At 40.8% G+C, this 72,089-nt stretch overlaps 1 protein-coding gene across 1 annotated transcript; it reads left to right on the top strand.

The window, feature by feature from the left end:
* The first annotated feature begins 25,041 nt into the window (after positions 1 to 25,041).
* LOC117485435 (fibroblast growth factor 4B-like) lies at positions 25,042 to 41,171 on the top strand. The gene is made up of 6 exons (XM_034133994.1): positions 25,042 to 25,088; positions 25,227 to 25,320; positions 25,441 to 25,471; positions 26,865 to 27,014; positions 27,921 to 28,024; positions 40,995 to 41,171. The coding sequence occupies exons 1-6, from the start codon at positions 25,042 to 25,044 to the stop codon at positions 41,169 to 41,171; spliced, it is 603 nt and encodes a 200-aa protein (XP_033989885.1).
* The last annotated feature ends 30,918 nt before the right edge of the window (positions 41,172 to 72,089 follow it).

Genomic DNA, 72,089 nt, shown 5'->3' with positions numbered 1-72,089 from the left:
GGCAAACGAATTTTAACATCATGCAATAACACTAAGACGACATTCGTTGCATTGAACTGATCTTTTTAATAAGTTGTACTTACAATTTAGTGAGAAACATGGGCTTGTCTGAGGATCTTTGTCATTCTGACAGGGAGGCAAACTGCAGTTATTACACTTCGCGTTTTGAAATATGTGTAACTCTGTTCATATAAAACCCACACTGCTCAAACTTCGTAACTTTTCCTAAAATTGGTATATTTATTTATTTTGGGGCGTGGGGAATGAAGAGAAAAAAATATATGAGCATTTTATGAGCATGGGATTTTGACCCCTCATATAAACAAATGCATAATGCTGCACTATACTTTGCAGCCACAAGCCGTTGCCAAGCAACGCTTATTGTTTAGGTCCTTTGACATGCAGGCAGTCATATAATTAACTAGAACTAGCTAGATCTGATAGATTTGGACATAAACGCGAGTGGAGTATAACCGGACGCGAGAGAGAGATCAGAGATCAGATCAGCTGCTGCTGACGGAGAACACGCAGCTCTTCCGGATCACAGCTCCACCCGCTGTGACAGACCGTTTAGCGGAGCAAAATACACTAAGAGTTAGACCTAACACACTTAGCTAGTTTATCTACTCTGGAACTAGCTAAACTAGTTATAAATATGTGTATTCTTTACTGTTGGGTTACTTATTACAGGTTCAGTGAGCTGCACGAGACTGACCGGCTGTCCGGAGACGAGAGAGAGGAAAAGAGAGCACCCCGTTTATTTTTCCCATTTTATTATTTTTCATTAACATAAAATAAATCTCACGTACCCCCTGCAGTACTCCAACGTACCCCTAGGGGTCCGCGTACCCCCATTTGAGAACCACTGGTCTAAACCAGTGCTAAAGTGTGGTCCGTGAGCGCCCCCTAGTGGTCCGTGAGTATATTGGTAACATCTCACATTTGAAATAAATAAATAAATGTACGTTTTCCGCACTCTCGCGGGAATATCTCTGCAATGGAGCGAGCTTAAGTTTAACTTTCGATTGCATAATATAGCCCAGCGCAACACCTTCGTCACACATGTTGCCACCTGTTTGTACAATTTTCAGGCGATTTGTAATCTGTTCTAGAAAAACAATGTGTTTTGGGATATTTGTGGAGTTAGGTGGTCCGCAAGTGTTTTTTTATTGGTTAAGTGGTCCTTGGTATGAAAAAGTTTGAGAAACACTGGTCTAAACTAACACTTTTGTTAACCCCCCAGTGGTATTGATGACGATTCTGTGGAGAAGGTGGAGGAGCTGGTGCTGGCAGCAGGGGAGCTGCCAGCAATCACACAGGCCCTGCGGGACCTCAGCCAGTATGCCCAGGCCAATAAGGTCAGCACGGTGGCCCTGACGAGTGACCAGGTGTCCACCGTCAAGTCGACATTTAAGTGCCTTATATGCCGAGGTTAGTAGCTTGCATACTAATTCTGTACAAACTAGCCATATTCTAAAGTTTTTCTAATTTAAGTCATTGCATTATACTCTTCAAACTGGTCAGTCATGTTAGTGGGTTCATCATTATAAACACACTGAACTGTCAATCTTTGTTCAAAGCCACAAGGATTATTTTAGATTCTAGTGCAGATACCTGGGATTCAGAAAATAACAAATATATACATGCTGAATTACAGGGAGATGTGTATAAATTACATGTAGTTATTTTCTATTTGATGTAATCTTGCAGCCTTAAAACAATGGCATCTTGACTTGAAACTTGTACTCAATATAAGTGTGATGTGGCTGCAATGATGCTGCAACTAGCAGATACACAATATGGATGTTACGGCCCGTCCACACAGCAGCGTTAAAAAAATCTTCCAACGCTTCTGCCCATTCACTTTGAATGGGGTGACGTCACTTTGCCTCACTTTTCGCCGAACTGCATTGTGGGAAGCAGAGCGGAGATTTCCAGGCATCTCAGGATTCAAAAGTTGAGCAATGTTCAACTTTTGAAGCTGAGGTGGAAGCGTCAGCCAATCAAATCCCGTTTATGCAAATCTGACAGTACAAGCGCTAGCCAATCAAACCACGTGTATGCTGGGAGAGACATACCGCAGGTCATTTCCTCATATTCCAAAAAATGGAGGAGAAATGAATTATAGCGGTAGGGAATCACCCGGTGCTTTATGACCAGTCCCTATTTACCTACCGGGATACAAACCGGAGGAGCCAGGCATGGAGGGAGGTGGCAGAGACAGTGGTAGGTTTTCGCCTGTTTGGGGAGTTTATATCCAGTTTACTTCAGGCTTTTTTGCTTCGTATGTCGGGTCGGGAGATTCATGTGATTGGTTGTTGGTCGCGTTGCTCGCAAAAAATCCCCAAGCTTCAGATACGCCCACCTCCAAGATTTTTTTAACGCTGCTGTGTGGACGCTCCGTTAAGAGTTTTACTCGCTACAGGGTGTACTTTGAGGGTTTGTGACTCTGCAGACCGTTTACATGCATAAAAACCTTCATAACACACAAGGGGACGGGTAATAACCGGAAAAGCATGACATGGGCCCTTTAATACTCGGCATATGTTACAAACAAAATAAAACATCTTCATGGTGAACTAAATAACATATTTCAATAGCTCGGAAATGTCTGATGAGCATCTGTGTTGTTCCTAAATAAAATCCTTGTAATCTTTTTCAAATCTAAATATAACAATGAACTATTCCTGTTTGTGGTAAAGGCACACACTAACGTTATGTAATATAATTTCATTATGGATTCAAAACAACTAAAGTCATGGTACTGTCAGTGAAAGATTTCCTGGGTATTGAAGTAAACAGATATGGTTCTAAACTGTATTGAAGTAAACATGTATTATTTTGAATTGTATTTTAGTGAACATGTATTGTTTGAACTGTTTTAAGTAATCACATATATAGATATTGTATTCTCACTTACAACTCACTGACCCAGAGATCCTGTTACACACACATGCACCTCCTCCCACCAGCACACACACACATATTCTTTTCAAGGTTCTTTCTGGGCGTCATTATATCTGTGCACAATGTTTAATTGTCTGAGAAAGAATAGTTTATGTGAAATATTCCATGGGAAAGTAAGGGAGTGAAAATCGGTGCAGAGATAAGATTGACTCTGCCGTTGTGAACTTCTGAACCATCAGAAGAAAACATACTTTTTCTCAGAACTCTGATTCGCTGTATTGGACCCGACCAGAAGTGAATCCGACCAGTAAAAACACCTGGGGGAGTGAGCAGCTCACACAGCTCCTCCCCACGGACTCTCTGATTCGCTTCGGAGTAAAATGGGAAGGAAGAAGTCAACACATCTCCGCCCCAAAATATGAATATGAATACTGTTGTGTTTGCATGTAAAATGCTTCCTGTTGCTGACTGGCTGGTCCCGATACCTGTATCGCACAGCAGTAGAACCTGAAGTCCGGAGTACTCTGTAAAACCTGTATACGTGTTTTGTTTCTTACCAGTAAACTCAGATTATTGTTATAACCTTTAATTCCGGTGTTTTCAATTCCTTTCTTTATTAAATAGAATCAGCCTCATCTAACGAACGGCGCGTAGCGGAGGGGGGGGCTTTCAGCCACCACCTAGGTGTTTTGCTACAACAGTATATCTGTCCTGTAAGGTACGTCATTCTCTGCTTGGCTCGTGTGCAGAAATCCCATCAATTGCACCTGGCAATACTGCTTCTACCCGTCTATTATCAAGCTGAAAAATGAATGCAGAATTCCAACGTACTGTCATCAAATGTCTTTCTATTATGAATTTAAATTGCCCTTGTGTTCATTTATATCCCCATAATGACTTAAACAATAAAGTCTATGGCTTTTACTTCTAATTCTTTACCAGACAAGATGTTGTCTAAATTAAATTCTGTGTCATTACATTACTATGTTTTAGCATAACTTAACTGTAATATGTTCTTTCTACATATCAAACCTCAGTTACTCTAATATCTGTCAAAATATTACAAAATTGTTTCATTATCACAGGTCAACTTATTTAGTATTCCATTCTGGAATTACATCTCTCACAGTAGCCCCTTGGCCACTGCTTCTGCATCTGTGTTACCTGTTCAAAATGCAATCAATATTTAGAAGCATGTCAACATTCATCAAACAGTATCTTATCCCCAGATATGGAGCAGGTTCATTCTAAAACTATCATTCAATGCTCAGTTTGAACATCTAGGGTTGGGGCGGAAGGTTTCTTTCAATCCCTAAAAGAAAAATTTAAATTGTGAATTTGACAGCCATGTTGACGTTATACATTATACACACTCCCCCCTTTTTACACATGAACTCATGTGTAATAAAATCCTGAAATGGGGAGGGGAGGAAAGAAAACTTTCAGTTACATTTTGGTTAGGGACATAGCGAACATTATTTACAATTTTACATCCTTTATTATTATCTTTCCACAGTAAACACCTCAGTGAAAATAAGTGTTTCTCTCCATTTTTCAGTCCTAAAAGAAACAGAATCTTCAGATTATAGTTTGAGTTTTTCATTTGCAAAACGCCAACGTAAAATATCATCAAGTAGATTAGAAACGGGTCCCATGTGCGGTTTCCCATTTTTGTGGAATTATAGGAAACCTCTCGTTTCCCTTGGAGCTCCAAAATAATATGTTAGTCCAAAAACATGCTTGGTTAGTTATTGTTTTAGAATCATGCAGTTACACTGATCACATCCCGACATTCATTCACACTGTCTGGTTGTCAAGTCAGGTTTGATCCGGTACACCCCAGAGTCAGTCATTGACAATGCTTCTGTCGCACTGTCAGTCAGGGTCAAAGGTCATTTGGTCATGTGTCGTGCTCTGCAGAGTCTTTTCAAAGATATTTCAGCATAGGCGGGTACCCTTTATCTACAAAAATATATCATATGCGGAGTGCCATTCCTTATTCATTCACGATTTCAACTATGATTTTCAAGATGGTTCTAACTTATCATTGGGACTTCTGCCTCCCACATGTCCTGAAACTTGGTACAAAATGCACTTCCTTATAGTACTACTACTGCAGTTTATTTACACCTAATTAGTATTAAAATGTCTAAAAGATCTATTTCAGAAACTTGTGTACATGACTATTATCTTGAGTCAAAACATTATTAGGATCTGTGTAGCTCTGCTATGTATTTCATAACTCCTTATACTAATTTAACCCCTTTTCTGGTCTACTTAAAAAACAATGTTAACCCCCCTAGCAGTGTGTGGAACCTTGGGTGTCCGAACATGCAGCAATTACTCCCTCCTTCATCAAGGATTTAAAACAGAAGTCATTTAATATTTGCATCTTAAAGGTAGGGTAGGTAAGTTTGAGAAACCGGCTCGAGATACACTTTTTGTTATATTCCATGGAATGCTCTTAACATCCCGATAGCAATGAATATCTTAAGTGCTTTGACCAAAAATCCATAAAAAAATGTCATCTGTGGAAGCCGTAGTACTGTAAAAAGCACGACCAATAATTTTAGCCGGCCCGGCTAAAATAACTGGATGGCCTACCTGCCTGTCAGCCTTCCATCTGTGCACAAACTTATCTCGTGCCCTCATTGGTCATGTGCGCGTTCGTGTGTGTTGGAGGAGGGGCTCTGTAAGGAAGTGGCAGATTTTCTCCGGTTGTGTATTTTCAAATTCTAGCGATCTCGAGCCGGTTTCTCCAAAATTACCTACCCCACCTTTAAAGCCCTCCTATGGTAATAACTATGCCACAATGGTGAAATCAATACTTTAGATTGGAATACTATATTTGGCTTGGTCCTAGCTCTCCCTTTAACATTATCCATACAAATAAAGATTTGTCTGAACTTATAAAGTGGTTCCTAAAACTATCCCTTTAATCTGTAGATCAATATTGTAACAAATTAAATCACCACTTTATTCACACATGAATAAGAATCTCTTAACGAACAATTTGTTAACATGATGAAAAGATTGAAGAATATAGTTCTACTCTGTACTCCAAAACACCCACTGCTTAAAGTGTAGTGAATGTTTCCATCATGTCTCCCCCTTTATCCCTCAGTGTGTTTTAGGATGATTCTCATTTTACTTTAATAGTTTCCTCTTTACTACTATTTTAATTTACCAATTGATTAATTCATGGTTAATAAATCTTTTTGTCTTTACGCATGTATCAAGTCAATTCAAGTTCTTTAAATGTGGTCTCTTTTATGTGCGTTTTGTGAATAAGTGTGTTTATGTGTAAACTCACTCATTCCCGTTTTCCTTTTCTCCTCCCCTGGTTTTCTCAAGCCGTGACCCCGGCCTCCTCACTTCTAATCGACCATGCCAACTCCTCTGATTCCGTCTTCTCTTCAGTCCATCAGCTCTTGAATCCATCAGCTGTAACTCTTTTAGGCAGCCTTTGGCCCAGTTACGTCTGCAGCCCACATCATGCCACTGTTCTTGTACTGCTTTGCATTTCATCTCCTCCTTTACAGTCTCTTCGCTGTTTTTATGGAGGGCGGATTCTGCTCTCATGTCCCACACTCTGCTCTTGTGCCAAATCTCGTGGCTCAGCTTGGAACTTCATGTCCTGTCTGAGGGACTGATGAGAGTATCTCTCTCTACGTCAGCATGCAGTTTGGTTCTGGATGCCACAGGTGGAGATAGTTCTGGCCGCAGTTCTGGTTGCAGTTTTGTTGTTGTTTCAGCTCTGGTTCTCTGTCTGTTCGATGGAGAAGGAGGAGTCTCCTGTTGGGTTAGGTATTTTGTCAGCTTGGAGGGTCGGGTCGTAGCCTTTCAGACGCAGAGGGGGAGTCCAGGTCTCGGGACGCATTACCTATAGGAAGCCTAGCACACTGAGGTTAAATAAATCCAACCCTTTCCACTCTGTCTTTTCTAATCATACTATCTGTCTTAGTTGTTAAATGCCATCTAAACAACACAATTAATGTCTACTAATGTTATTACAAAAACTCCTTCTAAAAATTATTTCAACCATTGTTACATATTTACCCAACATAACTCTTTCAAGAAACCATTTTCTCCTATAAATTGAAATACTTACATGTTTCAAGCATCACATATTCCACACACTACGAAAGAACATCTCCATATTTTCTCCAATATTTTAAATCCCACTGTTACTTAGAACAATAGTAAAAAACCTGCAGAGCACACTAATCAGATCACAGTAATGTACATTTACTCAAGAGTAGGCCTATGTCTACTTTCCATTATACTTATTACTTTTGGTGAACATTTGTTTATATTATCTAACTTCCTTGTCTATGACATGCAAATAGTTTGAGTGTAAAAATGTGTTTTTTCTCTATGTATTTACACTCTACGGATTCTTGAGTTTACTCATCTCCTGGTGCTGTCGTTCCTAAAAATGTTCAATTCCTTATTGTTTTGTACCAGTTTTTCAAAATCAGTTCTAACTGCCGTGCCGTTTCAGGAAATGTGGCGGTACGGCTACACAATGTGTAAGAGGGTGCCAACATGTTCCTTTTTTAACTCTGATCCGGAGTGCATCTGCAGTGCGTTCTACAACTTCCCATGGTCCACTCCATACAGGTTGCAACGAGTTCATCTTGTGGATTTTTACATTCACCCAATCACCTGATCCAACAGAAATATTCATCATGGACCTGGCATATGCTTCCGCCTCAATTTTCCTAATATCTAACACTGGTTCTCCTCTGTATTGTGAGGGGCTACATTGTGGTGGATATTGCTGAGTGGGGCAATCTCTGGCCAAATGTCTACAATCACCACATATGAAGCAGCCATCATCCCTTCTTCCTCTTGATCGTTGCTTTCCTCTCCATTGTCCCTTTTGTTGTATGGGAGGGTATACCTGTGCTTGCGGCTGTACTTGGGTAGGAGGATACACAGGTGTTTGCTGTTGAAGATACTGTGGTGCTTGTGGCTGTACTTGGGTAGGAAGATACACAGGTGTTTGCTGTTGAAGATACTGTGGTGCTTGTGGCTGTACTTGGGTAGGAAGATACACAGGTGTTTGCTGTTGAAGATACTGTGGTGCTTGTGGCTGTACTTGGGTAGGAAGATACACAGGTGTTTGCTGTTGAAGATACTGTGGTGCTTGTGGCTGTACTTGGGTAGGAAGATACACAGGTGTTTGCTGTTGAAGATACTGTGGTGCTTGTGGCTGTACTTGGGTAGGAAGATACACAGGTGTTTGCTGTTGAAGATACTGTGGTGCTTGTGGCTGTACTTGGGTAGGAGGATACACAGGTGTTTGCTGTTGAAGATACTGTGGTGCTTGCGGCTGTACTTGGGTAGGAAGATACACAGGTGTTTGCTGTTGAAGATACTGTGGTGCTTGTGGCTGTACTTGGGTAGGAGGATACGCAGGTGTTTGCTGTTGAAGATACTGTGGTGCTTGTGGCTGTACTTGGGTAGGAAGATACACAGGTGTTTGCTGTTGCTGGAATTGTGTGGGACATTCATTGGACCAATGTGACGTCTGACCACATGTGTAGCAGCCACCATTCTGGAAACCTCTTCCTCCACTTTGTTGGTTCTGCATTTGATTAGCTTCGGCATCTTTCTCAGCTACTTGTATCTTCAAAAGTCTTAGTTTTAGTGCTTTCATCTCTTCGTTATTTTCCCTCTGTGTTGCCTGGTATTTCATGTCGTGGTGAATGAGCTGTAGTCTCCATTCTTCTGGGAGTTTAGCTTCTAATCCCATCTCGGCTTCCAGGCATGCCTGCACTGATCGGGGAAGGGCTTTAATGACCGCGTTCTTCCACAACATTACGACAGCCGGAGAAACGTCATGTCGTTCTCCAGTGCTGTCCTCCCACACATCTCTTCAGGAAGGTATGCATGTCCTCCCCCGGTTCTTTTCTCAGGCTGTTGAGAGCATGTAAACTGCGTGTTGTTGGGTAGATGTGACAAATAGCAACCCAATAGCTCGACCTGATATTGTTGAATGAAGTGTCATCTGGAGAGTTGGTGCATTTGGCCTTGAAATCTACTGCTCTTGCCTCTAGTCTTCCGTCTATCCGTCTTAGCAGTGCCCTCATGTCTCCCAAGCACAGGTGGTCTTGGACAGTGTACTTCTCCAGATCTTTCACCCACTTCTGACCTCCTTGGGTGAGTGGAGGTAGCTTTGCCACTAATGATTCCATGTCCCTGTGAGCCCATGGTTGGTAGTCAAATCCTTCTCTTCCAGCCGCTATCAATGGCATGGAGGTATGTGCACTGGTCTTGGTTCTTCCAGCTTTGGGGCATGTCCCAGGGTATTGTTGCTCGTTTTCGTCGCTACTATTGTTCTCTGAGGGAGATGCAAAACTGCGTTGTTGCTGTGACTGTTCTTGGTATGGGGAGTGTCTACTGGTTACAAACTGTGTACTGCCGTCGTCATCTTCATCTCCCTGTCCTTTGGAATAGTCTTTGTCAGGAGAGTAATTTGTTCGGCGAGTTGTTTGAGATTCTCCCCATTTTTTGTTCTTTGTTGTTTTCTTTCTTCCTTTTCTCTGTCTTGACTATGTTTGCTTTGTCTTTCTGCCATCATTTCTTGGAATCTTTCATCTTCTTGTCGTCTTTGGAAATCATCTTCTGTCCTTTTTCTTTCTGCGGAATGTGTTGTTTCAGGAGAGCAACCAGTTTGGTAATTTTTCTCTTCTTGCTCTTTTTCCCATCTTTTCCTTTCTTCTTGTTCTTATCTTTGTCTTTCTTCCTCTCTTCTTTTGAGTTCTTCCATTCCTCTGCCGAGTTCTGCTTCCATTCTTCTGATGAGCTCCTCCTCCAGCTGGAATGACATGGGTGTTTGTAACCTATGTGATCTGTCTTGCTGAACTTGGTTGTTCTCTGATATGTCGGGAGGAGACACTTTGGTCAGGCTTGGATACTGCTTTGGAGTTTGGATAACTGGAGCCTCTTCTGTTATTTCTGCTGTGTCTTCATTTACTGGCAGATCTTCTGCTGCTACCATATGTAAGCTGTTTGTCAATCCTTGGCTGGCATTTTCCAGATAGAGTACCAGTCTTGTAACTCCATCTTTTCTTTTTTCAGCTCTGTTCATAGCGATTTTTTCAGGTCCATACCAAGAGGGTGGTCCAGCTTCTTGCTGTTGTAGGTATTCAGCATTCTCATATTCAACTACAGCTTTTCTATGGGCTTCCGTTGGTCCAGGTTGATCATCTGCTGGAATTAATCCTCTCGTTTGCCACTGCTTGAACAGTTCCTCTATTTGGTTCCGTGTTTTCTGTCTTTTACTGGGAGCTGTCCCAACATCTGACCAGATGTTTACCCTTTCCTTGATATCTGCAGTTGAGCCTGGCACTGCGAGTGCTCTTAACTTGGTGTCTTTTGGCGACATGTTTCTTAAGTACTTGGATAATATTATGAAGTTTATCAAAGAAGAATTACTAATCCACTGAATAGTACCTTTGTATTCTTTATAAAAGTATCCTATGTCATCTGAACTCAACTTTAGAATCTGGTAATTTCTTCTTTTTTTTTTTTAAAGTTTTTAAGTTTTTAATACAAAATTAATAAAGTAAATTAGAAATTATGCAAATTTTAAAATCAGACATTTTAAAAATAAAAACTACAATACTTCAATTCAGAGAAACCACATGTAATCTTCATCTGTGTGTGGTGAAGAATGTATTAACTGTAATACTTATTATGTCTGCTAGGGGAGCTATTTTATTTTTTAACTCCTTTCAAATGTATCAACGAGTACTTCCGGTTCATAAACCTACTTCCGGTTTATTTTCCCAAATAATAAAGTTCAAATTACTTTCTTTGAAAAGCATGAAAAACAAAAACAACTTAATCTACTCTCAATGTTCAGCTACACCATCCCTGTGTATTTAATCAGTAGTTACCGGTTGTATCTTTACTCAAACTATTTCACCACCTAGTAATGCCAACTGGCTAGCTAACTAGCTTAGCAGTATAGCATTAACCTCATGTGACTGGGGGAAGGGGAGGGGAACAATGGGAACCCTCAACATGCACAGATAAAAAAAACCACACTGCTTGAAGAACTAACTTAAATACAAAACAACACAATCTTCATTTATCTTAGCTCTAAATTCTATAGATGCTGACCTTAAAAGCTGATCTTATACCAATCTTGTACACAATCTTTCCGGGTTAGAACATCACGCAAAAATATACTTTATTAAACCAGACTACGCCGGTTTAACACATCAAGCATATTGACTAACATGAATGGACCCAGTCCAGTGCAAAACAGATCATGGCTCGTACCTCCCCAGAGATCTTACCACTATTTGGAGCCAGTCCAATGTAAACCAGATAACCTCTAGTGCAGGGGTCGGCAACCCCTGGCTACGGCAACCCCTGGCTACGGTGCCGCGTGCCAATGCTGGCACGCGGCACCGTAGCCAGTGGCACACTAGGAATAAGTCGAATAAGTGTGCAAAATATTTAAATTGTATTTTCGGATCCTGAACGAGACCGCCGCCAGAGCGCGTCTCCCCGTTACCTGCAGAAGGAAGCCATGCACGCAACGCAGCCCCGCTCTCTTTAACTCCAGGTGACTTTCTGCCGCTTTCCTCCGTGGTGCAGTGCTGATCGTTTCACCACGGAAGAAAGCACTTCACAAATTGCAGTACCCATAAGGAGCTTTACAAATGTCGCAGTTTTTGCGTGGCTGTGTGTGTCTTTAGTTGAAAGCCCAGTGGCGATCTGCTCATCTCTCATTGAAATAATATGCTACAAAGGGGCGGACTGGCCATCTGTGTGTTGAACTTTCCTGTCGGCTCCCAGACCGTAGTCGAGGAGGGCAGAAGCAACGAGCTTCAGGTTCAATAACCCACTTTAGCTTAAATGACTGGAGAGGCGAGCTCTTCTTGAGAGGCCGTTGCATTTATTTAGCTGTTCTTCTGTTTCACAAAATACATCACAGACCTCTGTTTTTCTGCTGCCTCGTTTCACTTCCAGAAACATACTCACACGCACACGCCACACCCCTCTCTCTCTCTCTTAAAGGGACAGCGATCTCATCTCACTCTGCATGACCCTAATATCATAACATGTGTGTTCTGGAGAATCACAGAACGGACGATCGTCCTTATTATTATGCCGTTTAAACCAATTATTTAAATGTGTTTGTTAAATTCGGTATCATGTAAGTTGCGCTGACAGGTCCACACACTGCTTCCCCGCAGCGAGGCCCCCCCGCCCTCCTGTTGATAGATCACGAGCGTCAAGCTCCTCAACATCCTCAACATCCTCAACACCGCCCCCCCCCCCCCCCCCGTTGCGATCGTTGGCACGCTGATAATTTTTTTTTTTTTAAATGGCACTTCATATCAAAAAGGTTGCCGACCCCTGCTCTAGTGCCTTCCCAAAGGTCTTTAACACTATATAATATTCACATTAATCGGGCGGCGCCGAAGAAACACTATAAACAAAACCGCACCACTCACAATCACACCACAGATCAATCTACTACTCACCACCAACGCTTGCACCTAATGTAAGTTATTTAACTATACAGTTTTTGAATTAAACAGGTAACCGTCTCACCTTTGATTTAGGCTCAGCCAAAAAATCCTTTGTCTGCCGCCTGTTGTGATGCTAGTTAGCTGCAGCCTTCCCCTCTCCCAGCTCTCTCCAGTCTCAGAGTCCCTTCGTGATTGCCAAAATGTTAGTTGTTCTTGAACCCCGAGAGCAGGAGAGACTGAAAAGAGTCAAGGCAAGCTTATAAAAGTTAACAGCATTTAATTACACAAAAGATGCGGTGGTATACAAATGAAATGTGCGCGTTGGTGGCTCCCCCCTGCCAGCTGTTTGGTCCCGTCCGCGCTGGGTCAGCTGGGGGCAAGGAAAGAGACAGATCCTTCTTGTGGCTCCCGGGTAACAACCGTAGTCTTCTCCTATTAGCCGGCGTTGACGGGGGCGTGTCCAATGCAAATTTCTGCTGCTGAATTACATCACTCTGATGTCTGTGGTTATTTAAACATTCCCTAATAAACCTCATTCCAGCGTCAATAAATGAGTGTTAAACCCAGGGTGTTTAGTGTACAACATCACGTTATTTCACCTTCAATTCACGGTTTGAACACGTAGCATTTCGCCACATGCTAATGCTAACCGGAAATGACGAAATTCACCAGCGGAAAACCGGAAGTCACGTGTGAATCTCCGGTTTTTAGAATAAAACAGATTTAAATTAAATACAGTGTATTTAATTCAAATTACGCCATATCAACATTGATTTTAATTTCTAACATATGCAAGTATGACAGCCACAATAGGCATTTTTCCAAGCTTTGTATATACAGTGCCAAAAGTATTAGTAAGTAAGTAACTTTTTTTCCAACACAGCATTTACATTGTTAGCAGTTATGTGTTGGTGTACTTCTAAAGGTAATTAGTTATTTGCTCACTGTCAATTTATTGCCATTTATTTCAGATATATTTATTTATTTCAATTTAATAGCTAACCTTAGAGTGGCGTAAAGTTGGCGGGACGTTGAAGTCGTGCGACCCTGCTGTACTCGTCTGTAGTTCCTTTATAGCATAACGTTAGCATTTTGCTTCTGGCCATTAGATTTATGATTCGAAAATTATAAAAGTAGGGTAGATATGTAGAGATTATCCGGCTGAACAAAACGTGCATTTATCAAACAGGTTCGTTTTCCACAGATCTTAATTCGAGCTATTTTCCAAAATCCTATGGAGAAATCCCATTGACTCTGAGACGAGGGAACCAATAGTTGTAAAATGCTAACTCACTTCCGGGTTGTAGGACTCATCACTGCACTATTACATTACATTACATTGCATTTAGCTGACGCTTTTATCCAAAGCGACTTACAATAAGTGCATTCGACCAGGAAGATACAAACTTGAAGAAAACAGAATCATATAAGTACATTAGGTTTCATAGAGCCAAAACATTTCAAGTGCTACTCAACTGGCTTTAGATAAGCCAGTCCTTTATTAGTATATAAGTGCTTTGTTAGCAATTCTTTGTTAGTAATTCTATCGCTCGAAGTGGAGTCGAAAGAGATGAGTTTTCAGTCTGCGCCGGAAGATGTGTAAGCTTTCTGCTGTCCTGATTTCAATGGGGAGCTCATTCCACCATTTTGGAGCCAGGATAGCAAACCGACGTTGTTTTTGCAGATGGGAACTTGGGTCCCCCTCGCAGTGCTGGTGCAGCGAGCCGTTTGGCTGATGCAGAGCGGAGTGCGCGTGCTGGGGTGTACAGTTTAACCATGTCTTGGATGTAGGAAGGGCCAGATCCATTCACAGCATGGTACGCAAGTACCATTGTCTTGAAGTGGATTCTAGCAGTTACCGGAAGCCAGTGAAGTGAGCGGAGGAGCGGCGTGGTGTGGGAAATGTTTGGAAGGTTGAAGACCAGACGAGCCGCTGCATTCTGGATGAGCTGGAGAGGTCGGATGGCACATGCAGGTAGACCAGCCAGGAGGGAGTTGCAGTAGTCTAGGCGTGAGATGACGAGAGCCTGGGCCAGAACCTGCGTCGTTTTCTGGGTCAGGAGGGTACGTATCTGTTGGGTTCAGAATTCCAGAAAAGACAGACAACTTCTAAGTTTAACTATTCATTGTAAAGAGAACAAAAGATATATATCACTTGGTCACGTCTTGGAAATCACAGTTAGCAAAGCTATAATCTGTAACCACCAAATCCGTAAAGAGCCTCGAACCTCGTGCGACAATACATTTTATTACACAGGGCGTTGCCCGTACATTTTTGATTTGTCAAGACTAGCTGAAGAGATACCGCGGTTTAGACTTGGTCTAATGTTGCTTCCTAGCTTTGCGGGGGAGCGCGGCTCCCATACAGAGTCAAGGCTGGTGCGATGTGCTGTGCTGTTCTGACTACCTCTTTGTGTTCTCTCAGTCTCTGCACTCGACCTTGCTACTTTCAATATTGCAAGCTAAACACTTTCTCATGTAACTTTTCCCTCCGTTCCTGTCCACCCCATCAAAACTTGGGGGGGGGGGGGTGATTGGGTCCATTTATTCCAAAGTCACAGCCACATAAATGAGCACAATAAGCTGATAATGTAATAATAAGAATCAGTCTTTCTAATGTTATATAAAAATAGACTCCACATATCCTCCTGATGTTGTAAAGCGTGTATCTGCAGCAGCGGGTTGTAGCAGCGATGTTTGCAGTGAAGGACAGTTTGTTATCTAGGGTCACACCCAGATTCCTTGCAGTCTGAGTCGGGGAAACAGTAGAGGTGCCGATATTGATTGTTAGGTCAAGAGTGGGACAATCTTTTCCCGGAAGGAAAAGCAGTTCAGTCTTGTCAAGGTTGAGCTTGAGGTGGTGAGCAGACATCCACTGAGAGATGTCAGCTAGACAAGCAGAGATGCGTGCGACGACCTGGGTCTCTGAGCGGGGAAAGGACAGAATTAATTGGGTGTCGTCAGCGTAGCAGTGGTATGAAAAACCATGCGGGCTAATGACAGATCCGAGCGAGTTTGTGTACAAGGAGAAGAGGAGGGGACTGAGGACAGAGCCCTCAGGGACCCCTGTAGTTAATTGACAAGGGTCGGACTCGGACCCTCTCCAAGTTACCCTGTAGGTACGGTCTTTGAGGTATGAGGTGAGGAGGGAAAGTGCAGAGCCTGAAACACCAAATAGAGAGGCGAAGTCCCGCCCATCTACTTCCGACCCATGGGACCTTATTTCGGAAAAAATATGTATTCAAGTCAATGGGGAGAGAAAGATTATCTATGGATCCCGTTTGAATTGTGCCACGAATTACACATATAATGTTTGTCAATCTTAACAAATAATTTCCATGTAAAAAAACTGTTGAAATATAAGACTATGAAAAATATGCAACTAGAAAGACTACAAATCCCAGAATCCCGGTCCCGCATGCTGGCTCTTACGGAACCGACTAACTCCCCTTGTGTGTATGTACAGCTCTCAACATGCCCAGACTTGGAGTGATTTTCACCTCTTTTAATACTTTTCGCCTCATTCTGAAAGAAAGAGGTGAAATGTGCCAACGTGACGGCCGTCTTGGTGTGTGGTGCGAGACGGGAGATGTAGTTCATTGAGTGGTTTCACACGAAAAAAAAGTGTTACTTCACAGTTTTACGACACATTTTTATTTTTTTGACTTGCGAAATTATCTTTTAAATTGACAAACATCATATGTGTAATTCGTGGCTCAATTCAAACGGGATCGAAAGATAATCTTTCTCTCTCCATTGACTTCAATACATACTTTTTCCGAAATAAGGTCCCATGGACCTCCCCCGGAAAGGGAGGGACTTCGCCTCTCTATTCTTGGAGAGTGCGAAGGAGGATCTCATGATTCACCGTGTCGAATGCAGCAGACAGGTCCAAAAGGATGATGACAGAGGAGAGGGAGGCTGTATCTCCGGTCAAGTGAAGCTAATATGTGTTTAGCTAGCTCGTGCTTCAAAAAAATATGTAACTACAACTGATTTACTTGCAATAAACATTAAAATATTGGAGGCATGCGGTGCAGCACCTTACCTGCTTGGCGAAGTCAGACAGAGAGGAAGTTGTAGCCGATGTCCGGTGCGTTCATGGTCATCGGATAGTAATCGGTAGCATGGTGTTTACTTACTACGCGATCGCACAACGTAACGTACAGTAATTCCACAACCACATAAATGGATTAACTTCGATTTAGCTGAGGCAACAAAAATAAATAAATGAATGAATCTACTGGTATCATCATTTGAACCAAAAGTGGTGCATTTTGCACTATTTTTTATTTAACTTTTTCTAATTTTCTTATTATGTCCTATTTATATTATGTTGCACTGTTGGAGGAGCTCGGGATCTAAGATTTTAAATGCCAAAATTACACTGTAGCTAGCATCTGATAACAAAAACCCTTGAACCTTAGTGGTGTTTATTTTTCACGGAGTTCAGTTGCTAAGCGATAACACAACGTCACGTCCGGTATTTCCACAACAACACAAATCGATTAACATCGATTTAATACATTAATGTAGCCTTTGTTTCTGCTAAAAGAGGTGTCGACCAGCTAGGGCCACAAGAAAATCGGCGAAATCGAGTGTGACGATTAAAAAATAAATTAAAAATATCTAATTTTGACCGACCAATAGTCGCGGTAGAGCATTTGCTTGGCACTTCCGGGTATTTCTCCACTGGTTGGGCCATGTTAACAATACCGTGTAACTGTCACGTTTGAAGGGACGAAACCGTGACATCTTCACGTCTCCCAGCATGGTAAATCGTCACATGTTCACGTCTTGCCGTGATACCGGGTTGGTGTCATTATATGCCGATGATCTTTTACTCTACATTTCTGACCCTATAAACTCTCTTCCCCATGCACTTGCAATTTTTCAAGATGTTGGTAGTATCTCAGGTTATAAATTAAATGTAAACAAAAGTGAACTACTCACCATAAACTCTAAAGCCAGAGGAATTTCATTTGAAACATTTCAATTTAAGGTAAACACTGATCACATGACATATCTGGGCATCAAGGTTACTAATCTGTATAGAAAGTTATTTGAGGAAAATGTTACCCCCCTTCTTGAACGTAATAAGAACGATTTTCAGAGATGGGGCAATCTCCCATTATCACTAATTGGACGCATTAATGTAGTGAAAATGAACACCTTACCTAAATTCTTATATTTGTTTCAATGTATTCCAACTTGTATACCAAAAAAGTGTTTTAATACTCTGGACAAATGCATTTCTGCATTTATTTGTAATAATAAAACCCCTAGGATTCGTAAAGGTTTCCTTCAAAGAAAAAAACAATCAGGAGGGCTAGCCCTACCCAATTTCCAATTATATTATTGGGCGGCGAATGTACGGAATATGCTCAATTGCTCCTTCTACAGAGACACCAGCTTGGCTTCTTATTGAATCGGCCTTCTGCGGTAAAACTCCACTGCCGGCTTTGTTTGGATCAGCTCTTCCATTGGAATTGGATTCTGCTTTTAAGATCTGGATTAATGGGGGAATACATTGTTTTGAAGATCTGTATATAAACAAAGTATTTGCCTCATTTAGTCAGTTGACAGAAAAATGTAGTATTCCACCCAGCCATCTTTTCAGATATTTCCAAATTCGAAATTTCACACGTAGCAAATACCCGCAGTTTCCAAATCGACCAGCAGAAACAACCTTAGATAGGATTGTTGAAATAAATGTGCAGAATAGAGGAGTAATTAGGGTGTTGTATAATGTACTTTCCTCCCTGCATTCTCCCTCTCTCTCGACAATCAGATCTCAGTGGGAAGATGATCTAGCATTTGAAATACAGATACAAATTGTCAATCCACCCTTCAAAGAGTTCACTCTTCCTCAATTTGTGCCAGACATGGCCTTCTCCATTTCAACGTATTACATCGCCTTCATTTATCAAAGGAAAAGCTAGCAAAGATGTATCCAGGGGTAGATCCCTTATGTAGGTCAGTAACAGGGTCCCTCATTCATACTTTCTGGACATGTCCAAATCTTGATAATTATTGGACGTCTATATTTGATACATTTTCTAAGATCTTTAGAGTAAATGTGACCTTCTCCTCTTACTGCTATTTTTGGAGTCGTCCCGGACGACATTGTCCTTCCCAGACATTATTCAAACACTGTTGCTTTTGCTTCACTAATTGCTATAGGCAACTTATACTTATGAGGTGGAAGCAGGAGGCGTCTCCCACTCATGTCCAGTGGGTGACAGAACTTATGAAGTTTCTACACATGGAGAAAATAAAGTGTACTTTGGGTGGCTCCACTTGTACATTTTATAGGACATGGCAACCATTTTTAACGTATATGGAAAGTTTGAAACTGTCTACTCTTCCCTAACTGATTCTTCATTTTTATTTTTATTTTTTTAACTGAATTAGAACACAGATTTACTATAGTCAACCATGACTAACATTTATCTCGACCTTGTTATGTGTTTGTTGTTGTTTTAGTTTTTTGTGCTGTGATTTAAACCATCTGTTTGTCTATCATTTTTAAATGTTTTTCTACTATTAATCTTGTCTTATTCTGTAGGGGGGGGGGGGGGTTAAAAACGTTTTACAACCTGCACACATGTTTTTTTTGTCATTGAAACTGTATGTGTTGTTTAAGAAAAAGGAAAATAAAGTTGTTGTTTTTTTTAAATGCTTTGGTACGCATGAGGGGCATCTTTTATCATTTATCATGTAGTGAAATTGATATATGTTAATATATTTATTAATATATTTTAAAGGAGAGGTGTCATGCTTTTCCGGTTATTACCCGTCCCCTTGTGTGTTATGAAGGTTTTTATGCATGTAAACGGTGTGCAGAGTCAAAACCCTCAAAGTACACCCTGTAGCGAGTAAAACTCTAACACAGAAAATACCTCCCCAAAACGCCTCGTTGGAGATACGTCATTGTCCATTAAATTCTTCCGGGATGGCATGATGTCAAGCCGTACCCGGAACGAAATGGACCAATCCGTGGAGCCGTTACGTCCGCGGAGCCGTTACGTTAAGCCCCCGCTGATTGGTCCAAATTGACCAATCCACGGACTTCCTCACACACAGGCAGCTCTGCTGATTTCTCCTCCCTGGCTGCAGGCTGATAACAGACAGTTGGGATCGCGGCCAAATTCTCTCTGCAGACCCATTCTCACAGCGTTTATCAACCTTTTTGTTACTCAATATCAAGCCACACTTATTGTTTTTACTTCGGCTGTGAGTTTGTGTGTGCTCAGGATGAGTTTGGCTGTGTTTGGCTGTGTATCGCTAACAAGGAAACAACACCTCCACGGAGCTCAGCGCGATTCACAACGTCCCGACCAATCAGAGCACACTGTGCTCACAGGGAGGGTGGGGGCTGGAGCTTTGGGAGCTACAACGAGCCGTTAAAGGCAGAGAGTGAAATTCAGTGAATACACGTAGTTTACAGAGATGCTGTATGAGAAACCAATGTGAGTTTGGAAAAATGCACAGTATAAATCTATTTTAGTATACCTCAACAATGGAATTATGATCAGTGGAAATGGCCATGACACCTCTCCTTTAATATGTATAATTATCTACTTTTCTAATACATAACTTGTGTTTTCTTGTGAGATTTCCTGGCGGCGCTGTGACGAGGTTTGATGTCAGAGAACATGTTGAGAAAAGTCTCCCCACGTCACAGCTGCTGGGGGGTTTCCTCCCCATGGGGGGGGGGCTGTTCCTTCACATGTGTACACACATGATCTACCATGGCCTCTGTGTCCCGCTCTCTTGGACCTCAATGAGCCCCATGAGCAGTGCTATGACGCACCACATGTCACATGATATCAACCCTCTGCTGTATTAAAGTGTGTTTGTGTAGATAGGCCAACATTTGTTGGTATGAATCATTGTGTTGTTTACAGTGTGTCTTTATGCTTGAACTACTTGTTTGGTGCCCAGCAGCAGCAGAATAAGCATCAAGTGGGAGCTGCTACTGGAGAAGTATCATCGTTTTATATGATGAAAATGAATTGAAATGATGGGTTCAAATCTGACCCCTGGCCTCTTGTTATCCAGTCTCTCCCCCCTTTCCAGTCTATCCATCCTCTTTATCTAATACATGCACATATCTTAAAATTAAACAAATGCTTTATGGAAGGCTATCCACAATGTGTTTCCAACAGTTCTGATAGATGAAAAGCTCCAAGTCACCTGGAAAACCATGAGGTATTCAACCCTCCTGTCGTGTTTGGGTCAAATCTATTTATTTTTATTTATTTGACAGGGACAGTGCGCATTGATTAACATTTCTGTAAATGCGCCAGAGTTAGCCAACAGGCTATTTTTCATCTGCAGTCCCTGGACAGATGTTGAAAGTCATCCTAAAAAAAAATGTCACTTCAAATGACAGGTATATACAATCAGTAAAACAACATTCAACATAGATGCTTATATTATGATAAAAGCATATATAAAAACATAAAAACAAAAATACATATTCACGCAGACAGATAGCAACAGGTCAAGGCACATGTGTACAAACAGGGCGTTGTGTTAGTGTTGACAGAGCTGATTTTCCACTAACCATGTTTTTAAATTAGATTTGAATAAACTGCAGGTGTTTTGTTCTCTAATCGTTACTGTGATTGCGTTCCACTGTTGTGCAGCTTTAAAAGAAAATGAAGATTGGCTGAATGAACTCTTCCTTGCAGCTCTTGTTGACCTAGTTACAGGTGTGTGTATGGTGATAAAATGTCTGAGCGGAGGTGAGGTAAGGCCGTGTATTATTTTGTACATGAGGCAAGCATTTGCATATCTAATTACATTTTCCCAGCTCAACAAGTTATATTTTGTGAGTATTGGGCAATGATGAGAATAAACTGATTTCTTATCTACTATTTTAAGTGTTTTTTTGTATAATGATTCCAGGGGTTTAAGAGTGGTTGTACAGGCATGTGACCAGGTCAACCCGGTATCACGGCAAGACGTGAACATGTGACGATTTACCATGCTGGGAGACGTGAAGATGTCACGATTTCGTCCCTTCAAACATGACAGTTACACGGTATTGTTAACATGGCCCAGCCAGTGGAGAAATACCCGGAAATGCCAAGCAAATCCTCTACCCCGACGGTCGGTTGTTATTGTCAATATTAATATAATAATGATTTATTTTGTAATAGTCACACTTCATTTCGCCGATTTTCTTGTTGCCCCAGCTGGTCGACACCTCTTTTAGCAGAAACAAAGGCTACATTAATGTATTAAATCGATGTTAATCCATGCGTGTGGATGTGGTGCGATTGCGTTGCCAGGCAACAGCTTCGGTTCATGTTAATTTACAAACTCTTCAACTACAACCGTAGTTATATTTAAAAACATGTTAGAAGGCCTCACGAAATACTTTAATGTAAATTTAAATTTAAATGTGAAGGAATGTGTGTGTATAACAAAATACATCCGTCATAAACGAAACCGGAAACAGACGTAGGCAAGATCCTCAGCTCGATGATTGGATGGTTTAGCCGCAATGCACGCTGGGATTTGGTGTTTATGCGATGTGAAACCCGAAAACATTTTTTAAAAATAAAATAATACTTTATTCCGAGTGTGCTTGCTTTTCTCTTTGAAAGTCATCACATAACGGCATTGTAATACACGGTTCGGCTGCATTAAATATTACATATCTGCCGTAGTTAACTCTATTTATAGAGCCCTGCTGAGAAGACTTCTAGACAAACAGGAAGAACTGCCGCCAAAACTGACACCTTGACGTGGATCATAAATATATAAGCAATTAAACAACATCTTACATTTATTTTCACACAATACGTCTTCTTGCAGTATTACTAGTACTAATTCGACTGACTTTTATATTTTATACAATTGGTAGATAGGCTGTATTTACACCATAACAGTGCACAGCTGATAGAAAGGGACACCTACTGGTTAAAGCACGTTATTGCATTTTATCATTTTATTATTAGATATTAATAGGATCCCTATAAAGTATATTCATTACTCGTCGTTATTCTCTACTGATAGTTCATTAAAGACTGTATATAATGACTATTTTGCATATCCCTTTCAAGATTTCAAGATTTTCTAAGGTTTATTGACATATCATATTTAGTTTGTCTGTTTTGCACATCCTCATATAGGAGGATGTGCAAAACAGACAAACTAATAAGGCTTAATTTAAACATTAAAGAATACTTTAGGTTAAGGTCTTCTTTTGAATAAGAAAAAAGCTTTGGGGGTATAGAAGATGAATATGGAGGGATGAAACCCTCTTTGATGGTCACACATGCAGAGCACACAGCACACACAGTGACATTTGTATCTACAGATAAATATTAAGCCTGACAAAGTACTTAACGTCTAATATATTGCTTTCCTGCAATGTTAACTATGTTTAAGCACTTATTTGAACTGATATTATACATATGTATTATACTCTTATAAGATGTATGTGGATAGTATAAGAAATGTGCAGAATATGACAGTTTAATGGTGGAGGTACACACACATATTGATAGATGTCTTGTAATGCACTGTTGAGGAACCTGCGACCCAAGTTTTTCATTCATTGCATAACTACACTGTAGTTGTGTATAATATGATATGTCAATAAACCTTAGAAAATCTTGAAATCTTGAATGGGATGTGCAAAATAGTCATTATATACAGTCTTTAATTAACTATTAGTAGAGAATAACGAGTAATGAATATACTTTATAGGGATCCTATTAATATCTAATAATAAAATAATAAAATTCAATAACGTGCTTTAACCAGTCGGTGTCCCTTTCTATCAGCTGTGCACCGTTATGGCGTAAATAAAGCCTATCTACCAATTGGATCAAATATAAAAGTCAGCCGAATTAGTGTTGATACTGCAAGGAGACGTATTGTGTGAAAAGAAATGTAAGATGTTGTTTAATTGCTTATATATTTATGATCCACGTCAAGTTTTCAGTTTTGGCGGCAGTTCCTGTTTGTCTAGAAGTCTTCTCATCAGGGCTCTATAAATAGAGAACTACGGCAGATATGTAATATTTAATGCAGCCGAACCGTGTATTACAATGCAGTTATGTGATGACTTTCAAAGAGAAAAGCAAGCACACTCGGAATAAAGTATTATTTTATTTAAAAAAAATGTTTTCGGGTTTCACATCGCATAAACACCAAATCCCAGCGTGCATTGCGGCTAAACCATCCAATCATCGAGCTGAGGATCTTGCCTACGTCTGTTTCCGGTTTCGTTTATGACGGATGTATTTTGTTATACACACATTCCTTCACATTTAAATTTAAATTTACATTAAAGTATTTCGTGAGGCCTTCTAACATGTTTTTAAATATAACTACGGTTGTAGTTGAAGAGTTTGTAAATTAACATGAACCGAAGCTGTTGCCTGGCAACGCAATCGCACAACGTCACGTCCGTTAATTCCACATCCACACGCATGGATTAACATCGATTTAATACATTAATGTAGCCTTTGTTTCTGCTAAAAGAGGTGTCGACCAGCTGGGGCAACAAGAAAATCGGCGAAATGGAGTGTGACTATTACAAAATAAATCATTATTATATTAATATTGACAATAACAACCGACCGTCTTGGTAGAGGATTTGCTTCGCATTTCCGGGTATTTCTCCACTGGCTGGGCCATGTTAACAATACCGTGTAACTGTCACGTTTGAAGGGACGAAATCGTGACATCTTCACGTCTCCCAGCATGGTAAATCGTCACATGTTCACGTCTTGCCGTGATACCGGGTTGGACCAGGTTGTTAAGCAGTAGGTGATGTGAGATAGAACCATAGAGTGCATGTACATCAGAGCCGCCTCTGTTGACATGCAGTCTCTGGTAAACCTCAAATTTGACAGACTGAATTTGACCCTGTTGCAGACCTTTTTCACCTGAGCCTTAAAATTGAGTCTTGAATCAATTAAGACCCCCAGGTATTTGTACTGTGAGACCACCTGTAGCCTCTCCCCGGACACAAACACATCTGGCTCAACGCAGGAGGACTTGGTTTTGGTGAAGAACATACATACAGTTTTACTGACATTTAGTTGCAGACAGCATTGCTCCAACCAAGCTGTTACATGAACCATCTTGTTCGTCAGTTCATTAGCCACTTGTGTCAGACTGCCTCCGTGAACATAAATTACAGTATCATCAGCATACATTTGGATGTTTGTGTCAGGACATATCGATGGTAAGTCGTTTATATACAATGACAATAACAATGGACCCAGAATTGACCCTTGTGGGCCACCTGTGGACAGCTGGAGGTTAGATGATTGATTATTCTGTACTCTAACATACTGAGAACGGTTGAACAAATATCATAAATATTGTGTTTTAATTTGTTTCCTCAAGGCCTTATGATATCCTCCACATTAGGCTTTGAACATATACATTGCTGATCACCACTTTATTGAATTTTGAGTGGTTTAGTCATCTTTGTTACACCATGTTCATCCATCAGATAGAACACACCATAATATGTATTTACAGCTTAAATGGGTATTAAATAGAAGTTGGGGATGATGAATGGTTTTTGTGTTTATGTAATAGCAGTTTAAATAGACTTGTCAAATTTGACCGGGAACACCAAAGTAAGGGGGGAGAAATGAACACGACAGGAGGGTTAAGGGCTGCAGAACAGGTGCTGCTCAGGTGGGGTTACTTCCAATTAACCCTTCACTTCTTGTTAGCTGAACCTAAATACACATTTCAGAACCAAATTAAAACATATGGTTACAATGGTACAGCTAGGCAATAATAGACGTTCCTTTCCCTGGTCACATTAACCAGCTCTAACTGGGGGATTCCGAGACGCTCCCAGACCAGAGTGGAGATAAAATCCCTCCACCAGGTCCTGGGTCTGCCCGGTGTTCTCCTCTCAGCTGTAAGTACCTGGAACACCTCTCTCTGAAGCAACCCGTTGTCATCCTTACTAGATGCCCTTTTCCACCCCAACTGGTTCTACGCCTTCTCCAAATCCACAAAACACATGTTAACGTGATAGGCATACTCCCAGGCCCTCTCCAGGATCGTTGCCAGAACTTGAATTGTTCCTCCTCAATCTGAGTTTTCACTTTCGACCGGACCCTAGAGTGAACTTTCCCGGGGAGGGTTGAGTAATGGGTTCAAAATTGGCACCATAGGCGTCATTTATACTGGGGACGCTGGGGACATGTCACTTTGTGGGTGTATTTCTGGTAACACAAGTGGTGCAGTTTGGACCTGCGACACGTTTATTATCAGTAATAATTGAATAGAGAATAGTAAAGCAGTAGTTGCTCACGCCCTGCAGTAGCCTAGCATAGTTACTGCACTATTTGTCAAAAAAGTATTGTAAGCATATGTATGTATTGTTTGTGGGGGGCGCTTAATGCAGTAGTGTTTTTTCAAATCGGAAAAAAAGTGTCCCCACCACTTTTTCTAACAAAGTAAAGCCCATAATGGGCACACCCTCTGGTCCCCCTTCTTGAACTGGGGAACCACCACCGTTCCTTCGGTACAGCCCCCAACTTCAACACAAAGTTGATGAGATGTGTCCCTCAACACCCTAAGCCTGCAGCGTTTCTGGACAGATCTCATCACTCCCTGGGGCTTTACAGCAGTGGAGAAGTTGAACCACCTCAGTGGCTCGAAATACCCGAGTCTCAGATGCACCACCAATACCTCTCCAATATACACATAATACAAATATATTCTAAGGCAAACTGTATCACCGGTAAAGGTAATTGACTGTAGAGACCATTCCCCAGTCTCAAATATGTTGAAATGATCTCCACCCTAAAAATACATAACACTAACAAGGACACTCTTTACATCCATCCCGTCCAATCTCTTTATCAATGTATGTACTCTGGGTTTGTGTACTTGCGTGTTCCTCTTTGTTTTCTGTCACTATGGGTTTTATTTATTCCTTAGTTTGTGTGCTTCTACAGCATCTGTGACTCACAGACAAACAGGACAGCAGGTGGTGTGTGATGTAATACGGGGCACATATAAGTCTGTCTGCTGGATCTACCTGAGGAGCACACTAGAGACTCTCGCTGGCCAACTGGACCCCTCACGGGTTCAGCTTTTAGACATGTCTAAATAAGCATACTGAAACTTTTCACAGGGCTTCAAAGAGCACATCAGTTGTAGCTTTTTCTTCATGGCTTTTCCTCTGAGAGACTGAAGCTGGAAAACATTTTGGGTCCATTTTTAAGAATAAATTGATACTTAGACTTACAAATTTATACTAAGAAGTACAGAATAGTCAAATCTCTAAGGCTTCCAGGATTGCTGCGCAGAGCATGTCATCATCCAGGTCCAGGCTGCCTCTGCTCCTGCATGGGATCCTGCTGTGCAGCTCCTTCGCTCCTCTCCCGGTCATCAGCAGCAGGAGACAGAGCCTCCGGAGCGTCCGGAGCGCCGGGCCGCTGGTGCGCTCCTGGGAGAAGAGGGAGGATATGGCTGGAGATGGAGAGTACCTTCTGGGGATAAAGAGACTGAGGAGGCTGTACTGTAACGTGGGCATCGGGTTCCACATCCAGGTCTTACCAAACGGCAAGGTCACAGGAGTGCATAATGAAAATAGATACAGTAAGTCACCTTGCATTTTGCTGTTCAAATCCATGTAAAGCAGGCTACACATGTGTTACTGTACACGGCACACATTCACCTAGTCTTTCTATAGTAAGACTTGAGTTACTTGAATCACTCGAATGAGTATGGATTGTTTAAAGTGCGTGTGCATACCAGGTGCTCACTGGGCACAATGGGAAAGGGTCTTACTTTTTCGTCAAAATCTCTGATGTTTTATATAAAGTGTTTCATGTTGTGTTTCATTGTAAAGAATGTGTATCATGATGTTACCTCTGTGGATATTCTGTGCTTGAGGAGCCTATGCTCCATGAAATAAATTGTACTTTCCTAAATCTCCTTCTGTTATTATTATTATTATTATTTGTATTAATATTATTCTAGGTACTACGTTTCCTTGCCAAAATTCTAGTTTTTACAGATTTCGGTTTCAGATTTCTGTTAATTATCTGACATTCAGTTAAATAACTTAATGAATCCTTATGAATTTACATTTTAAACTCTGTGTGATATTTGTGTGAATTCAACCGCTGTCTGAGTGGATTCTGATTCACTCAGCGAGCCAGAGAGTTGATAGATTTGGACAGAAAGACGTGCGTGTCTTGGACTCAGTGTGATACATTTGTTGAGTCCAGCAGATGTTAAGTACCTCTAAGAACACTCTCTAAGTGGTTTGGCCTTTAGAAGGTAAATGTGTTCAGTTAGAAGTGCAACACATAAGTGAGCCACAGTCCTTTCAAGCCCTGCAGTTTGAAGCTGATGAATAAAAACATTATTCTGGGTTGTTCCAACTTTTCCTGTTCAAAATATATTTTTTGATATAACACTTCTGAAACAATCATAGTGAGCATCATTTTGTTCGGCTTTCTCTTTAAGATGCCCTTTATCATTTCTGTTTCATCCCAGGCCTTCTGGAATTGTCCCCGGTGGAGAGAGGAGTGCTGACTCTGTTTGGAGTGAGGAGCGGCCTCTTCATCGCTATGAGCGACAAAGGGAAGCTCTACGGCTCGGTAAGAACCGGTTCGGACTTTTCTTCTCCATAACCACTGTTTTTAAACTTATGCAAGTTCTAACTAGTAGCTGGTTACGGCACATCTGAGTACTGTCGCAGTTGTGCTTGGGTGTCCCAGAACATTGCAGCACTTTATCTTTCTCTCTTCAATGGTCAATGGGGGTCCCTGCTGGGTCATCGGGAAACTCTTGGCTGAAAAGAAATCCCCCGCAGATGACGCAGTTAACGCGTGGCCGACTCGTAGCGCCCCTGTGGCGCATCATATGGGAATCCGTTGTAATGGTTAATGTAGTATCCGGAGCAGCGATGGGAGCTGACGCAGTTTACTGCAGCTGAAATAATCTGGCATTATCTTTATGACGTGAAAGATGTGCTTCCCACACAGAGCACACATTCAGTGAAAACTATCCCATCATGATGCTGTCATAATGTACAGCTCTAAACAACATTATGCTGAAGATGTTTTGTGTAAAAGCCCAATCAATCAAGATGGTTTTTTTTGCAATGAAAAGGGAGACAGTTGAAGGTGACACACCTTTGGCAACTAATAATTAAGCAATAGCTCACGACAGGCCGTGGTATATGCTCATTATATCACAGCTAAGGGGCGTGGTTCGGCCCGACGCGAAGCGGAGGGTCGACAACCCCCTTAGCTGTGATATAATGAGCATATATCACGGCCTGAAGTGAGCTATTGCTTTTATAAAACGGTTACCAAGTGTGGCAATATAAAAGAAAAATACACACTCTAATTTAAGTAGTTGTTATTATTAAATAATGATGTTCAAAATAAAATAGTCCCCCCGTTGCCTTCTGCACAAAACATAGTGCGAGGTGGTTGCTATGCAACAACACTAACAACAGCTAGCGAACAAATTAGACAGACAGCGTTGATCGGTTATTTGGCTATTTATTTACATTAATTTGTATGTTGCCGTTTATTGTGCACCCACTGAAAAACTGTGCAGCATCCGTAGACTGGCTTACAAGGTTACTTGTACTAGGCTGCGGTTGTACTCGGCTGTTGCTGGGCGTGGAGAGAATATTGCTCCATTTTCTCCGGTCTGCGAGATTCGGCTTCCAGTAGCTCTGGAGAGAGCTTTCGCACCTGTGGCCACTAACGGTCATAATTTCTCTGCTTTCAAGACCCGCATCAGAAAGCTTCTGAATGGTGGTACTGCGGAGGCAGTGGTTGGTGTATTTCTGCTGTGTTCCTGCTTGCTTGCACATTCTAGGCAACATTGTCGAAAGGTGATTTACGCCCATTGGCTCTCGAGTGAACCTGTAACAAAGCAAATGTGATTTTTAGTAGCTATCCTAATCTAGCCTAATCTATTAAAATAATATGCACTACACATCATTTACCAAATATTGTCGACATCGCAGTTCACTTGTCTTCTTGGGTGTAGATAAAAGGCAGGTGCGTCCGGGGGTAGGAGGGAGATGTATTTTTCCAACGAAGAAACGGGGCAGAGAGGATCACCAGGCAGTTCACACATAAATCCCCTTGTGCTCTCTTTATTTCTCGCCTGCGGGTCGTTGTGGTTTTTTGTGTGCTCATTGAACGTCAGCGTTACATACTTAAGCCCGTTTTCGTCTGTTTTGGTGGTGAAAGACGAGGGTTTGAGCTGCCGATTACCCTCATTTCCCCTGCGTCCAAAGTGCAGTTGAACGTCAAACCACACCTTGTTTACTAGCCCCTCCGGAGTTTTGGGATCAAGTACTTGCTTGATAGCTTTAAAGTCATGTTCTGTTATGGAAGAGTGATGGACTGAAGTGTCGAGTCCCTTCTTTCTCAACATTTTCACAACGCCGATGAACACATTGTTGCAAGTTGTGAACTCGGTGTCTTTGAGGATGGACCAGGACAGACTGAGTGGTGGGTCATTTATGTGCCGGTTGAGTCCAGCACGTAGACCGATATAGCTGCTCAGGCCGTATAGTTCGCCTTTACCGTTTCTGACAGTTGCATAAAAATCTCTCAAGATGTTATTGAGCTGCTGTTTTGTCGACGTCTGAAAGTCTATGACCACAGAATTATCCTGACACCAGTCTTCAAAGCACTTAACTGCCCATTTTGTTTGCTTCACGGTGTTCTGTTCGTTTCGTTTTTTTTCTAGTTGGTCTACCTGCTCATCACGTAGCTCTGCATGTCTTCGTTTAGCAGGGGGCTTTTTTTCTGGAGATAGGCACTCCTCCTCAAGCCACTCCTCCATAGTAAGACCACCCCGGAGGTCGAAGTTAATCTTAAATGTGTCCATGTTATGCTTTGTAAGTTTGTTTCGTAACGGAAGAAATGTAAATATATTTATAAACGGACAAGTCAAATCAAGCAATCTGATTGGTCGATAGCGTTTTTGCGGACCTTTTTGATTACAGATTTGAAAACATTGTTGCTTGCTTTAAAAGTAGCACAATTAATTATGTCAAACCTTAGAAAGTATCTAGATATCCCTGCCCTAATGCCAAAGGAACTGCACACTGAATATGTTTTGCCGTTTGATGTCTATGTCTGGACCGCTGCGTAAAAAGGAGGGTTTCTGCCCCGTTACTTCTCCGCTGCTTTCTTGTTCCAGTTTGAAAAGCAAACTGCAGGCAGTTTGCTTTTCGGGCCAACTGTATACTGTTTATCTCAGACGCGGAGGGATACTGAGTTGTTGTGAAAAGTAACTTACAATTCTACCCGTGGTATACGCTCAGTATACCACAGCTAAGAACCAATCAGATTGCTTGATTTGGCTTGTCCGTTTTATAATACCTCATATTTGGTCTATGAAAGCTACAATGTAATTTATTCAACAGAGATGAAAATGAATAATTGGTAATGAATGATATGGGCCTTCAGTAAGAAATAACTGCGTGTGACAACAACCCATGTACTGGAGCTCAGTTGAGGGGGGCATGGGTTTGAAATCCCTTTCAAATCTATCTCAAATAAAGGTTAAATTGGTCTAAAAAACTCAAACTTTGTTGGTGAATAGACTAGACAACCTTCTTTAAAATTTATAAAGTTCCACCTAACTCAACAACTCACATCGTGATTTTAAATGGGGCCTGGCAGGAGCGGACTGGGACTGAAAAACAGCCCTGGACCAGTGTTCATTTTGGCAGCTATTTTTGATTTAGTCTTAGTCTTTAGACGGAAATGGTTATTAGTTTTAGTCACATTTTAGTCCTTTTTATCCTTCATAGTTTTAGTCTAGTTTTAGTCGACGAAAACTAAAAAACGTTTTAGTCCACTTTTAGTCGATGAAAAATCTTTACATTTTAGTCAACTTTTAGTCTCTCTTTAAATTAATTCAGTCATATTTATATAAGTTATAAATAAAATATGTATAATTATGTTATTATATTGTACTGTACTTGAGTAAAATGTTGAGGTCCTTGTACTTAACTGGAGTATTTAAGTATTTTGCTACTGTGTACTTCTACCCCACTACAGTTCAGAGGTAAATGGTGTACTTCTACTCCACTACATGTATTTAATACCTTTAGTTACTTTACAGATGTGGATGAATGATGTGAAATATAATCAAGTGTAAAATCAGACTTTAGTTCCACCTGGAGTAAATCCACAAGCTACCCTGCAGTATACAAAGTCATTCAAACTAGCTGCACCTTTACCAGCTTTGAGAACACTTTAATGATCAATCATTATAAAACATATCATATATATTATTCTGAAATGGACCAATCTGCACAATGATTACTTTTACTGTCGCTACTTTCACTATATTTTGATGATAATACTTTTCTACTTTTACTTGAGGAACATTTTGAATGCAGTACTTTTACTGTAACAGAGTATTCCTACACTCTGGTACTTTTTTACTTAACTACAAGTACATCTCCCACCAGTAATTGGGGCAACAGAGCTACGAGTTAAGGAAGTCGAAAATTGTGCATTTCTCCGACTGAATATGACGCCTTTTGGCCAGCTGTTTGGACAGACTGCTCGTGTCAACGCGCTTACGCGAAAACACTAATGGCAAACGAGCTTTGTCCACATTGAGCCTTGTAGAGTGTCTCTATACTTTTGAACGCTCCGTCCCCGGCAGATCTCTGTGTGCCGCTGCAGCGTCTGTGAGGCCCCGCCCCCCCCGCACAGACCAGACACAGAGGGTGTTTCTCAATGTCGAGTAAAGCTGCTCCAAAGCCACTATTTCAAGCATACTACGTCATCGAGTGCCGCCGAAGTACTGTTCCAATGTCCAGCATACTTGGAATTCTACCGAGCCCGGCATACTCCGTTTGGAAAAATGTCGAGGCTGCACATGTGTAGACTCTGCAGTCTTAAAATCCCCACAATGCTTTGCGCACGGACCAATTTCCCCAAATCTGTGGCAGAAGATGTAAGGCGGGGCCTCTCATATGACGCACACCTGCACACTTGCTCGCCTGTTCCATTCTTCGTTTTCCGAATGCCAGGAAGTATTCTTGCCTCGCTTCTGAAGCAAGATGCTCGGAAGACATGTGCTACCAAGCAAGCGTACTCGAGATTGAGAAACACCCTGGGAGATCGCTCTTCTGGAGTGAAGAGAGCGGAAATAATGATATTTCAAATTAGAAACGGAGGATGCATTTTGGCGGACAATTGGGGGAAAATATCCTGCATTTTGAATGTCCGATAGTCCACCATTTACACCTTAGTCCCGTCCCGTCTCGTCAACGAAAACAAAATATACATTTCGCCAGTTTTTATTATCAAGAATCTATTTTTAGCTCGTCATCGTCTCGTCTTTAGTCATGTGAGGGAGGCTGTGGCTCAGTGAATAGTGTGCTGGACTTCGAATCAGGGGATAGCAGGTTCAAGTCCCACTGCAGTCAGCATGTCGTTGTGTCCCTGAGACACTTCACCCCAAATTGCTCCTGTGGGGATTGTCCACAGTACTGAATGTATGTAAGTCGCTTTGGATAAAAGCGTCTAACAAATTACATGTAATGTAATGTAATGTAAAAAAGGTCGTTGACGAACATTTTTCGTCATAGTTTTCGTCGACGAAATTAACACTGCCCTGGACCCTGACCCAGCACGCTCGTGAACTGTTAGCGCCGGTGCCTCGCTGCGGGGAAACTGTGGCCCTCTGTCGCCTGTCTCCAATAGTATGCAATAGCTGCAGCATCGGAGACTGCAGTTTCAGGACCGCACTCCCAGGACCCTAGTTGTTTTGTAACATCGCCACCTAGCGAATTGCGAATTGCCCGCAAAAGTACAACCAGCGAGTATTGAGTCTCATACACAGCGAGTCTCTTTAGACATTGTAATGCTTGTTATTAACGATATAAAAATGCATGAAAATATGTTTTTCTTACAGAAATTAAATTATTATTATTAACAACAATTTGTTGTTATTATGTTTTTGTTTTTTAATAACAAATGTATTTTGTATGTCATATGTAAAAAGATAGTCTTTTATATTTGTCTTATCAAATTTGACATACAATGTAAATTAATATATATATATATATATATTGTAGTAATAATGATATGATCTATTTATAATTGTAAATGTATATTGTAGACATACATTTAGATGTATATTTTCTTAAAAGAAAACTGTTAATTTAGTTTTTGGGAGAAGGGGTGGGGTTAAATACGTGTAAACTCCTTCCCACGCCTTTTCGGATGTGTAATTAGGTAGATCATTTGTTTATATATCATTTGTAAGTCAATAATATTTAGTTTATCAATTTGATACTGCTTACGTTTCTACAGTATCATAATTCTCTTGTTTAATTTCATTATTGTATTACACGTTCGAAATAATCAAATCAAATGTGTCTTTGAAGAGGTGCTTGATTACTCAAAAACAAAAACAACTGTTCAGTGTGTTTATGCACCTGGCTGCCAAAGATAAACATGCAGTTTGACCGAGAGGCATTTCAGTGCAGAATCAATTTGTATTTATTTAGAAGACAGGCACAATTTCCTTAACACGGACACGGAATGACCTCTGGAGTCCAGCATGTCTTTGAGTTCCTCTGACCCTTCCTCTGAAAGTGGAGAGGACACTGAGGATTCTTCACTGGGGTGAGGCGGGGTCTGTTGTTCCCTCAGCCACCAGAAAACAGCTCCAGTTGCAGTACCCCGGGAAGCCCTCTTCGGAGTAAAAACCCTCCACGATTCCTCGCCGTCCACTTCCCCGGTAGCCTGTGCCAACGTCCTTATAAAGATGGTCGCATTGAAAGCACCCGGTTTCATTAAACAAATAAACAAAAAGGCTAACAGTTGGTTTTGCAGCGAGTCATCACAGGCTAACAGATTACTGTTTCCCTGTAAGACTCACATTTAGCATGTGTTGCTTGCAGTGGCGGCCGGCCCATATTCTTTTTCTTTTTCTTTTTAATGAACAAGGTAAATATTATATAGTTGGTATCAGTAAATGTATAATCTACAATAAAATATCGTTTAAAATTGTGTTACGATGTCTAAAGTTACTCATAAGCAGGGTTGGGAGGGTTACTTTGTAAATGTAATCAGTTACTGATTACTGAATACATGGCTCTGAAAGTAATCCGAATACAGTTACAGTTACGTGTTTTAAAAAAGTAACGTAATCAGATTACTTTTAGATTACTTTTGGATTACTTTATTTCTCCATCACAGATGGGTATGTTTTGGTGAACAGGAGACACAAAAAGCAAAAGGAAACTGAACGTGTTTTTACTGTTTTAATGGCTTATCAAGAGCACAACTGAAACATAACATCTGAAACGATGTAACAACATAATACACTTTTTGGGGATGCAGCTTGGGATGTGAGGAGTGAGGGACATGGCTTAGAATGAGCGTGTCGCCTTCTGTCCTGCCAGTGTTGGCAGGACATGAATTAAAATGAAAACAAAGATAAACAAAAATAAAACATTTGATCTCAGGTTTCGGGTGTCAATTTCACTCTACGCAGTGGTGATTTTGCTGTTGTAGCGTAACAGGAGCACCTGCTCAAAGTGTTCATCGGTCATGCGATTGCGTTGGGGAGTGAACAGGTTGCCACCATGGCTGAAGAGACGCTCCACAGCAGCACTTGAGGGAAAAGTGGTGTTGTATTTAATGAAGACCTGCTTAACGGTGGGGAAGTCCTCTAGTGCACCCAACTTCTTGTTTGTGCCCTCCAGATATTTTCTGACCTCTTCAGGTGGGCCAGTGCTGGTTTCTCTGTTGGCTCCAGGAGCGTAGCTGAATAAATCCTCCTCTCCAGAGTCACTGGAGGCAGGAGCAGCAGCTGTTGTGTTCACGGCTGGTTCCATGTTTAACGCCTCAGCCACCAGCATTCTGCGGACATCTTCCTTTTCCTCTTCAGGCAGCCACCACAAACGAAACTGAGGGCTTGATGCTGTCGCCAATTTAGCCTCGCGACTTGAAAACCACTTCTGGAAGCGGGAATCGATTGCATTGATAACAGTTTCAATGACTTCTGAGAAGAAGCGCACATGAGGTTTCTTGTCAGACAGCCTCTTCTTCAAGGTCTGCAATGCTGGAATTACAAGTCCAAGAAAGCACTTTGTTTCCCCTTGAAGAAGGTCAAGGGCACATGCAAGTGGCTTGAGTACTTCTGCATATTCATTCAGGAATGCCAACTCATTTGCTAGCAGATTTGGAACTGCAAGGCGCTCACAAACCTCTGCCAGTTGTGCATCTGTAAGTGACACAATCTTCTGAACTGCATTGTACTCCGAATTCCACCGTGTCACACAGGGAATGATCAATTTCATTTTCCCAATCTCCTCCACTGCCTCTGCCGCCAAAGGTGATCTGTGAGCCTTATTCCAGATTGCAGAACACTTAGCCATGGCACTGTAGAAGAGTTTGCGTGTTGCCCCCTGTGACACAGCCCGCTCCAGATCTTTAGAGGCAATGAGGTTTAAAGTGTGTGATGCACAGCGCTGGTACAACTATCTATACAACTCCACTGGTGTGGAGGCAGACAAAACTGGAGTCCCTCATCCTCACCTTCCCCATCAAGAATGGTACCGACATCCTCAAACCCAGCATCTTCATTGCCATCTTGACCGCCTTCTTCAGCCTCCTCCCTCGGTCCGAATTCTCTGAAGGCCTTCACAAAGTTACTGCCATTGTCAGTGACTGTCGCCTGCACTTTTCTTTCAATGTTAAACATCTCGTGAATTTGTTGGATTTTTTCTGCAATGCATATTTTTCAATATGTGTGACGGCCCTTTATTCTGGCACATGCAAGTGCTATTGACTTTCTCTCCAGATCTTGCCCCTCTATCCAATGACATGTCATGCCGAAAAAGCTCCGATTGTGTGCTGTCCAGATGTCAGCAGTTGTGCACACATATGATACCGTCTGGAGCTTTTTTCCTTCATGGCAAGGAATCCATCTTCAATTCTTCTCATCAGGCTTTTTCGGCACATGACCGTTTTCCCTCCACTTATACCCTCAATCAGGTTCCGAAAGGCAGGTTGTTCCAAGAGGGAAAAGGACTGCACATCTTGGATGATGAAATTGAAGATAAGAGCATTCACTTTGCTCTGTGTGGTTTGATTCATGAATGTGTCCAGTCTTGGTTGTTTAGGTTGTGGTCTCTGTTCTTGATCGTCTGAGGTCCTTTTGGGTGGAATCTTCTCATACCCACCAGCATGTTTTCTCTGTAACAAACAAAACATTTAAACATATTACATACTAGATTGCCTATCCAGCCAAATACCACTATATACACTTCTGAAAACCACAAATAATACTATAGGCTACTAATGTCTATGTACACCATTTTCTAGTATGCCATGCCAATTCAATTGAAATGTTTTCCCATTTATCTTAGATTATTTGTACATTCAACACTTAAAAACAAAGATTACATAGACTGGAAACCAGACGAATGTGAGAGCATTTAATTTGCTCTTCCACATTAGTCTGGCCCCACTCCATATGAATGATATGAAGTCCGTTATCCCGACTTATTTTTTTTTTTTCGAGATAGTTACCGGTGCGCCAAGGAGGAAGTGAAGTGGAGCACACAGGAGACAACCATTTCATTGCAGACTGTTGTGTTTTTGTGGGGAAATTACAGTGCATACATTATTTGAGATATATTTCGAACTCGGACTTCATTTTAAGGACATGTCGGCCAGGGGTGTAGAGCTATTTGTTTAAGCACCGGATTGGCAAAAAATCTCTGCAGCACCAGGAGGCAGCGGGAGGGTTAACTCAGCCTCTGAGAAGAGGAGCGCGCAGTGCCTTTCACGCACCGCCTTTCACCCCTCGACTTTCACGCACCGCCTTCACTGTGTTTACCTTCAGAATCATTAGAAAGGCTAAAGAGCAACCGCAGGCTGATGTGTTTTAACCACACACACCTCTACACGAACTGCCCGATTATTCCCCCTTTTATTAGTTTTATAAAGGAGATCTCCGGTCACCAAGGCGCATGATGTGTGTGTGTGTGTGTGTGTGTGTGTGTGTGTGTGTGTGTGTGTGTGTGTGTGTGTGTGTGTGTGTGTGTTCGTTGTGTTTATTTCCCTTTTATAAAACAGTAAGGTAACTTTGTCGAAGTCGGGATAACGGACTTCATATAATTTCAACAATAAAGAGAGCAAAAAAAAGCAAACGTTGACTTACCTCCAAGTGCTTTTTGAGATTAGACGTGGAGTCCTTTGATGCAGACAGTGTATTGATAGTTGGAAGACACAAGGTACACTGGACCGTGATATTCTTCCCATGGTCTTGTTTAAAATCGAAGTGGTGTCGATATCGCCACGATGTAAACGCAGACCTTTGTTCCTCCATGTTTGGTTGTTATTGTTTCACTGAGCTGACCCGCACACTTTTTTTCAAACGCTCCCTTTATTTGGTCCATCTGCGGCGGTAATAGGTTTTGTGCGCTGTGATGATTCGGCTGTACCTTTAGTAATGAATATTAAATGTTGTGAGGAAATCTTTCCACCAATAATTCCAATAAGTAATCCAAAATGTATTCACTTCAGGTTTACGAAAGTAACTGTAATCAGATTACTCGTTTTTCAAATGTAATGCGAGCTGAATACAGTTACTTGATTTTTGTATTCTGATTACGTAACGTCGTTACATGTATTCCGTTACAACCCAACCCTGCTCATAAATCACGTGTTTCCTGCCTGGCCGCAGAAATCTTTGCCCAAGTATCATTACCTTCTCTCGTCTGGGCGCTAAGAAAGGAGCCCAAGTAAGTGCAGCAGCAGCCAACCAATTGCTGACTGTTGCTATCTGAAAAGTACTATGCCGCCGAAACATAATTTCAGCCAATCAGCTTCGTCAGATCTGATGGTCAAAGGGCTACAATTTCAGCGCCCAAGGCAGTCTGTGAGTTGTTTGGACTCGTATCCAAGGAGACTCCGGACCTCGGTGCCAATAGAGTGCCACAGTGACGCGTCCTAAAACCCGGAAGTAAACTCCTTCCGGTTCCTTCGACAAAAACCAATGCAATTTCTCCATAGGATTTTGGAAAATAGCTCGAAATAAGGTCTGTGGTTGACACAAATTGAAGAGACAGATCACGTTTTGTTCAGTCGGATAATATCCACATAATAATCCACTATTTAAAATGACATGGAGGGAAAAGAGCAGTGTGATTTTTTTTCTGTAAATATGACTGGCTGAGTGAGGTGTCCAGAGCCTCCTTTTTTCTAGTGAGGCACACCTGTCTCTGTGCCTTGACATTTGTGTGCCTTCCTTAAACCTAAAGATCTCTCTCTCTCTCTCTCTCTCTCTCTCTCTCTCTCTCTCTCTCTCTCTCTCATATATATCTCTATCTCTCTCTATCTGTAGCTGATACTCTCTCTCTCTCTCTCTCTCTCTCTCTCTCTCTCTCTCTCTCTCTCTCTCTCTCTCTCTCTCACACTTCATCTTAGTTCCTGTGATCCCATTTGGCTTTGTACATAGTTGTATTTTGATGTATATTATTGTAGTTGAGTTTTGACAGCATCCATCAAACTAGATTTGTTGCCTTAATGCTCTGTTTTCTAATATTTCTGAACCACGTCTGTGTCTGCATATAATGTTTGTATTTAGTCTCCTGATTTTAAATGGGAATTAAATCATTTGAGTGTTCCCAAAGCACCGGTGTTCTGCAGTTTGTGTGGGCCTACTGTACTGTTGCACAGTTTATGCTGTAGAAACTATGTCCAGGACAAGGTTTTTTTAAGTTTTGGAAGATTCATAGCTAACCACACTGAAGATTATGGAGGTATTGATCAGTCTTCTCATATTTTTAAGGTTTTGAATAACCCACAGTGCCTTCATGTACCAGCGAAAGAGGCTTTTTGGATGATAACAATTTAAAAGTGTGTAGTTAAGACATGAAACGACTACAAACAATATTGTGATTATTTACCCATTAACCAGCATAATAACGGATTTGGTAAACTGAACAGTGAGCCGCCAGCGCGAAAATAAGTTTGCTCTAAAATTATATTAATAAATTACCATTATCATTATTATAAGCTAGAAAAGAAATGCAAAGATATGTAGAAAGTAAACGTATTTGAGTTACATGCAAAACAAATGTAACGTGGGAGAAAATAAGTTTCTAGCGAAACGTAATTAGATTTCAGTATCCTGAGGCTCTGAGCCCCATTTATTTTCCTCACAGACAACAAAAAAAGTCCGACATTATACGATTTAAAATAAAAACAATAATCGTGGCTTGATATTGAGTAAGAAGATGTTTTTATGAACCCCACAGCTTCCGGTCTTCCAAGACCCGATCGGACAAAAAGACGTGTTCCAGGCACGAAACATACTACCAATAGAAATACATTGCTTTTAAAATCGTTCTGTGTGACACGAAAAAAAGGGGAAAATCGTGTTGGTGAACACGAATCAATAGATTAAATGTCGTGACTATAACACGAAATGCCGTGAGACTGGGTTGGCAAGCTACATAACAGACGGGTAATAACCGGAAAAGCATGACATGGGACCTTTAAACGAATGAGTGATTCTTCCAGAATTTACTGTCCACAGTTGCTTTAAATGTGTGTGTATGTATGCTTTTGTCTGAGTTTATTAATGTCACAGTTAATTGTAGGTAATTTCCTGTGGCCCTGAGCTATAGGTGTAATGTTTTATTACAGCGAGCGCCAAAGCACTGCAGTTAAAATAGTTTTGAACGCTGAATGAGGCCAACTCAGCTGTAATCCAAATAACAGTTAGTCATCCAGCAGTTACTCATGTAACAACAGGCCTGTATACACAGAGGTGGGCGGGTCGGGGGTGTCAGTTTGACCTTTGGCTGGTGAGGCCCCCAGCCTCAGTGAGGGAGCCTGCCGAGCCGCTGATGTGTTTCCTTACATTAGCAAACATTAATGTAAAAGGGGGGAGGTGAAGTGTCTGTGGTGAAGGTGAATCACGAGGATAGTTCCCCGGTGATTTCTCCAGATCTAACCGTATAGATGTCATAATGCAAGCACTGGAGCATCAGCTCGAAGACTTATCTTGTGATCTTCCGAGTAAGATGCCTGTGATGTTGCATGTGTCTGATAGATAATGTAAAGTCTCCCTTTAAATAAATCCAGTTTGATGGGAGGTGTTAGAGATGAGACAAGGATTCCCTTCATTTCAGATTTAATTTTAATTGGCCTCTGTTAACTTCAAATTTCAAATTTCTGCTGAGTCGGATGAGGTTCATGTTCCTTTGTTAATTCAATAAACAATTAAATGTTTTAATTAGTTTTAATAACTTAAAGCACTACAAGAAAACATTCCCTCACTGTCAGATTCACTTTGAGTGTGCTTTATTTTGGTTTTAAATTAGTCCAAACTAATTGAACAAGCAAGACATGAGGAACCAGGATAATTAGACTGGGATGAATAACAGAAAATATCACATTGTTTCCTCTAGTGTGTATTGTGATTTTTGTCTGTCATGAGGAGGTGTGAAAATAAAGTGAAGAAGTTGTCACATTTCAGGAGCTAAACAGTGACTAGTTCAAACTAATACATGTCTGTTTTCTGTTTGCCTTTCCTCAGGGCAATTTCAACGATGAGTGCAAGTTCAAGGAGAATTTCCTGGCCAACAACTATAACGCCTACGAATCAGCGGCTTACCCTGGCATGTACATCGGCCTCAGCAAGACCGGCAAAACCAAGAGGGGCAACCGGGTCACCCCCACCATGACAATGACACACTTCCTTCCCAGGATATGACATTTGAGAACAAAACTCTCAACAATGCAGAACGAAGTCTGGCCACTGTTTGGTCCGATTTCACTGTCAGACTGCTCATGTCCTCCTTTTACAACCAACACCACATACCATAGTGTGAAACTGTGGCCCTGTGCATCAACTGTTAGTATTCACCAACAACACAACAGTATGTGGAATCAACACACACTGGATTAAAACAATCGGGGTCCAAATCACGTTTTATATTCACGCTAGACCATATCAGAGCATCACTTCATTATTAGCGTTATTTGCTGATTTGGACAATTTTGGAGTGGTTGTTGGGTTATTGAGGATGCTGAGTCCATTTCTTGCAATTCAGGATAAAAAACTGCAGAAAGTGTCTGATTTTGTTACATTTTGGGTCGATTTGGAATATTTAGGGGACTATGGATCATTTGGATTGAACAGATTGTCTATTTATTTGAAAAATAATTGTCCACAGTAGAGATAACAATTTTCAATATCCAATGGTTGCAACACTGCTCATGGTAGTCAAAATCAGCCCACCGGTAGTACAAATATATGGTGGCCCTGAAGTGCAAGTCAAAACAACATTTCACAAAACACTACAGCATTTCACAAAACACAACGACATTAAAAAAATTACGGAAAGGGTATTCCTTTAGGGAGAACACTTCTTGTTTGTGATTGGACAGAGCCAGCCGGAGAAGAACTGCTGTGATTGGTTGTTTCGCTGCCAGTCAAGAAATTACGCTTCGTGATTGGTCAGCACCCGACAGCGCCACGTATTTCCTGTTTGGTACTATTCAGCTGTTTCTGCACGAATTTTAAACTGAGTTTGGAAGAAGAAGAGATGGAAATCCTAAGGGAATATTTTAACAAAGGATATATTCAGGGATGCAAACTTGTCACCTTTCGGCGAAATTCGCCGTTTTCAATCCAAAATAGGTCGTTTGTGTGATTCATGTAGATCTGCAATAAAAATATTTTTGGGGTATGGGGGCGGGGGGGTCTGGGACCCGGAGTAATCTGCGGCCGCGAGCTATTATGTGCCATCATGACGCGCATGGTGTTATTTTTTTATATATTATAATGAAGCGCGAGCTGTATGCTCGAGTCTTCCTGTCTGTCGGCTGGACATGTCTCCGGCATGAGGGTCTAGCTTCAGCAGCAACATTACCTACGGGTGCGTTCATTAATAGTAACTGTGCGGTCCGGAGTCACTGTGGCACAGACTGGACCGCTGGTGAACAGCTGTTAGAACGGGCCGTTCGGGTGTTCAGAGCAGAGCTCCCTGTCGGAGCGGCAGAGCGTGATGTGAACTGAAAAATGTTTCTGTCGCAATATTATTGAAGGAATCGTTGAGCTAGCTAACTAGCATACATTGTCACTATCTGCTAACGTTAGCTTTAGCCTTCGTTTTCTATTAGTTTTTTTCATAGGCTATACAGAGGTGGTATAAGTATAGATCTTGTACTAGATTAAAAGTAGAAGTACTCAGATCTTGTACTAGAGTAAAAGTAGAAGTACTCAGATCTGGTACTTTAGTAAAAGTAGAAGTACTCAGATATTGTACTTGAGTAAAAGTCGAAGTACTCAGATCTTGTACTTGAGTAAAAGTAGAAGTACTCAGATATTGTACTTGAGTAAAACAGAAGTACTCAGATATTGTACTTGAGTAGAAGTACTCAGATCTTGTACTTGAGTAAAAGTAGAAGTACTCAGGTCTTGTACTTGAGTAAAAGTAGAAGTACTCAGATATTGTACTTGAGTAAAAGTAGAAGTACTCAGATATTGTACTTGAGTAAAAGTAGAATTACTCAGATATTGTACTTGAGTAAAAGTAGAAGTACTCAGATATTGTACTTGAGTAAAAGTAGAAGTTCTCAGATCTTGTACTTGAGTAAAAGTAGAAGTTCTCAGATCTTGTACTTGAGTAAAAGTAGAAGTACCAGAGTGTAGGAATACTCTGATACAGTAAAAATCCTGCAATCAAGATGTTCCTCAAGTAAAAGTAGAAAAGTATTATCATCAAAATATAGTGAAAGTAGCGACAGTAAAAGTAGTCATTGAGCAGATTGGTCCATTTCAGAATAATATATATGATATGTTTGATAATGATTGATCATTAAAGTGTTCTCAAAGCTGGTAAAGGTGCAGCTAGTTTGAATGACTTTGTATACTGCAGGGTAGCTTGTGAATTTACTCCAGGTGGAACTAAAGTCTGATTTTAAGACTTGATTATATTTCACATCATTCATCCAGATCTGTAAAGTAACTAAAGGTATTAAATACATGTAGTGGAGTAAAAGTACACCTTTTACCTCTGAATTGTAGAGGAGTAGAAGAACAAAGTAGCAAAACATTGAAATACTTAAATAAAGTACAAGTATCTCAAAATTGTACCCAAGTATAGTACTTGAGTTTATGAACTTAGTTACTTTACACCAGTGGCTATAAAGATAGAAAAACTAAGCCTTGCACAGAGGCATGAAAATACATTTTCAAAATGCTCAACAGTCCTGCCAAAAATATAAACTGACTGCTACACAATTCAAATAAATGCTTTTATATATTTCTATTAGATGTGACTCTTTGGCGTTTCTGTTATTATTAACACTGCTGCTTTAGTTGTTCTGACTGCTAAAATCCTCTGTTATTCCTCATTTTAAAGCCGATATTCCGTGGGGTCGGGGGGCTCGGGCCTCGGATCCTTGTCACCTTTTTCATACCTGATGAGTTTGCATCCCTGCATATGATGTTATCCTCGACATGCTGTCAACCCATCACCACATCAACATGTCCTGTTGAAATGCTGTAGTGTTTTGTGAAATGCAGTTTTGACTTGCACTTCAGGGCCACCGTACAAATATGACCACTTTCTGGCTAAAACTGCACATTTCAATCCAATAACCCCCAAGACCACTGCAAAATTGTGCAAATCTAAAAAGTTTTTTTTTTTAAAACTATTGTTTAGATGGGCTATAATGTCATTAATGGTAATGAATGCAACTTATGCTAATTGTGAAAATTGCCCACCATTAGCATGTACTGGGGACCCGTACTATACATTTCTAACATGGAATACGGCCCACACCTGAAACTTGTGCTTTTCTTATATTATACTTCTTAAATATATGTACAAATATATTACACAGTAGTATTCATGTGTTAATAAGCCCAATTTTCAAATAGATTCATAAAATCATAAAGTTAAAAAAAAAGCCCAATAACTTATTGATAAGTCCATTTCTGAAATGTTTTGAATAAAAAATGGCAGTTGTATCTAGAAAATGCCAATATTTGTACTTTCTGTGGGCTGATACATTTTAGATCAATTTTGAAGATTTAGGGGATCATTTGGATTGGACAAATTGTCAATTTTTTTGAAAAAGAATTGTTCAAAGTAGAGGTAATCATTTTCATCTTGTGCTCTCTGTAGGGACTTTAACGCAAAAAAGGGGGGGGGAATGGTTTGTCATGTGTTAATAAGCCCAATTTTCAAATAGATTAATAAAATCATGAAAAAAACACATTTTCTAACAAATCTTAGTTGATAAAAAAAAACGTATTTCCATAACTTGAAATAGACCCTCCATATTTCCCCTTATTATAAACAATCTGAGGCTCCTGCTGTAAGGAATGAGCTGCAACACTTTCAGTTACACAATAAAGTAAACCCTCTGGAGAGCTGTGAAGGAGGCTGTTGTATTAAAGCATATTCAAGCATCCTTTACATACATTTGATTGATTTTGCTAACTTATAACTTAAAGGGCCCATGTCATGGCCATTTCCACTGATCATAATTACATTGTTGAGGTATACTAAAATAGATTTATACTGTGCAATTTTCCAAACTCACATTGGTTTCGCATACAGCATCTCTGTAAAGTATGTGTATTCAGCAGTATTCACTCTCTCCACTAAACGACTAGTTGGAGCTCTTGCCCCCCCCTCCCTGTGAGCCTAGTGTGCTCCGATTGGTCAGCTCGGTTACTCTGTTCTGATTAGTCAACCACCAGAGAGGCTCCGCCCATGTCTAACAGTGCTTTTTTCGGCTCGCTCTTGTAACATCAGTCTTATAATGGCGTCGGTACAGCCGTATATTTTATACGCTAACTAACCGAACTGCACCTACAACTGTTGTTATAGAAGAGTGTGACGGCCCCAGGGCCTTTGTGCAGGTGTGTTGCAGGTCTTACGATGGGGTGGAGCTGAAGAGGCTAATCAGCGCGATCACGGACACCTGGCCGGAGCCGAGGTGCTATTAAGCCCAGCTGCCCGGAGTCACACGGCGGCCCCTGTCTCTCTCCAAAGCGGCTGCAGAAGGACGAACTCGGCGATCCTCTCCCCTCGACCACCTATCTCTGCATTTACCACAATAAATGTGCCGTGGTTTTGTAAACTTGTGTATGTCTCCTTGTCTTTTTGTTGTGGCCTACAAGCCGGTCATAACAAAGAGTAAGTTATTTTTACCTGTAATAAACTACTACTGTTTGATGAGAAATCAAATCATGGTTTGCTATATATGAATGATATGTTATAGGAGCAAATAATTCCGGGAAGAAAGGATAGGCCTACTAAGTATTTCCATTAAACTTTATTTTTAGAAATGTACAAAATGAACATAAATATACATATATACACGGTATATCATCAATTCCTCCCCGTTGTCGGCATCTTGCCTATCGCAGCCGGGGCTTTTTAGGACGATGCATCAGTGTGGTAGTCCCGTCATGTATTGTCCGGCAGGATCTGGCTGGACGAAATCAAATGCAAATCACAAAATATTAGAGAAACTTAGTTGTTTTAGATTCGTTAGTAGTAGTTGTGGTAGGAGTGTGGATCTATCTAATCCATCTATCTAATGAACACAGTAAGCTTGCCAGCTAATATGCTAACCTAGCTTTGTGTACTTTGGTAGCTAACACGATATGAACGCTAGCTCGGAGGAACGGCAACTATAATGTAGTGTAATAAAACTACTATGAACAAAAGCTAGTGGTTCATATTAGGCTAGCAATAACGTGTTTATAATTGCAATCTTATACGGGTAGTCTGCTACGTTCGGTCATTCATTGTAACTGGCATGAATACATTGTTTTGCGCTAGCATGTATAGCTAGCCTCGTTAGCTATACATGCAGTATGCACATGTACTGTCACAATGTACGGTAAATCACCCGGAGTATACTGTATGAGTATTCCGTGTGACTGCAGACATTCTCCTGCCATGACAAACATGTAAGGCCATCTGCTGACATTGTAGTTGATATATTTAAACGCTAGCAACGTCGTTAGCCCAGTAAGCTGGGCTTGTTTAGTGTAATAAAACCACTATGAACAAAAGCTAGTGATTCATATTAGGCTAGCAAGAACGTGTTTACAATTGCAATCTTATACGGGTCGTCTGCTACATTCATTGTAGTTGGCATAACAAAACAAAAATCCCGAGCAAACCCATGTCTAGCTCCGTTGGTTAGCTCGGTAGCATACACGCTACGCCAGCTATAATGTAATTACGTTTCGCGACTGACCGTACGGCAAATCACCCGGAGTATACTGTCTATGAGTATTTCGTGTGTGAATGCAGACATTCTCCTGCTATGAGATACATGTATGCAAGGCCATCTGCTGTTAGAGTTGATATATGGAAACGCTAGCAACTTAGTTAGCACAGTTAGCACTGTGTCAATGGCTTAGCAGTCCGACACAGTTTACACATTTAAACAGTCTTGTTTGATAAATACACAAATAACAATGCAAAATTACAGGTTGTGTACCCGAATCTTCCCCTGCTCCAAACGGTCCAAACAAACTAGGAATAGCATCGTCCTTCAGTTTCAAATGCCGTGCATATCCGGCCTCAAACTGGGCAATGTTTTGGAAGCTTTCGTCTGTGAAATGCCGCGCACACAGTAACGTTCTTCGAACCTCTGAAGGAACAGTGTTAAAAAGACATTTCAACCACTGACTTCGTCGTGGTTCTTCCGTCGGTAGGACAAACAGCTCAGATTTCTCCTCACATTTCAGGAAAAAGGTCCTTGGCATTGGCATGACTGGATCGATTGTGAACTGAACCAGAGCTTCCAACAGTAAATGTTAGGCTGGCAGAGGGTGCGGCCAGCGCCGCTGGGTGTGACCATAGCTCTTCCGGATTGGTCCATTTTGTTCCGGGTACCGCATGACATCATGCGGCACCCGGAAGAATCAAATGGACAGTGACGTATCTCCAACGAGGCGTTTTGGGGAGGTATTTTCTGTGTTAGAGTTTTACTCGCTACAGGGTGTACTTTGAGGGTTTTGACTTTGCACACCGTTTACATGCATAAAAACCTTCATAACACACAAGGGGACGGGTAATAACCGGAAAAGCATGACATGGGAGCTTTAACTTATGAGGCAGTATACCTCACCTCTAGTGAGCCCTTCGTATTTTTTTCTGTATGTGGCCCTCAGTGGAAACAGTTGATTAGGAGCATGAGATGAATAAGAAGGGCTGAAGAGGGGAGAGGATACAGCAGTATCTGAGGAAGAAACAAGAAATAATAGCAAAGGCGCTCATTCAAATACATGGCTCTGAGAATTTGACAAAGGAGGGGATGAGAGGAAGGAAAATAACTGTAGCTTATCCAAACATTATTGATAGAGGGGAAGGTGTAAATACTAAAATGGATGCTCCTTTTTCTTTGGAAGATATAAAACAGGCAATAACTAAATCGATAGTTACGTATGTAACTACGGTTCTATGAATCCTGGATGACCGCCAGAGGCGGTGCTTAGCACTGAATATCTTCTGTCTCGCGCATGCGCAGGTCGAATATTTATATCAACAAAGTCACGCGTGACCTCGTATGACCCCGGAAGGCATAAGTTCCGGTGTTGTCAACGAGTTCAGTCCTATGGAATCTTCTCGCGGGAACACGAGATTCCGAGTGACCAAGAACTCTGGCGGTCATCCAGGATTCATAGAACCTAGTTACATACGTAACTATCGTTCTATTTCATCCTTACTGACCGCCAGAGGCGGTGCTTAGCACTGGATGACTTATATCAACAGAGTCACAAGGAAGTCTGAATACTTACCCCATAGGGATGGCCTAGGTGGACTCTGCAGGAGGACCACACCCAGCGGGTGAGGGGCGGCAACATTCACCCTGTAGTATCTGGCGAATGTGCTTGGGGATGCCCATGTGGCCGCGGCACATATGTGCTCCGGGGGCACACCTCTTAAGGTCGCCCATGACGTGGACACTCCTGGTAGAGTGGCACTTTACTCTGGGTGGCAAGGGACGGTCATTCGCCTTGTATGCCTGGGCAATGACGTCCACGATCCAGTGGGACAAGTGCTGTTTTGAGAGCGCACAGCCCCTTCTAGGACCACCGTAACACAGAAAGAGCTGTTCAGACCGTGCCAGCTGGATAGGCCGATTAAAATGAGAGCGTGAGTTCCACCTCAGACACGAGCTGTTCACGGACAAGGCCTGAAGCTCGCTTACACACTTTGCTGAGGTGATGGCAAGAAGGAAAGCAGTCTTAGCTGAGAGCCACCTCAGTTCTGCCTGTGACAAGGGTTCAAAGGGAGGCGAGCATAGGGCATCCAGCACCAAGGGCAGGTCCCATGTAGGAGCCCTTGGGATGTTCGGGGGGCGAAGCCTCAGAGCTCCCCTTAAGAAGAGGGATACCAGCCTATGGCTCCCCACTGTGTTGTTGTCAACCCTTGCGTGTTGAGCTGATATAGCAGCCACATACACCCTGACGGTAGCGGGACACCGGCCGTCGTCCAGGAGGGATTGCAGGAACTCATTTCGCCGTATACGGCCCGCGAGACCATTTGGTACGGCCCTCGAGGTAATTCATAAACACGCGCAAAAAAGTTAAAGAAATCTAGACTGCAAAAAAATTAAACAAGCGAGTGCCTGTTTTTCCTGGCCAAGGTCAGGGTCCTTGAACACAACACAAGCCTAACGTGTCATCACGTGGTATATGTCTGACAGGGGTGTAGTTCTGCCGGAGAGCACCAGAACGCCGCTCCAGCACTTCCAAAAATTGCAGTACCCATAAGGAGCCGTACACATGCCGCAGTTTTTGCGTGGCTGTGTCTTTAGTTGAAAGCCCAGTGGCAATCTGTTCATCTGTCATACTGATCATACAGTCAATAACTTTGTTGTTATTAGCATCTGGTTAGCTAGCTATGCTAAAGAATATAAGAAGCTTTTTCTACAACCAGTGAGGTAAAGGCACATCTTTATATGATCATTATAGTTATAAAAAAATAAGAGAATAAAGTAAACAGGATGCTTTTAACTTCAACATTTAAAAATAAATCTTCCCGGAGGAGCATGTCCCCGGACCCCCCTAGAGGAGGTTAGGTCCCCCCCCCCCAATTAAATCATGTCCACATGGATAGGAAACTAAATACATTTGCACACATCTTGTGTCCATATCTTTCTGTTGTGGTGGTCATGCCACAACCGTGCACGTGCATGCATATGCGAGTCATGGTCAAATATCTGGATTAAGAGGTTGCTTTTTCTTTGCACAGCATGAAAGAAAGGCGAAATGAATGGGCTGTGATTTTAGTATTTTTAAGCAGAGGTCAATAATTTGTACGACCCTCGGAGGATGTTGAAAAAATTGAAATGGCCCTTGAGAGGAAAAAGGTTCCCCACCCCTGGTTTACAGGATCCAGTGCTGTGGGGCCGGCGTCTTACCTGATGAGCTGCACCTGGGTAGGGAAGCCTACAAGAGGAGAGCCAACCGGATTTGTTCGCTCTCTCATTCCTCTCGCACACTCCCCGTGTGAGCCTCGTGTCACGCCTGTATTTTTGGTGTCCACTAAATAAAGGATTGTTATACTTTCAGGCCCCTCGTCTCTCCTCCCAGATTTTTGTTGCAGCCCAAGAGCCGGGTTGTAACATATGGGGGCTCGTGGTTGAACCTGGTCGTTTCGGAGGTAGTTTTCGAAAATGGAGTCCGTTGTTTTGTGAACGGAGAGGAACCTAACACACAGCTGAACGGGTTACGTGCAGGGAGCCGTGATGGAGCGCACAGCTGGTTGTTTGGGAGTAGCCTTGACGAGGGTAAGTGTTTGGTGGTGAACGAGAGTTAGGGTGGCACACGGATTATTTATTCACGGCAGTCATGTACCGTTGGTCTTGTCCCTGTTAGGCTTCACTATGGTTTCCCTTGGAGGTCGTAGGGGGGGCTGTTAGTGTGGTGAAAGTGGTTAGAGCTATTAGCTCGGGAGCACGCCGAGGCTGCAGGTGGAGTTGCCGGCTTTCTGGTCGCTTCGCCGAGCTTACGGTATTAAGTGCGTAAGTACCCGCTGTAATTAGCACCTGAAGACTAGGGGGGAGTTTAGCTAGTTTCTGTGAGGCAGTTAGAGGGACGGGACGCGGTGACGTGTAGGCTGTGTAAGTAGCGTGAGCGGGCCACGCAGTGTTGTCATGATGAGGAGTGTAGAGAATTTTTTGGGGGCGCCTTCAGAGGAGCTGCTGGAGGGTTTCTCATGTTAGCAGCTGATCTGTGTTGCTGAACATTTCCACTTGGATGTCGGGGATAAAAGAATGAAGGAAAACATAAGAGGGATTGTTAAAGCAAATCTGTTTGAGTTTGGTGCTTTCAAAGGGAGAAAGTATACTGGTGATCCTAGCAGAGACAGTGTCGATATGTCTGGCTGCCGTGATGCAGGCCTGACGTTTGAGCAGAGAAAGGAACTGTTGCTGTTGCAGACAGAAAAGGAGAAACTGGCAGTGGAAAAAATGAGGGGAGAGGTAGAAATTAAAAGGCTTGAGTTAGAGGAGCGGAGGTTAAGTTTACCTGCTGGTGGTGCAAGTCAGGCCTCTAATTTCTCGGGTAGAGCTAGTACTCCGTTTGACGTTGGCAGTAATTTGCGGGTTGTGCCTCAGTTCAGTGAACGAGACCCAGATACTTTTTTTCTCCTGTTCAAGTGTGTAGCTGAGAGCAGAGAGTGTTCTGATGCTGAGGGGACCTTATTGTTAGTGTGTGTTGACAGGTAAAGCCCAGGAAGCCTACTCTGCTCTAACGGTGGCAGAGAGCAAGGTTTATTTAACTGTTAAAACTGCTGTGTTGAAGGCCTACGAGTTAGTCCCTGAGGCATATCGACAGAGGTTCAGGTTCTGGGAGAAGTCTAGCAGACAGACCCATATTGAGTTTGCCAGGGATCTGGTACTTTTTTTTAGCAGATGGTGCAATGCCCTAAATGTGAATTTGTATGCTGCATTGTGTGATATGATTGTGTTGGAACAATTAAACAATTCTGTACCCAGCCACATTGCAGTTTACATCAGCGAGCGCAAGGTGAAGACTGCAACCTGGTCTCACCAGAATGCGTGACTCCACCACGACTCCTTAACTAGTGATGTGTCGGTCGCGAACGAGCCGGCTCAAAGAGCCGGCTCTTTTAAGTGAACGACGGGAGCCGGCTCGCGCCCGCGAACGAGCCGTTTTTTTGTTTTTGTTATTTTTTGTTAAGTAATACAAGACAGAATGATATGATGATCTCCGCGCTACAGCTGCTCCGTGCATGCATGCAGTGACATGTAATATCCAAGGATTAGAGACTGTTGGATGCTGCTGTTTTGAGCATTGCAATACATTTATTTTTATTATGTTTTTTTATGATTAGAGACGGTTGGATGCTGCTGTACTGAGCATTGCAATATATTTACTTTTACTATGTTATTTATTTATGATTATCCTTGGGCTCAGCAAAGATTTGATGTCAGCTGTTGCTGTCTTTTTTTCTATAGTTAATACTGAAATAGAGCCCTGCTGTTTTGTCAGGTCCTTTTCTTTAAATATAATTTTAAAATGTCGATACAGTAGCCCCTTTTTTTAAATGTCTATGCTTAAGTTTTTATAGGTGTTGCTATCTGCTTTGTGTAGCGTGGTTCTACAAGCAAGTCTGTGCATTCATTGGGTGGTATCAGAGAGATACAAGGGTCTGTAAATGCAATGAAAACAATTGGCCACAGCAAATAATTGATATTAAACATGTAATTTTTACTTTTGAATACTTCAGTACAAAGGATGTATTGAATAATGTAAGTGATATGTGTACACATATAAATCATTAGTCAAAACAGGGCTACATTTGATTGAATTATAAAAGGTATAATATGTGGTAAACTGAAGAGCCGTTTGGGAGCCGAAAGAGCCGGCTCTTCTTGGTGAGCCGAGCCAAATGATCCGGCTCACCAAGAAGAGCCGGAATTCCCATCACTATCCTTAACACCGCATTGCGTGGTGGAGTCACGAACTTTGCTACATTTACGTGTCGGCACCACGCAAACAACCCCAATGTAAAGTGAATGAGGCTCCTTTGTCGTGGTGCACACACGCATTTCTACAACGTCCCGCAGTGAGCTTTTATTCTATAAAACGTTTTTAAAATCTACTTTATAGCTTGTAGTAACTCACGGGAGGCTTCTTTTATTTTATTTGTATTCATAATAATTTTTATTTTTCGTCAGAATGTATTATGGTGCATTATTTACCAATTTTTGTTCTCAAAAAACAGTGCATTGTGTGTAATACAACTGTGATTTTTATTAAATTAGTTAGTTTTTAAGGAAGGTCAGAGCTTCAGCTGTGTCAAATAGATTGTTCCCTTTAGTTAACGTTATTTAAAAGATAATTATATTCCTATTTGATCATGTCCCTTTTATTGTATTACGGACACAGAGAGCAATGTGAGCGTCCATTCCCATTCATTTTACACCCGGAAGTAAGTATTCTCCTTACTGTCGACTGATTGTATTTACAGTGATATCTGCACTACTCATCGACTCAAAAACACCAGATTATCCTTGTTAATTACACAACATTGATTGGTTTAAATTGTGTGCAATGCTTTTGTATTTTCCCCTTTCAATTCGGAGAAACAAATATTTGTTCGTAGTGTGTGGATGGCAGAAGACACTACACTACCCAGAATCCTCAGCTATTGGACTACACCATGTGCTTAGAACGTGTCCTACCCCCCCCCCCCCCCCTTAGGTCACAGGCTCCTCCAACAGTGCAACACAATAAAACAGATACACAGACAAAATAGTGCAGTAAATACAAAAATGAAAATAGTAAAAACTGAAATAGTGCAATAAGAGTCTATATACAAGTGATTGAATATGATATATTAGATAAATAATTTCTAAGTAGCAGCCAGATGAATGTTATGGATGTTGTTTCAAAGTACAGGTGTTTAATAGTCTTATGGCCTGTGGGATGAAGCTGTCCCTGAGTCTGGTGGTTTTAGTCCGGATGCTGCGGTACCGCCTGCCAGACGGCAGCAGACAGAACAGTTTGTGGGGTGATGGGGGTCTTTTATAATCCTGAAGGCTTTCTTTAAGGTTAACCTGGTATTTTTACTCCACTACATTTATTTTAGTTACTTTATATTTCACATCATTAATCCAAATCTGTAAACAACCCTTAAATCAGACTTTAGTTACACCTGAGTAAAATTCAGTGAAGGTGATTGTCAAGTGCCAACAATCAGGCGAGATATTTGGTAGTGGGTGCTTGAGAAGGCTAAATATTTATCTGCAGATCCCTATAAAGTATATTCATTACTCGTTATTCTCTACTAATAGTTAATTAAAAACTGTATATAATGGCTATTTGGCACATCCCTTTCAAGATTTCAAGATTTTCTAAGGTTCATTGACATATCATATACACAACTTGAAGTAAAAAGATATGATTCTAAACTGTATTGAAGTGAACATGTATTGTTTGAACTGTTTTAAGTAATACCATATATAATGTCTTCTCACTTACAACTCACTGACACAGAGATCCTGTTTCACACACACACAGCTCCTTTTCACCAGAGCGCACACACATGTTCTTTTCAAGGCTCTTTCTGGGTATCAGTATGTTCTTTCTGGGCTCATTATATCTGTATACAATGTTTAATTGTCTGAGAGTAACAGTTTATGTGAAATATTCGTTGGGAAAATAAGGGAGTGAATACCGGTGCAGAGATAAGATTGACTTTGACCTTGTGGAACTTTACAATCTCACGTTCTGGACAGAACTCTGATTCGCTGTATTGAACCCGGCCAGAGGTGGATCCAACCAGTAAGGACACCTGGGGGAGTGAGCAGTTCACACAGCTACTCCCCACGGACTCTCTGATTCGCTTCGGAGTAAAATGGGAAGGAAGAGTCGACACATCTCCGCCCCAAAATATGGATATGAATACTGTTGTTTTTGTATGTAAAAATACTTCTGGTTTGCTGAAAGCTGGTCTAGAGACGGTAAACCGCATCACAAACCTGGAGTCCATACTTCTCGTTTTCTGAAAGCTGGTCTGTCTACCTGTAAACCACATCACAAGCCTGAAGTCCGGAGTACTCTGTATAACTAGTATATGTGTTTTGTTTCCTACCAGTAAACTCAGATAATTGTTATAACTTTTGATTCCGGTGTTTTCAATTCCTTTCTTCAATAAATAGAGATCAGCCTCATCCAACGAACGGCGCGTAGCAGAGGGGGTGGCTATCAGCCACCACAATAGGTGTTCTGCTCCAACAAGTGGTGACCTGCCCGACGTGATGAGTGCTTATCTCTAGAAAGGAACACCGATAGCCAGGGGACGGAATCCAGTCCAGGGGAGGACACAGAGATACTGTTGACAACTAAACCAATGGCCATATACAAAAGGTGAGCAGACACCTGTTTTGACTATCAAAAATCTGTGATTGATTATACTAAAAAATGTAGAGTTGTCAGCAGCGTTCTCAGTGTTCTTAGTCACGGTGGGAAATGCAATACATATTCTAGTTGAAATAGATTAATAGTGCTTAGAGTCGGGTATTCAGTCCTGTACCTAACGCACAAAAGTGCTTGTAAGAGGCGGGTAGTTCAGTCCCGTCCTACAACTCACTAGAAACGAACGCTGCAAAGCTGTAAAAGATGTATGGGTTAAATTCCCCGTAAGTCAAGATAAAATTGATTAATACGGTTGGCTTGTAGTGCTTTAATTAAAGGCTGCGGGGGTGTAAAAAACAGAAGGGTTAAATTCCCCGCAGATCATGATAAGATTGATTAATGCGGTTACCTTTCGTGGTGCTTTAAATGTATAAAATGGCTGTAATTGTTATATGGTGGGTGATAGAGGAGGAGAGAGACGCGACCTCCAACTAATTATTTGGAACGACCGAATCTCATCACAAAACTGCTGTGGGGTTAATCAGGCTCATTAAACGTGACGATAAAGAGATTTTGTTGACTGGGTTCCGACTCCTTGCCTGAAGCCGCAATCGCCGTGAGGGGGTTGTAGAAGCTTGCTTCAGGAAGTCACGCTATCTGTTGAAATATACATCGCACAATAAAAATCTGCCTGACTGTAAAATGTGTGTAAAAACTGCAAACATCATTTAAGAACACCACTCTGTACACAGTACATACTGTACACAGAGATAGAATTCATATAGTACAAAGTCTGCAAAAGGGAATAGACTGTGTGATTTTTTTAAGTCAAATCTGTGTAATAATTGAGATAAAAGCATAATTGACACTAGTGGAGATAGATTTGTAGTATCACTGAGTGAGGACAACTTCATTCGTGGTCAGCTGCTGCCCTCTGGTGGCGAACAGGGAGTGTTACAATATTCTGAAACATTACATACTGAAAATTTAGAATTAAAGACAATAATTGCCCAGTATATTAAATAAATACAAACAAACACGTATCAACATAAGTCAGATAATATAAACGAGGTCAATCATGGTGCTACCATCTGGTGAACGAGAAGAACAGTGGATGATCGTTAGTGGGATCAAACTGGGGGACTGGAAGAAGGCTGACATTTAATGACTGATATATAAGTAATAATAATATATAATATATAGCTGATATTTAATAACTGATGTATAAGGCTCGATATTTCTGAAAATAAGAATACCGTCAACGGCATTCTATTTCAGAAAAAGGGGGGATAGGATATACATCAGACAATATGTATGTGAGATTATTACGTTTTTAAGAGAAATTTATCAATTTAAAATACTAGCTTTGGTTATTTTTTGTTTTGGTTTGTTTGTTGCTTTTAAGAGAAATTGATACATTTAAAATAATCTAGCTTTGGTTATTTTTTGTTTTGTTTGTTTGTTCCTTTTTTATTTTATTTTTGTTTTATTTTTTTATTTTTTATTTTTTATTTTTATTTTTTGTTTATTGTTTTCTGCATAGTCTCTTGTCCACACTCCAGTCTAGTTGGTGGCGGTAATGCACCTACAAATTGGTTTGCCAACCGCCAATAAACACTAAAGAAGTAGAAAAGATGAGTTCAAAACCATATTTCCAGCAACTTAAGGGCTTGGTATGAGACTTCTCCACACAGGTTGCTGACGCCAAAGGGGGACCCGAGAAACACGAGGCCAACACAGCAGAGTTCGTCTGGCTGAAAGTCACCAGGCCTAAGTGACTCAACCCCAGGTTTTCCGGCCCCTACCGAGTGACCCAAAGGACCTCCCATGCCGTCCGCCTAGAAGGAAAGGGAGACAACTGGTACCACTGGAGCCAGTGTGCGGTCGGGAAAAACACCTGCGAGGACCCTAGACGACATCAGGACAGATCTGGCCCTCGTCAAGGCAGTCGACCCGGAAGCCGCCATCAGCGGGCCGGAGGAGGAGGATCGGGACATCTCTCCAGCAGTCGACCCGGAAGCCGCCATCAGCGGGCCAGAGGAGGAGGATCGGGACATCTCTCCAGCATCGACCCGGAAGCCGCCATCAGCGGGCCGGAGGAGGAGGATCCAGAAGACATCTCTCTAGCAGGCAGCCCAGAAGCCGCCGTCAGCGGGCTGGGGGGACAAAGACACGGCAAACCAAGACGGCACAGAGAACTCCACTTCCCGCTAAAACAGGTTGATATAGCCGGTGTGGAACTTTGTCTGAACAATCCATTTTTTGGAGGAACTTTCAACTTTATTTTTATATCCCATAATTTAAGGGATTTGTATTTTTTATTCTACAGAACTATGTGTTACCAAAAGAGGGAAAAGTTTAATAATGTCTTTTCTAATTTCTGTGGCTACTTTTATTGCCATTTTGGTGACATGTGGTTGTTGTGTGCCTTGTATCCGCTCATTGTGTGTTAGACTCATCAGTTCCACCATTGAGGGAAAAGCTGCCCCTTCCCCTTCGTACCAAATGCCCTTGTTGGCTTATGCGTCGGAGGGGGAAGAGTACGATGACTCAGCCGACAAGGACAAACTTTTTTAGACATATTTTAGTCTCCCTCCACTGTCATAAGAAGTTGTTGTTGTGGACTGTTCCTAAAGGTTTAAAGTGCTCTAAATCCCAGCTTCTGATGGATTTATATAAATGTTGGGACAGACACAGTAGAAAAGAATGACAGTGGTTATGTTTCAAATGCTATATGTTGATCTCGTGAGGTGAGATCAAAAGAGGGATTGAAGTAAAAAGATATGATTCTAAACTGTATTGAAGTGAACATGTATTGTTTGAACTGTTTTAAGTAATCCCATATATAATGTCTTCTCACTTACAACTCACTGACACAGAGATCCTGTTTCACACACACACAGCTCCTTTTCACCAGAGCGCACACACATGTTCTTTTCAAGGTTCTTTCTGGGTATCAGTATGTTCTTTCTGGGCTCATTATATCTGTATACAATGTTTAATTGTCTGAGAGTAACAGTTTATGTGAAATATTCGTTGGGAAAATAAGGGAGTGAATACCGGTGCAGAGATAAGATTGACTTTGACCTTGTGAAACCTTAGAATCTCACGTTCTGGTCAGAACTCTGATTCGCTGTATTGAACCCGGCCAGAGGTGGATCCAACCAGTAAGGACACCTGGGGGAGTGAGCAGTTCACACAGCTCCTCCCCACGGACTCTCTGATTCGCTTCGGAGTAAAATGGGAAGGAAGAGTCGACACATCTCCGCCCCAAAATATGGATATGAATACTGTTGTTTTTGTATGTAAAAATACTTCTGGTTTGCTGAAAGCTGGTCTAGAGACGGTAAACCGCATCACAAACCTGGAGTCCATACTTCTCGTTTTCTGAAAGCTGGTCTGTCTACCTGTAAACCGCATCACAAGCCTGAAGTCCGGAGTACTCTGTATAACTAGTATATGTGTTTTGTTTCCTACGAGTAAACTCAGATAATTGTTATAACTTTTGATTCCGGTCTTTTCAATTCCTTTCTTTATTAAATAGAGATCAGCCTCATCCAACGAACGGTGCGCAGCAGAGGGGGGGCTCTCAGCCACCCTAATAGGTGTTCTGCTCCAACAAACTACGGTGTAGTTATGCAATGAATGAAAAACTTGGGTCACAGGTTCCTCAACAGTGCATTACAAGACATCTATCGATATCTGTGTACCTCCACCATTAAACATATTCTGCACATTTCTTATACTATCTACATACATCTTATAAGAGTATAATTAATATGTATAATATCAGTTAAAATAAGTGCTTCAACATAGTTAACATTGCAGGAAAGTTGATTGTCAAGTTCCAAAACAAACCATGCAATATATTAGACGTTAAGTACTTTGTCAGGCTTAATATCTGTAGATACCCCCAAAGCTTTTTTCTTATTTAAAAGAAGACCTTAACCTAAAGTATTCTTTAATGTTTAAATAAAGCCTTATTAGTTTGTCTGTTTTGCACATCCTCCTATCAGGCACTAAACTGTTTTATTGTAGAGATCACTTACAGTATCTTCTTGATATTTTCTATTCTATATTATTTATATCATTGACCTTCCACTTTCCCACTATATTAAGAGTATGTACTCTTAATATTTAAATGTTTTCATCAAATATAACACATTCAAAAGTGCTTTACAAAAATGAAAGACATTAAGAAAAAGGCATTTTAAAACAGTCATTAAAAAGCAACACAATCTACTCTAAACGTGTAATAACGTGCTTTAACCAGTAGGAGGTGCGGGTTAAAAAGCTGTCAAGTTTACAGTGTTAACAAAATAAAATATACTGCTGTTTCTGGTTTAGTTTACGACGGATATATTCTGTTATTGTTTTGATATTTGTAACACAAAAGCGATGTAAAAAACCCACAGCAACACAGAAAAGATGGTCTTAACATGACCCAGCGGTCTAGTAGTTAATAAAAAACAATAATATCAAAACAAATTATTACTACTAACTTTATTGTGAAATTAAAACCGAACGGTAAAAGAATAGTTTCCGGTCTATTCTGAGGCCCGATCTCTGTAGATAAATAAAGAACTACGACAGATGTGTAATGTTTAATGCAGCCAAACCATTCATTACAATGCATTCATGTGATGACTTTCAAAGAGTAAAGCAAGCACTGCTGAATAAAGTATGATTTTATCTTTTACGAAACGTTTTGTTTCATATGGAATGCAGTTGGAGGTCAACCAATCACAGAGCTTGAGGCAAAGCGGAACAATAGCTGAGGATTCTGGGTAGTGTAGTGTCTTCGGCCATCCTAAACTCTGAACACATATTTGTTTCTCCGAATCGAAGGGGAAAATTACAAAAGCATTGCACACAATTTAAACCAATCAATGTTGTGTAATTAACAAGGATAATCTGGTGTTTTTGAGTCGATGAGTAGTGCAGATATCACTTTAAAATCAATCGACAGTAAGGAGAATACTTACTTCCGGGTGTAAAATGAATGGGAATGGACGCTCACATTGCTCTCTGTGTCCGTAATACAATAAAGGGGACATGATCAAATAGGAATATAATTATCTTTTAACGTTAACTAAAGGGAACAATCTATTTGACACAGCTGAAGCTCTGGCCTTCCTTAAAAACTAACTCACTTAATAAAAATCACAGTTGTATTACACACAATGCACTGTTTTTTGAGAACAAAAATTCGTAACTAATGCACCATAATACATTCTGACGAAAAATAAAAATGATTATGAATACAAATAAAATAAAAGAAGCCTCCCGTGAGTTACTACAAGCTATAAAGTAGATTTTAAAAACGTTTTATAGAATAAAAGCTCACTGCGGGACGTTGTAGAAATGCGTGTGTGCACCACGACAAAGGAGCCTCATTCACTTTACATTGGGGTTGTTGCAAAGTTCGTGACTCCACCACGCACTGCGGTGTTAAGGAGTCGTGGTGGAGTCACGCATTCTGGTGAGACCAGGTTGGAAGACTGCTGTAGAGGCCACTGTACTGGCTGATGACTCAACCCTGTCTCCTAAAAATTACGTTCCCACAGAACTAAACTGCATTCTCAATTACGTTTAGCTAGAAACGTATTTTCTCCCACGTTACGTTTGTTATGAACGTATCTCAAATACGTTTATTTTCTACATATCTTCTAGAAACATATTTTCTCCCACGTTACGTTTGTTATGAACTTTGTTAAATACGTTTATTTTCTACATATCTTTGCCATTTATTGTCTTGCTTATAATAATGATAATAGTCATTTATAAATATCATTTTAGAGCACACATTTGAAATCGACGATCGGGCTCGATATATGGTTAAATTAAAATCAGTAGGCGAGGCTGTAATTTCGCCAGCTGTTACTCTCATAAGCGCGGCAGAAAATAATAGTTTTAACATGCCAAAAAGCTGCTGTGTCGTTTATTGCACCTCAAACATTAAAACAAATCCAGAGTTACGTGTTTCTGTAAGAAAGGACAGCAGAAGATCTCTGTGGCTTCAGGCTTGATCGCCGTTCAAATGACAGCGTTGGTTTCCCCAAAAGTGGGTGGGGCTGTAAAGTGACGTAGATTTTACTCTCATCTATTATTCAAAACCATTCTATTTATTCTAACGTAAATTACATGCCAGTGTTTTATCTTTTTATTTAGCGATTTGTTTTTGCACTGGGAATGTTTTCATGTGGAACCGGAAGTATGTCACTTCACTTTGTCTTCTTCGTCCCTTTTACATTCCAGACAATGCATGGCTCAGCGTAACAGACAGAACAGCGACCCCAGGTGTGTCTACATTGGAATTACATCTTCATTACTGAAGGAAAAATACTTTACCTAGTGTTTGTTAACTGGGTTTTTAATGCAGTTGGCTTTTCTTAATGGTTACAATATTGCTATGAGTTATATCTGAAGCAAATTATGTTTCTGAAGATGTGTAGTGAAGTAAGAAGATATGATTCTACACTGTATTGAAGTAAACATGTATTGTTTGAACTGTTTTATGTAATCACAACGGTTTGGGTAATTATATATAGAATAGGAATGTTATTCTCACTTTTAAATTCACTGGCTCAGAGATTCTGTGTTTCACACACCAACATTGATCCTTATCACCACTAAGAGCCAGATGCGGTCACTAAGTCGTTAAAAGACATCGTAAAATAAGTGGAGAAGAGTTTAAATGTCTGTGGGAGAATGGTTTAGGTGAAAATATCCCCTGGGAAGGAATGTAGAGTAAGATAAGGTAAAGATAAACATTGACTTTTGACCTAGTGTGGTTTGGGGTCTCACTCTGTTCGAAACTCTGATTGACCTCGGCCAGAAGCGAATCCAGCCAGTCAGGGCACTTGGGGGAGGTGGTCAGTTTAAACAGCTCCTCCCCAGGGGCTCTCTGATTCGCTTGGGAGTAAAGTGGGAAGGAAGAATCGACAAATCTCCGCCCCAAAGACAGATAGAAATACTGATGTTTGTGTGTGTAAAAATGCTTTTGGGTTTGGTGAGTTGGTTTGATCCCGATATCTGTGTCCGAATCGCATCACAGACCTGAAGTCCAATTTATTTTTGGTTTGATGAGTTGGTTTGATCCCGATGCATTTATCCGAATCGTATCACAAATCTAAAAGCCCGGAGTACCCGGAGTACTCTGTATAACTTGTATATGTGTTTGGTTTCCTACTAGAAGTAAACTCAGATAATTTGTTATAACTTTGATTCCGGTGTTTTCAATTCCTTTCTTAATTTAATAGAGATCCAGCCTCATCCAACGAACGGCGCGTAGCAGAAGTATTCTACTCCAACAAGTGGTGACTTTCCCGACGGAGTGAGTGCTTATCTCTAGAAAGGAACACCGATAGCCAGGGGACAGAATCCAGTCCAGGGGGAGGACACAGAGATACTGGTGACAACTAAACCAATGGCCATATACAAAAGGTGAGCAGACGCCTGTTTTGACTATCGAAAATCTGTGATTGATTATACTAAAACTTTAGAGTTGTCAGCAGCGTTCTCACTGTTCTTAGTCACGGTGGGAAATACAATACATATTCAAGTTGGAAAAGTTTGATTAAGTGCTTAGAGTCGGGTATTCAGTCCTGGACCTAGAGCAAGATAGTGTTTGAGAGAGGCGGGTAGGTTAAGTCCCGGCCCTTCACTCACTAAATACGAAGGCTGCAAGGCTAGAAAAAGAGGGTTAAATTCCCCGCAGATCATGATAAGATTGATTAATGCGGTTACCTTGCAGCGCTTTAATTAAAGACTACGAAGGTGTCAAAATAGGGTTAAATTCCCCGTAGGTCAATATAACATTGATGAATACGGTTACCTTGCAGTGCTTTCATTAAAGACTGTAAGGCTGTAAAAGAAGGGTTACATTCCCCGCAGGTCATGATCAGATTGATTAATGCGGTTACCTTTCGTGGTGCTTTAAATGTATAAAGTGTCTGTAATTGTTATATGGTGGGTGATAGAGGAGGAGAGAGACGCGACCTCCAACTAATTATTTGGAACGACCGTATCTCATCACAAAACTGTTGTGGGGATAATCAGGCTCATTAAACGTGACGATAAAGAGATTTTGTTGACTGAGTTTTTAACTCTTGACCTGAAGTCGCAATCACCGTGAGGAGATTGTAGAAGCCTACTTCTGGAAGTCACGCTATCTGTTGAAATAAACATCGCACAATAAAAATTTGCCTGAATGTGATATGATAAGGTATGAGAAGCTCTGTGTGATTTTTTTTTTAAAGTCAAATCTGTGTAATACTTGAGAGACAGAGAGCAACAAGAAGGTGGTATAATGTCTGAGACCCTACCTCCACCCTACGGAGATAAGGGCTCACAAATGCCACTTATGAGTATCCCATCTAATAATCCTAAAGGAAAACACATTGTTAGACCTGATATTCAGGGAAAAGGAATGTTGGAAATAGTAATGGAAGATATTGAAAATCTTAAACTGGATCAACCAACCATGTTAGTGAACCCTGCTAATATGGAGCTAATACATGTAGAAAGAATAGCAGCAGCTCTGGCAAAGACAATAGGTCCTAGCATGCAAGCACAGAGCGATAATATGATAAGGGCTATTAAACTGACCCTTTTTGGGAATGGGATTTTCCGTTACACAACAGAAGACTCAATTCAGGCCTTAAAGAACGCTTTACAAACAAGTCAGGGAGTTTAATGTGTTGCTATGTTGCTCATGTGGGGGCTTACACTTTTGGGAAGAGATCTCCACTTTCTCTGCTCCTGAGGTGCTGCAGACTCCAAGCAGCATACAGGGTCAAAGACAGGCGTGACCTCTGGAGAGGAAGAAAATCTAAATCTGAACAGACCACAGAGCCCATTAAAAGGTTTTATGGCCTCTACACTGAGAGGAAGATCTGGAGATTGTAAGGAACTCTCCCTAAATATCCACCCCCACCCAATCACGAGGGCAAGAGTGTGCCTCTCACCAATAAACGAATCATCTCTTAACCAAGTCAGATTTCAAAATAGCCATACCTCAAGTTGTTAAGAAAAGAGGGAGATTCAGAAAGTTATCAATAATTGCCCAGTATATTAAATAAATACAAACGGACACGTATCAATATAAGTCAGATAATATAGACGAGGTCAATCGTGGAAGAAGGCTGACATTTAATGCCTGATATATAAGTAATAGTAATAATAAATATAGCTGATATTATATAACTGATGTATAAGGCTCGATGTTTCTGAAAATAAGAACACCGTTAACGGCGTTCTATTTCAGAAAAAGGGGCAAAAGGATAGGATATACATCAGACAATATGTATGTGAGATTATTACGTTTTTAGGAGAAATTTATCAATTTAAAATACTAGTTATGGTATTTTTTGTTTTGTTTTATTTGTTGCTTTTAAGAGAAATTGATACATTTAAAATAATCTAGCTTTGGTTATTTTTTGTTTTGTTAGTTTGTTCCTTTTTTTGTTTTATTTTTATTTTTGTTCTATTTTTTAATTTAATTTTTAATTTTTAATTTTAATTTTTAATTTTTGTTTATTATTTTCTGCATAATCTCTTGTCCACACTCCAGTCTAGTTGGTGCCGCCAATAAACACTAAAGAAGTAGAAAAGATGATTTCAAAACCATATTTCCAGCAACTTAAGGGCTTGGTATGAGACTTCTCCACACAGGCTGCTGACGTCAAAAGGGGGACCCGAGAAACACAAGGCCAACACAGCAGATTACGTCTGGTTGGAGGGGACCTCCCATGCCGTTCGCCTAGATGGAAAGGGAGACAACTGGTACCACTGGAGCCAGTGTGCGGTCGGGAAAAACACCTGCGAGGACCCTGGACGACATCAGGACAGAGTTGGCCCTCGTCGCGAGGACCCTAGACGACATCAGAACAGATCTGGCTCTCGTCAAGGCAGTCGACCCAGGAGGCGCCATCAGCAGACCGGAGGAGGAGGATCGGGAGGACATCTCTCCAGCAGTCGACCCGGAAGCCGCCATCAGTGGGCCGGAGGAGGAGGATCGGGACATCTCTCCAGCATCGACCCGGGTGCCGCCATCAGCGGGCCGGGGGAGGACAATCCGGACACATCTCTCTAGAAGGCAGCTCAGAAGCCGCCGTCAGCGGGCTGGGGGGACGAAGATATGGCAAACCAAGACGGCACAGGGAACTCCATTTCCCGCTGAAACAGGTTGATATAGCCGGTGTGGAACTTTGTCTGAACAATCCATTTTTTTTTTTGAGGAACTTTCAACTTTATTTTTATATCCCATAATGTAAGGGATTTGTATTTTTTTTTATTCTACAGAACTATGTGTTACCAAAAGAGGGAAACATTTGATAATGTCTCTTCTAATTTCTGTGGCTACTTTTATTGCCATTTTGGTGACATGTGGTTGTTGTTGTGTGCCTTGTATCCGCTCATTGTGTGTTAGACTCATCAGTTCCACAATTGAGGGAAAAGCTGCCCCTTCCCCTCCGTACCAAATGCCCTTGTTGGCGTATGCGTCGGAGGGGGAAGAATATGATGACTCAGCCGACAAGGACGAACTTTTTTAGACATATTTTATTCTCCCTATACTGTCATAAGAAGTTATTGTTGGGGATTGATTCCTAACAGTTTAAAGTGCTCTACATCCCGGCTTCTGATGGATTTATATGAATATTGGGACACAGTATAAATGATGTCAGTAGGAATGTTTCAAATGCTATATGTTGATCTCGTGAGGTGAGATCAAAAGAGGGATTGAAGTAAGAAGATATGATTCTACACTGTATTGAAGTAAACATGTATTGTTTGAACTGTTTTATGTAATCACAACGGTTTGGGTAATTATATATAGAATAGGAATGTTATTCTCACTTTTAAATTCACTGGCTCAGAGATTCTGTGTTTCACACACCAACATTGATCCTTATCACCACTAAGAGCCAGATGCGGTCACTAAGTCGTTAAAAGACATCGTAAAATAAGTGGAGAAGAGTTTAAATGTCTGTGGGAGAATGGTTTAGGTGAAAATATCCCCTGGGAAGGAATGTAGAGTAAGATAAGGTAAAGATAAACATTGACTTTTGACCTAGTGTGGTTTGGGGTCTCACTCTGTTCGAAACTCTGATTGACCTCGGCCAGAAGCGAATCCAGCCAGTCAGGGCACTTGGGGGAGGTGGTCAGTTTAAACAGCTCCTCCCCAGGGGCTCTCTGATTCGCTTGGGAGTAAAGTGGGAAGGAAGAATCGACAAATCTCCGCCCCAAAGACAGATAGAAATACTGATGTTTGTGTGTGTAAAAATGCTTTTGGGTTTGGTGAGTTGGTTTGATCCCGATATCTGTGTCCGAATCGCATCACAGACCTGAAGTCCAATTTATTTTTGGTTTGATGAGTTGATTTGATCCCGATGCATTTATCCGAATCGCATCACAAATCTAAAAGCCCGGAGTACCCGGAGTACTCTGTATAACTTGTATATGTGTTTGGTTTCCTACTAGAAGTAAACTCAGATAATTTGTTATAACTTTGATTCCGGTGTTTTCAATTCCTTTCTTAATTTAATAGAGATCCAGCCTCATCCAACGAACGGCGCGTAGCAGAAGTATTCTACTCCAACAGTAGTCAATTCCACCCTTCAATGTAGCATAAATGTGAACTCTCATTACAGGAACAATACCGGAAACAGATGTAGGAAAGATCCTCAGCTCGCTGATTGGATGTTTTAGCCGCAATGCACGTTGGGAAATGGTGTTTATGCGATGTGAAATCCGAAAACATTTAAAAATAAAATAATACTTTATTCCGAGTGTTCTTGCTTTTCTCTTTGGAAGTCATCACATAACGGCATTGTAATACACGGTTCGGCTGCATTAAATATTACACATCTGCCGTAGTTCTTTATTTATAGAGCCCTGATGAGAAGACTTCTGGACAAACAGGAAGAAGTGCCGCCGAAACTGAATACGTGACGTGGATCATAAATATATCAACAATTACACAATATCTTACATTTATTTTCACACAATACGTCTCCTTGCAGTATCAATACTAATTCGGCTGACTTTTATATTTGATCCAATTGGTAGATAGGTTATATTTATACCATAACGGTGCACAGCTGATATAAAAGGACTTGTAGTTTTTAAAGATATTACTGATTTTCTTTGAATATAAGAATGTAAATACTGAGTTGAGAGAATAGTCAGGGGATTTGGGTGATGGGAGACACATCTATGGAATCACAATTTCAATAGCTTACCATTAAATGACGGATATACCTTTCTGTCTGTGATGTTTTACAAATCAGATATTAATGTGTAGAAGTAAAACATGAGAAATAGTATAGCAATATCCTGTAAAATGATGTGAAAACATGGATAAAACTACACATCTTCAGATGTTATACATACACAAGTGTCCTACACTAATAATACAAAGTTATTATTAGTATGCGGTGTGTACCTTGTGTGCACCGCCTAGTGGTTAAAGCACGTTATTGAATTATTTTTGTTGAATAATGTTATTTTTGTTGAATAATGTTATTTGATGAAAACAATATTAAGAGTACATACTTTCATAGGGGGGAAGTAGAAGGTCAATGATAGAAATATAGAATATAAAAAATCAAGAAGATACTGTAAGTGATCTCTACAATAAAACAGTTTAGTGCCGGATGTATAAAGATATTAATAGGAGGATGTGCAAAACAGACAAACTAATTAACCTTTATTAACACATTAAAGAATACTTTAGGTTAAGGTCTTCTTTTAAATAAGAAAACAGCTTTGGGGGTATCTACAGATAAATATTAAGCCTGACAAAGTACTTAACGTCTAATATATTGCTTTCCTGCAATGTTAACTATGTTGAAGCACTTATTTTAACTGATATTATACACATTAATTATACTCTTATGTATGTAGATAGTATAAGAAATGTGCAGAATATGACAGTTTAATGGTGGAGGTATACACACATATTGATAGATGTCTTGTAATGCACTGTTGAGGAACCTGTGACCCAAGTTTTTCATTCATTGCATAACTACACCGTAGTTGTGTATATGATATGTCAATAAACCTTAGAAAATCATGAAATCTTGAAAGGGATGTGCAAAATAGCCATTATACAGATGAAGCGTCTTATTTTGGACAGTTTAAAGTGCGAGGGTCGTGATCGGTTCATGCACGTTCCGTGATGGCCGGCCGGCCCCCAGTCAGACTTGATACCGCCCCCATGATAAATACATTTAATTATTGTGAAGCCAGCTGCAATGGATCATTGATCCACCAGGGGGTGCAGTGGGGTTCCACACTGGAGTCATGTGAAATCAACTTCTAAATAATAGATGTTGTTTAGTCGGAAAAAACGAACGAGCCGGCTCTCCCGATTTTTAATCCTAATTTAATCATCATCATTGATGTTTATGTTCGCCAAATTGACATGAAATCACTGACAAATATGAATATTCTGTATTCAACTTCATTGAAACGATCAGGATGGGTGTTATTTTTCCCCACAATGACCAAGTCGCTGCAAATGATCCCATGTATTACATTTACATGGCCACATTCTCAACAAAGTTACGTAACGAAACATTCTGTATTCCTTGCTTACTTTTTATTTAATGCTTTATAACAGCTGGAATAGTTCGTTTAGAACAGGCACCTCACTCGCAATCTGCTCCTCCGCAACGCCTACCACCTACCTCCGGCTGAAATTATGAATGTACAGTAAGGCATAGTAATCATAGATAACACGGCAGGGTCCGTTACAGTTTGTTTTCATCTGATTTCAAATATTTCAAATGTCTGAAGTTAATAAATACATTCTCAGTGTTCAAGTCAATAATAGTCATATAAGAAAAGTACTGATCTAATAACAGAGATTTTATAAGGACTTTTCAATGTTCGACATCGCTCATGTGAAATACAGTAAACTGGATGTTGTGGTGCCGAGAGGCGGGGTATCAAAAGTACAAGCTAAACTTTTATTTAGCATCTGAACGATCTGAACACACTTGTAAACAACGTGATGCCCGGGAAGCGAAGACCCGGCGGAAACAGCTGGTCTGGTTCACTAAAATGTCCGTGTACAGTATATCTGGTACTAATGTATAGCGGATCTTTGTTAAGATCCATATGTCACGGATAGATATTATATATAGAGATGGGATGGCAGAAGGTGCTATATATATATATATAATTCCAAAGCTGGTAAAGACCTTTCAAATTTAGCAATAATAGTCATATAAGAAAAGTACTGATTTGTTCTTGAATATTATAATAAAATAAACACCGGCTGTTGTTATGCCTGCTGTAACGTTTACTTTCTCCGTTCTCCGCTTAAGTAATTATTACTTCCTGGTTAGCTTTCCGCTCGAAATTTAAATCTGAAAATGGCAAAATAACGGAGAAAAAAACGTTCACAGAGAAGACGACAACAATTGTCACTTGCACTTGTCATTTAGCATCTGAACACACTTGTAAACAACGTGATGCCCGGGAAGCGAAGACCCGGCGGAAACAGCTGGTCTGGTTCACTAAAATGTCCGTGTACAGTATATCTGGTACTAATGTATAGCGGATCTTTGTTAAGATCCATATGTCAGTAGAGATGGGATGGCAGAAGGTGCTATATATATATATATATATATAATTCCAAAGCTGGTAAAGACCTTTCAAATTTAGCAATAATAGTCATATAAGAAAAGTACTGATTTGTTCTTGAATCAACTTTTTTATGGAAAATGTTTTATGTAATTTTATTTCATTTTAAATAAAATGAAAGACATTCACAGTTAATGTAATTAGATATACATTATTAATGCCATACATTTTTAAATGTAATTAGATATACATTATTAATGCCATACATTTTTGCATAAATATTTATTCAGTATGATAGCTGTCTAACAGAAGTTAAATCCATTTCTCACTTATTCTGACAATGTACTTAACCCCAAATAAAAGAACCCAATAAAAATAGTTGTTAAATAATAGTGAAGTCACGTTGTAATAACAATAATTCATCTCTCTCGGTTTTTTTTGTTTTCTTTGTGTGCTTTGCCAAAAGCCACTGTGTCAAGTGTCCTAGTTGGGTTACCGTAACGAACAGCAGCCGGCTCTCGATTTTTAATCCTAATTTAATCGTTTATGTTCGCCGAATTGACATGAAATCACTGACAAATATGAATATACTGTATTCAACTTCATTAAAATGTTATTAACGTGCCTAAACTCAGTAATTCACTAAAAATTACTGATCTTGATCCCTGGGTGTTATTTTTCCCCATAATGACCAAGTCGCTGCAAATTATCCCGCTTATTACATGGCCACATTCTCAACAAAGTAACGACATGACTCCCAATATTAATTAAAATGCTTTTATGGATTTAGAAAATATTTTTATTGATTTAAAACATAGTTCTATGTATTGATTTAAATTTACATGCATCCGCTAAGAAAAATAGTCCGTTGTTACCGTTTTTTAAACAGTCAGAATGAAACGGCCGCTCTCAGCTGTGTGTTCACACTCCTAACTCTGATCTTTCTTTTCCAACAGTTAAGTTAACTGTAGGTTACTCTGAGTGACAAGCTTACAGTTAGTGAAGTAACACTTTTTTTTTGTGAGTCACGACCTCGCTGTTTCATTCTAACATAACGCTCCAAATATGACTGTTTCCACTCGGACTTCAATACAGCAACACCATTGTTTGGTTTCCATGGTAGCGTGTCTCTTTAGTAGCGTGCACTCCTTTCCTGTAAATTACAGGTCCAGCCAGGCAAAACAGTAATATGAAATATGAACGTTAGTTTTTAACTGAAATGATCAAATAAAGTCAAAATGTCACAGTGTTTACAAACATTGACCATACCGTTCACCAGCCCCCACCCCACTCTTTGTTTAAAACGAATTGGCCATCGGAATGTGTGTGTCCCAACCCCCCCCTGTGATATCTCTTCACAGGGGGGAGAGAGTTAGACGCTCGTGAATTGTCAACGGGGGGGGGGGTCTCTCTGCACGGAGGAGCCGCGGAGAAGTGAATCACAGTGATCTGCTATTTTAAAGTAAATTCAACACATATCGACCCTAAATATAGCATATATTAAGAACGAGAAAGTGTTAACATCGTTTTTTGTAAACATATGACCAATGTGCGAGGGTGATGACATCAGAGCATCGTCCTATGGGCTTAGCCCCGGACAGGTACAACAGGTATTCACTCAGAGGGGGGTAGTTACCCATTTACATGTCAAAAAGCAACATACAGTAGGCGGGTGGGGGATGGTGAACGTTTACATTTCTCTACAGCAGTGGTTCCCAAACTTTTTGTGCCCAAGGCACACCAAAGGACAAGTAAAAATCTCAAGGCACACCTATTGTGCGAAATAGCCCTTATAACACGTGTTATCACTCATATCATGTAAAATATCTGTAAATGTGCATAATTATTTACTAATGCCAAATAAAATGTATAGATAGAACAATCAGTGGTTCAAGTTAGTATATTCCTCAGTGTAACATATCCACTAGTTGCAAAGCTTAAACATTTTTATATATTTTTTTATTTTAAGGGAAAGGATGTTTTCACTACTCAGTTTGTCAACTATGTTACGGACAAACTTGATGTCATTACAATCATTTGATTAAGTCCTGCACTTCAAGTAAAATCAAATTTGAAAGGCTCTTGAGTCTATTCTACCATATATCCAAAGATTTTTTAAAGTTTAAAAAATAATTGTATTAAAGTTTTGTTTTTTCATGTGATATGTTCAGCACTGTCATTAAGTTTAGGGATATTTTGTATTATAAAACTACCATACAGGTCATTTTGATAGTTTTAAGAGATGTCATGTAAAACTCCAACCTGTGTAGATATACATTATACTATAAAGGATATCAGAAGCACTATTTTAGATATTTTAAATTTGAAAAAATGAGGTGCAACATAGTTGACAATGAAAGTCAAACATTTGACGCAAATAACATAGTTGACTGGACACATTATTAACCATCAGCACTATGTTAATTTCAAGGCAGAAGTGCAAAATTCCATTGATAATGATGTGTAATGACGTCTACATGTCGTACAAATTGTCAACTAGGTTACCTGTCAACTAAGTTACTACAGTTATTACAGTACTGGGTAACTCAGTTGACAGGTAACCTAGTTGACAATTTCCCTATTTTGACCCATCATTTCAATGGTAGGCCTTGCCTGGATGACCACATGTCATTTTCTTGAACAGGTTAACATCACATTTGC

The sequence above is a fragment of the Trematomus bernacchii genome, unplaced genomic scaffold, assembly GCF_902827165.1.
Source record: "Trematomus bernacchii unplaced genomic scaffold, fTreBer1.1, whole genome shotgun sequence".
Taxonomy (NCBI): domain Eukaryota; kingdom Metazoa; phylum Chordata; class Actinopteri; order Perciformes; family Nototheniidae; genus Trematomus; species Trematomus bernacchii.
Note: the sequence above shows the minus strand (reverse complement) of the source record. Positions and strands in the feature narration are given on the sequence as shown.

Excerpts from the sequence above, each read along its gene's own strand:
- LOC117485435 (XM_034133994.1), top strand. The coding sequence starts at position 25,042 with ATGAACACGACAGGAGGGTTAAGGGCTGCAGAACAGGTGCTGCTCAG. Across the intron at positions 25,089-25,226 it reads GCAGAACAGGTGCTGCTCAG|CTCTAACTGGGGGATTCCGA; the intron begins GTGGGGTTACTT and ends CACATTAACCAG. Across the intron at positions 27,015-27,920 it reads GCATAATGAAAATAGATACA|GCCTTCTGGAATTGTCCCCG; the intron begins GTAAGTCACCTT and ends GTTTCATCCCAG.